Below are 72,089 nucleotides of genomic sequence, written 5' to 3'. Positions count from 1 at the left end.
TGGGCCCGAACAGTTGATGCTTTGGAGCATGAAGCATGGGGGCTGCAAATGGAGCCATGAGCACGGAAATGCGCAATCTCTTGCAACACAATCCAAGGATCCTTTTGTAGATTAACATTCATTGAATACAAGGTCTACAAACATAATCAAAGATATTTTAATTTGTAAACAAAAATTTTATAGTTTGGCCAATAAGAAAGTTCAATTTTGATAAGAAAGGAACATTGGAATGAACTAGAAAATATTAGTTTAGATGGTAAATTTTGGAAATAAGAATAGTTGCATGTAATTAAAGTGCATCGAATAGATTCACACCTAAAATTGAAAAAGTTCAACCAGGATAGGAAATAATGTAAAATTAAGAAAACAACTCAAGGGTAGCCACATGTAAGCAGAGTGCATGAAATAAATCAATATTAAATTCAAAAAGATCATTTAGAAAATCCACGACAAATTGTTAGCAGGAATATCAATTATATTTCTAGGTAGCTACAAGTCATGTAGACATAGCGAAAAGTGATTAAGGTAATTAAAATTCATTCGTTAACTTGGTTATTAAGTTAGGTTAATTGAGTAGAAGATATACTCTTGATAGAATTAATCACACCTATTTTAAGTAGAAAGTATTTAAATTTTATACCTACTCGTTAAGAACCTAGGATAAATAGAATAAAACTCATTAAAAACTATAATACAAACACATATGTAAATTGAGAAGAAGGGGTAGAAGAGGCATATGTGTAGTGCCCAAAAAATTGTGAAATGTGGTCCATGTATCCCTCTTGATACCAATGAAGTGTAAAATTTAAAGTTGAAGGAATCAAACCTCTTTCTCATGTAGCTTGATTTTTAGTATCTAAATCCCTATTTTCAACCTATACAACAACTCAAAATCCACGGAAAAAAGTCACATGCTTTTAAAAAATCAAAGGAAAAATAGAAATTGAATCCTAGGCAGCAAGAGTTTAGTTTTTATTGGTATCCAAAGCAACAAGACATCAACCATCCTAATGCCAGGAGGAATATTCCACACTGGATTCCATGAGATCACGGTGAATTCTATGAGAACACAGTGGATTCTGTGAGGTTTTATGGTGGATTCCGTAAAATTACTATATTTATTTGTCAGGGCTCGTACACAAGGTTGATTCCTTGTGCGAGAAGTTGATGGGGACACCTATCGTTTTCGGGCATCATGTTAATTTAATGTGCACGTGGGTGACTCCACAGTGGCTGATTCCACAAAATACATATTTAAATTAATGGATGTTTATGAGTTTAGAGTACACTCATATTAAAGTAAGGTTAGGACGGAGTTCCAACCTATTTATTTATTTTGTAGCTCAAGACTGCTAGGTACTCACTTTTCTCAGTTCAATTTTATTATTTTCTAACAATTGTGAATGCTTTAGTTGATGTGTAGAGCAAGCGATAGTGGCATTGGGAAGCACTGGGCAATAGTGTGTATTCAAATTACCTAGAAGAAATTATCATTTCTAATGGGCACATGTCTTATTATTAAAGGCATGGTGCAAATATTTATTTAGCCACAATTATTTATTGAAATGCTTGATAAATATTTATTATTTTGTATGCGTATGGACACACAATTTAAATATTTCATTATTGGACATTGTATTTGGGCACAGTCCGACTCTTGGGCCGCCCAACCACTTTATTCTTTATTTGGACAAAAGCAAACACAAAAGCTAAAGCATGCTTATTTGTAAAATTATGCTATTTTGAGCTTTGAGATGAATAAATTTATAAATATATGCCTTGTGGAGCGCTCACACAAGGCATGGGGGGAGATTAAACCTAATTGATATTTCTGCCTCATATTGTGCAAGTCTATTCTCTTGATTTTTCACCTTAAAGTAGAGTTCTTTGTTCTTGGGGACCTTCCGACGCTTGCTACGTACGCATATAATATCGGATTGCGCACTAGTGGTATCAGAGCGAAGTTGAGATCAAGGGCTTCCATTGGCCTACCATCTCATGCAAAGGCGAAGCTCTTGGAAGGAATGGGCTCTGTAGTCAATCTCGCGACAATTGGTCAATACCACCATATTCATGGCAAGGAAGAACCCCCCGTTGTATTGATGGATCGCAAAGGACCTCTCTCAGGAAGCAGAGGACCACTTGGGAAGTTCCTTTATCCAAACATTTTTTCTTAGAAAGCAAAAACTTTTATTAGTGAATTGAAGATAATAAATCTTGATAAGCTTTATAATAAATCTTAATCCCTTAAAATCCAGCGTCTACGGTGGCAGTATGTTTTCGACGATGTTAAATCTGTCAATGACGTCCTGTCATCCTGATTCATTTCATTAAAATTCTTAAGCTTTTTAATAAAGCTTAAGACTCTAAGCTTTTTAAAGCTTCAAAGTCAATCTTAAAATTTCTCTCTAGTGGGTGTCACATGGAGTTCTTCTACAAATCAAACCCGAACCAGTTTTATAACTCCCTACAAACCCTTGTTCACACCCGTGATGTGATAGAGATAATTTCCAGCAAACAAATTGCTATATACAGTCTACACAAGCAAAGTATTCATTGAAGAAGGATTTTATCAATTTTCATACCTGCAAAAAAGAGAAAGATCGCAAAAAAACCATTAAAAAAAAGAAACAAGCCTTGTAAACCTGACTTTGAGCTACGCTCATCCCGCTAACAAGATTTCAAGTGTGTGAGGTTGTTTGCAATTTTGCAGGATGACCGATCAAAATATGAAAGAATTTATGGACAAAGGTGATTTACCAGAACCAATGGTGGAGCAAAAACTGGATCTATTTATGATACAACTTCAAGAGGAACGAACAACACATCAAACTTTGCAAGCTCAATTGGCAACTCTTCAATGGTTTACTCTCGAAAAAGATGGACTGCAACCCAAAGATGTTATATGACGTACGATGGATGCGACACTCGAAACATGATATCTGATAAATATCCTCTATAGTGGACCCCTCTTTAGACTCGTTGTTGGATGATGTCTCACTACCAGATGGATCATCTATTGTTTCTAATTCAGTAGAGAATAAAGAAGCTCTCTCACTCTGAGAAGACTCAGGGCAAGCATCGACTATTACTCAATTAGCACCTAGCAAGACTCGATAGCTAGGACGTCCTGCAAATCTTATCACCCTAAAATCCAAGAAGCATTCTACACTTGCAACTGTAACATGGACTTTAGTAACGCAACCTTATGGTTGCCTTAGACTATCATCAACCATTCTGAGAAGGGTGGAGCTGTCTTTTTGGATGCCTAGACCCAACCTCTCCATCAACTCTGAACTCGTGATATTAGACAAGATACCCAACCAATCTTCCCCTACTCGTGCTATGCCCAAACGTTCTACAATATACCCAATACGCAGGATCTTCTTGAATTCCTTGCGCACTCCTGGAGATAATTTAATCAACTGCAAGAGGTTTACATCTAGTTTGACTTCGCAAAGAGAAATTGCTAAATGAAAATCTTGATAGGTAGCCAAAGCTCTCTTTTCTCACCAAACCATTCTTTCTTTTGGTCTCGATACCGGCCTTGGTGCTTCTTTCTTGGCACTTTCTCATCCTTCTTAGGATCGACTTTTTTGTCAACAGGCCTTAGAGGTCCACCTTCCATGCCAGGATTCAAAACTTGCGTCCCCTTATCCCCTTGCTTAGGGTTTTCCTCAACCGATTTGTCATTATCTTTGTCATCATAATCAATATTTGCTAGTGAATCCATAAACTGATTCCAGTAACGTGGAATCAGTTGAAAAGACACTCTCTCAAACTCCTCAAGTAGGGTCATGGCAATTCGATGATACATACAAAGGATGGGATTCTACACTGTGTATGTTCCATCTAGCTGATTCAAGATCAATTGGGAATCCCCTTTTACTACCAACCGCCGAATACCACCTTGCTTTGCAATATGCAGTCCCATTATCAAGGCTTTATACTCTGCCATGTTGTTATTGAATCCTACCCCAAGATAAGTAGCTAACTTCATCGTAACTCTACGTCGGGGATCTCAGATTACTACTCCAACATTCCCTTTTTTATTAGGGCCCCTGGATGCTCCGTCAAAATATAATGTGTATGTTCACAATGGGTTTACAAAGCCTGCCATCACGAACTCCTCTATTTGTAATTATGATAGTCAAAATTTAATATGTTTAGAGGGTGAACTAGTGGCTCCATCCCCCCTTCTTCATTAAACTCAACAGGGATACTTGTCAACACTCGTAAGCAGTGATGGCAGAAGACTTTGATCTCCCACACAAAGGTTCCGTCTTCTCGCTCAATCACTTTGTATCCTTTACTCCACCAGATAAGTTCTGATGATATCTCTGCTCCAGATATGGGTGCTCCAAATAAGAAATTAACTGCCCCATCAACCAGCTTTAAGCTCTTTTATAGGTCTCAAATCAGCCCCAGCATGGACTTGCAATGCATTTCTCTGTATTAGCATACTTAGAAATAATAAGTTTTAATCTTATTAATATTAAGCTTATTTTTAAATTCTAATCCCTGCAAATTAGCTAGTAGATCCGTAGACCTATTTTTCCCTATCTTAACAATCTTGTAGGGGTCATCCCATCTAGGTTCCAGCTTCCCTAAAAATAGCCCCCTACTACACGCATCATAGTACAGAACTAATTGCCCTTTTTTAACGGTATACTTCTTTGCTTTAAGGTCGTGCAAATGCTTCATCCGATGTTTAGCTACCTCTTGGTGTAATAAGCTCTGCAATTTCAACTCATCCAGGTGGGCTATGTTCGTGAAACGTTCAAAGAGTGCATCCTCATCTCCCAAAGAGTGGTTAATTGCAAACCGTATGGTTGGCAACTCGATTTCAAGAGGTAACACACACTCTTCCCCATAAACTAATTTAAATAGGGTATGGCCGGTAGCTCGCTTGAACGTTGTATTGTACGCCCATACTGCCACATACAACTTCCTGTCCCAGTCTCGTTTCTTCTCAGAGACTATTTTAGACAAGATACCCACAAGCTGCTTATTAGTACTTTCGACTTTCCTGTTGGCTTGCGGATTATAAGGGGTCTTTTTGCTATGCTTGATTTGCCAAGCTTCAGTCAGGCTTTTGATCACTTTATTCAAAAAATGGGTTCCACGGTTCAACGCTAGTTCCTTTCGTGGACTAAAATGGCAGATAATCTGCTCTAAAAGGAAACTTGCAGTCTCTTTTGCATTGTCCTGGCTCATCGCCCAAGCTTCTGACCATTTTGTAAAATAATCAGTTGCTACTATAATGTACCTCTTTTGGGTAGTAGACGACGGGGTGATAGGACCCACAAAGTCAATGCCCCACTTCTCAAATGGAAGGATAGCCATGATAGGCGTAAGTGGGCGTTTCCTATTCTCTCTGCTGTCATGTCTTTGACATGTATCACATCTCTTAAAATACTCAAAGGAATCTTGAAAAATGGACGGCCAACAATATCCATCTCTTAAAGCTTTCTGTGCCATCAACTGTCCAGCGAAGTGCCCTCCACATGTAGAGTCATCGCACTCTTTCAAGATGAAAGGAGCCTCATCAGGCATCACACATCGGCTATAAATATCATCAACACCCTTCCAATATAATTTTCCTACAATCAAGGAAAACTTCAAAGCCTATTGTCTGATTTTCCTCTTTTCAGATTTTGGTAAACCAGCTCCAATCTCTCTCGTTGATAGATAATGCGTGATAGTAGCATACCAAGATGGGATAGAAGCTGTATCAATTTTAAACATTTCTTCAATATCACTTTCTTCAGTCAAAGTCTCTTTTGGCTCCTCGAAATCCACAAGGCATTCCACAATCCCCTGCAACCTCGGTGGCTTACTCTTAATCTCATAATCGAACTCCTGCAAAGTGATTAACCACTTTGCTAGACGATCAGGCGGTTGTAGCTTGTTCATAAGAAATCTAAGCCCTTCTGCCTTTGTATAGAAAACTACCTTCTCATAGAGGATGTAGTGCTTGAATTTCTTAGTCGCAAAGGCCATGGCAAGGCACAACTTCTCCATATAGGTGTAGTTAATATTGAGATAGCATCTCAAAAGCTTAAAGAGGCCAGAATTCGCAACAAAGACCAATTTGATAGTAGGCACAGATTGGGACCTAAAGAGATAGAGGAGGGAGATTGGATATAGGTCTATGACAATAGTCTTGACAATCAGTATAATGCTATCCGCAAGGTTTCAAGACAATGGTTTGGGCCTTTTTTGGTGCGGCACATGTGGTGCATGGCTGTCGTCACCTCGTGCAATGTCCATGACAATGCTACATATTCCTTGGCAGAGCTTGATGGTACGGCTTTGCAGATTTTCATTGCAAGGAAAAGAATCAAATTATTCAAGAGAAGAGATGATGCACCCTATGCAGTTGAAGAGTTGGAAGATGAGATTTATGATAGACTTGAGCTAAGAGATGATGAACATGAAGATATGGATATTGGAGATGTTTTTACTGAGGATGAAGAGATCACATTGACCGTTGAGCTTGGTGGTGATGAGGATGGGTAGCTTTGGCCCATCTGGAGGATGTGCAAGTTTGGAGGGGGCAGATGTCATGATGTTGCGCATGGAGTTTTTCGCCAAGAATTTGAACACATTAGTTAGCATCAATAGGAACTTATTTTCCATAATGTGTTTCTTTTTGTTTGCATTTGCATGATGCACGAGCACATGTAGTTAGGATAGGCACAATTTCTTCAATGCATTCATAATTTTTTTGTGTGGAAGCATCATTTGATTGATTGCATTGCATGGATTTTAATTTGCAAAGTGCATGAATGATTGGGCACAAAATTATCTTCTAAAGCATATTCTTGATAGGGCACATTGCATGGAGAAATAAGTTCATATCAAGGTATCCATTTTGAAGACTCAAGGATCCAAGGAAAACATTAGCTTGGCTTTGGACTTTCCCCATGCAATTTTCATATGTAGTAGCCTACAAAAGCTATAAGGGCACATGAGAATTTTTTGGAGCCAACATTGAAAGAGTTCGGGCATAAATTAAAAACTGTTTTTGAAGAGAAAGTTGACTTATTCACAGATCAAGTTGGGCCTTTGCCCCCAAAAGATTTGTTTACCTTTGTGCTTATATTAAGAGGTAATAAAACTTCAAATAGAGGAAGACAAAGATGGAACAAGCACAGGTTAGGAGCTACATGCTGTCCTCCTCTTCATTATTCTTCAACCATTCCTCCAACAGTCCACACACACTAAAATGGTATCCTCAAAAGATAGATACCCCAAACTTAAGGACACTTTACATACAACCACATGATAAGGCCTAAATTAGACTATGCCTTATTTCTCAACGCTCCCCCTCAAGCTCAGAATGAGCTTGCAAAGGTAATACTCCAAGTGCACTCCTGAAGTATTCAAACTTATCTTTACCTAATGCTTTGGTAAAGATATCAACAACTTGGTCATTTGTTTTCACATGGACCAAGTCAATCTCTCCATCAATGAATTTTTCTCTAATGAAATGATAGTGTACTTCTATGTGTTTTGTTCTTGCATGGTAGACTGGGTTCTTTGCCAACATAATGCTACTAACATTGTCACAATACATAATGACTCCACCATCAATCTCTATGCCCATGTCATATAAGATCAATCTCAGCCATGTCTGCTCACATGCTACCAATGCAATGCCTCTATACTCTGCTTCAGTGCTTGATAAAGCAATTGTAGGTTGCTTCTTACTGCTCCAGCTTACCATGGCTGATCCAAATGAGAATGCATAGCCACTAGTAGATCTTCTATCCATAGAGCTACCTACCCAATCTGCATATGAGTATCCAAACAATGTAGGCTTGATTCCTTTTTCATAAAACAGCCCAAATCCAGCTGTCTTCTTCACATATCTAAGAACTCTTCTCACTACATCCAAATGTGATTTGCATGGTTTCTGCATAATTGGACTTATCAATCCAACAGCGTAACTCAAGTCTGGTCTTGTAATGGTCAAGTAGATAAGACTACCAACGATCTTTCTGAACATAGTAACATCCTCAACATAAGATCCATCATCCATCAACTTAGCATTTTGATCTAATGGTGTATCAACCGGTTTGCATCCTATCATGCCATATTTTTCCAACATCTCCAATGCATATTGCCTTTGTATCAGCCATATACCATGAGGTGTGTCAATAATCTCAATACCCAAGAAGTATCTCAACAAACCAAGGTCCTTTATATCAAACTCTTTATGTAATACATGCTTGATTTCAGTAATCTCCTTCTCAAGTGTACCTGTAATAATGAGATCATCAACATAGATGACCACAACAACCATTCCATCTTCTGTATGCCTCACATAAAGTGAATAATTAGCTTTGCTCTGCTAAAATCCCATACTGCATAAGAATTTGTTGATTCTATCACACCATGCTCTTGGTGCTTGCTTCAACCCATACAAAGCCTTCTTCAACCTGCATACATAATGTGGGTATTTTGGATCCACATAGCCCTCTGGTTGATCCATGTACACTTCCTCTTCTAAGTTGCCATTCAAAAATGCATTTTTCACATCCATTTGATAAAGCCTCCAACCATAGATAGAAGCCAAAGCAATTACCGATCTCACTGTCGTCATTTTAACTACTGGACTGAATGTTTTTTCATAGTCCAAACCATAAGTTTGTGCATATCCTTTTGTAATTAGCCTCAAACAGTACAGAAAATGTACTCATAAGAAATTATCAATGAAAGTGATATAGAATCTACACTTTCCTCTCATGGAAACATTCTGACATGGGTCCCAAATATCTGAGTGTATTATTTCCAAAGGATAGTTGCTTATTCTCCCCCTCTTTGGAAATGGAAATTTGAACTGCATGCCAAATTGACAAGCCTCACATACATGATCAAAATTCACATATCCTGAATGCGGTAGAGCACGGACTATCTATTTTGATTGCATTTGCTTCAATCTTTGCAAATTAAAATGACCAATCCGTCTATGCCATAATACGACATCCTTATCTTGCCCATGTCCTCTCTCAACAAACATAGAGTTTTGAATCACTGGAGTCCCTTCATCCAAAGCAAACTCTCCCTTTCTTTCTACCATGAGCAATCACCCTGCCAGTTCTCCCATTATGGAACTCTTCAATGAAACATCCAAACTTATTGAATCTCACCTACAATCCTTGATCTATCATTTGACCAATCGATGCTAGGTTCTTAGTTATTGTGGGCACATAAAGTACATCACCAAGCTTGTTCTCAATCCCATCTTTAGTAACAAGTGGCACACTACCAATATGACTACTTTTGTGTAAAGTATCATCACCAATGGCAACATATTCATCATTCTGCATTTGCTCCTTGCTATCAAGCCACTCAGCATGATGAGTCATGTGGTTTGTAGCTCCTAAATCCAAAAACGAGTCATTCTCACGAAGAGGATGAGTCATGCTCCCAAGCACATGCTCCATAGCAAATAGGTGGCCTCTAGGCGATCCACCTCTAGGTCCATACCCTGTACCACCATAAGTGCCTATATAGTGGCCATATTGGGTCCTTCCACGACCCCTAGACATGGCATTCTGTTGTTGATAACAATCCCTCTCAAAGTGACCAAACTCCCCTCAATAATGACAAGTGCCATCTCTTTGTGAAGAAGGACTAGACTGCGTCCTCTACCTCTAGGGAAAGATCTCCCCCTGCCTCTATGCATGAAGTCACCACGACCAAAGTTACCTCTTCCACAAGCAAAACCATAATTACTACGACCAAGTGAAGAGCCTATAGCTTTAGATGAGCTGCCACGACCTCTCTGGTGATAGAAAACACTATCTCCACCTGCATTTTTGCCATTGCTAGATGCATTCAATCCCAACTTGATTTCTTCTGTAATAAGTAGCAATCCAATAAGCTTCTCAAAGTTAGGCATAGAGCCTCCCCTAACAGAAATAGAGGTATCCAAAGATTTGAAAGCTGGTCCAAGCCCATTTAGTGTCACTGACACTAAATCATCATCATCAACAGGTGCATTAATGGATGCAAGGTCTTCTGAAATTTGCTTGATTTTTGCCACATAGTCACTGATACTGCGATTGCCTCTCCATGCACCATGTAATCTCTACTTAAGTTGTATCTTACGAGCCTCTGTACATGTTCCATACATTTTTTCTATGATTTCCCATGCCTCCTTACAAGTACTTGCCTTTTTGATACGAGGAATCAATGTTTCTGAAATACATATGGAGATCCAATGTAAAACCTTCATGTTCTTCCTAGTCCAATCCTTGCACACTTTCTTTTGCTCTTTAGTTGGATGTTCGGGAACTTCTAGACATTCATCATCACCTGTTATGAGGTCCCATAGACCTCTACCCATCAAAAAATTCTCCATCCTGTAAGACCAAACACTATAGTTGTCTTTGGTCAATTTGTCTCCCATTATCTGAGTGATCTATGCCATGTCAAACATTATGACTGCTGCAAATTCAGAAGATAACAACAATACAATCTGTCCAGAAATGGTATTCAGCAATATGATTGTCATACATGTGTCCAAAAATTGTCATATACATCCATCCATGATGCCAACATGTCATACATTCAGTTCCCAGCAAGAAAAATCCAAATCCGATTCCACATGATGTCTATATGACCCGAAATGCATCAAAACATGGGTCTAAAGTTGACCACTTTTCCTGTAACTTTTATGCAATTTTTTTGTGCCAAACTAAAAGTGCTTGTCAAGATGAAGTTGCAAAAGATTTCCCAAAATTTTTTGAGCAAAAAATCAACCTCCAAATAGCTAATTCAACACTGCAAGACATTAATGCAACACAACTTTCCCTTGAGCACACAGAACCCTGTATAATGCTGCAAACACCCAAGAACATTGAAGGCCCTTCCATAGCCTAGTTGTTAAGGTCTACCACCTGTTTACTTATGATTGCAGAATGCCTTTCTAATGAGCATCCACGATTTTGCACACATAACCAGATTTTGCCACTTGGAACAACTAACCAGCCAGCTTACAGCTTCAGCCATAGCTCAACATTGAGCATATATGTATGTTGCTGCAGACATGTTTTACCATCTGATGTTTCTTCCAAAATTCCTGAAAGAACATGACAATAATATGAAAGTAGGGTGGTTTCCTTATACACCATTTCCATCTTCAGAAATATATCGGACTTTACCATCACGTTCGGAGCTTCTTAAAGCTATGCTTTCAGCTGATCTCATAGGATTCCACACTTATGATTATGCTAGACACTTTGTGAGCGCCTACACCGGTATTCTTGGCCTGGACGGCTGTCTCTCCACCACAGCAGGCTTCTTCTTCATTGACTGGTAGCAAGAAACACAGCTATGGTTACCAACCCAGCCTCCTTTGTGGCCTTGCCACGACCTGCCCTACATTGCTCCCTATCATCATCGTCGTCGCCTTGTAGCTCCACAAGCATCCATTTCTTGAGCCACACGCAATCCAAGAGCACCGCAGTCCTGCACAGTCGGTCCTCTCTGCGCGTCAGGGGTGGACTAGATGGCGAATCCGCTTCGACAACCCACAAATAGTCTGTAGTCCAAAGGCCTAGGCATATTGATACATTGAGAGAGGCACTAGAGTCTGCAGCTGCGTCGTTGCAGACTATGAGTGATTATGTGCTACATAATGCACATTGTCCTGTCGTTATTGTTAGGTCATCTGAGGCACTTCAAAAAACATCATTCAAATCATCTGAGAGGTCCAGAAAGATTGTGATAGCAGTTGATGACTCTAAGGAGGCTTTCCATGCATTCGTCTCGTCCTTATAGAATTTCTGTACTGAGCTAGACAAAGTAGTTATTTACCATGTGCACCATTCTACAGCCCCCTCCATTATAGCTGTAGGAGTAGGTGCATTTGAGATGGAAGAGATCTACTTGCCTCTTGATACAATTGATGAAATGGAAGTACAGGCTCTGATACCATAATAAAACTTCAAATAGAGGAAGACAAAGATGGAACAAGCATAGGTTAGGAGCTACATGCTGTCCTCCTCTTCATTATTCTTCAACCATTCCTCCAACAGTCCACACACACTAAAATGGTATCCTCAAAAGATAGATATCCCAAACTTAAGGACACTTTACATACAACCACATGATAAGGCTTAGACTATGCCTTATTTCTCAACAAGAGGGACCTACAGCTTTGTTGGCACTTTTTTGATATTGATCATTTCATGGATTGGGTTTCACAAAGTGAACTTGCATGTCCCAATGTAGTGTTTCTATCTCTAGTGCTTGACAAAGTCCTAAACCCACCAGGATCTGATTATCCAAATTATGATTGGATCCAAGTTACAGTGCAAAGTGCACATGTTTTGTTTAGCTTTCTTGTATTGCCATTTTGCCTCAACTTACTCCTACTGTCGAGCTTTGCAAGTAGAGTAGCACCAATAATGTTTTTGTATTTACAAAACCTAGTTGAAACTTTGGTTCAAGCATCACATGCACTATTTATTGCATTTATATCAGTCCAAGGTGATTCAAAACAAGCTAACGACTCTATGGAACATGGTAGAGACTCTATGAAGGAGGAGCTTGTAGCCAGGTATGCTGAGAGAACATTGGAAAATTTCTCCAAAAAATTGAGCTTTGATCTCCTCGTTTCCAGAGTTGGTGTACCATTTGCCTACAGGAACCCTAGTATCAGTGTATTGTATCAATTGTCCTGCAAAGAAAGGTTTTGCCTCACATACTTAAAGAATTAGCAAGACTGATCCTTGGGCTGCCTAGTCCATATAAAATAGATGCTCTCAAGGAGGCATTTGATGTGATGATAGGTAGTGATTATCTGAGTCGTAAACATATTATTGTACCATGGTTGCAATCTCTTTCATATCTTTTGAAGAAAGAAAACAAGCTATCAAAAAATATGCACGTAGTGTCGCTGCAAAAACATCAACAAGATTGTGCAATAAACCTAAATATCAGTTGTCTTGCAAAGAAAGGTTTTGCCTCACATAATTAAACAGATGTTCTCAAGGAGGCATTTGATGTGACGGCCGGTAGTGATGATCAGACTCGTAAACATATTATTGTACCTTGGTTGCAATCTCTTTCGTATCTTTTGAAGAAAGACAACAAGCTCCCAAAAAAGATGCATGTAGTGTCGCTGCAGAAACATCAACAAGATGGTGCAATAAACCTAGATATCACTAGTGGCTTTAGATCAAGAAACTGTAGGGTGTTAACATATGGCCACTATGGCATAATAGCTCTGCAAAGAAAGGGGCTAGGAATGCCTATTGTGGTAATTCCCATGTTGGAGGGTGAGTTCATGAAGAGAGTGAGGTGGCAGCAACATGAAAGTGAAGCACATTAAGTGTGACATACTTGCTTCAGCAATACTATTTGAGAATGGGAAGAACGTATGGCTACTTGACAAGCATTCTTGAGGAGGAAAAAAAGATTTGCCAAAAGTCACTTGAGGTCATGAAGGTGGGCAATCACAAGTTACTGCCATTGATCAGTAAGCTTTGGAGAGGCAGCTTTCACAAAACTTAGAAAGCAAGGACTAGTGCCAATAAAGGAGCCAACAACGAGCTCTATGAAATTGACATAGCCATCCTAGAATCGTAGCATGGAGGAAGGGTGGAATTGAAATTGTTGGACCAAATTAAGCTGACGATTGGCTTTGCAAAAGCTGGTGCAATTTTGACATCTAAGTATTACAAGAAATGTATTCTTTCCGTAGAAGAGGAGAAGAAGGAAAAAGTAGTTCGCCTGATCATCAGAACGTGGCATTGATTTATTCTAGTCAAAGATTTTTGCCTTGAGGAAAAGCTAAGGATTTAAATGCCTTAGTCTTTTATAGAGTTAAAATCACAACATGTGAAGATGGAAGAAGAAAACCTATACAATGGGGACATTATGAGAGCTTTAGGCCAACAAAAACATTTGTGTGTAAGGCTAGAGGTTGAGCTTGAATCCCTCACCTTCTTCGAAGAGTGTCATCAAATTTTGGAGAGAAGGTTTGAGCACGAGCTTTAAGCCCCTCGCCTACATCGAAGTTTCCATCATCGCGAGTTGCTATGAAGAATTGCTTGAGTTGGTTGGCTTGAGTTGGAACTTAAATCTTCTTGCCTACTTTTAAAGACCGTCAACAAATTTCACGAAGCGGCTTTTGAGTCGAGCTTGATGTTCATCGCCTTCCTTGAATATCTTTTCACAAATCATGACATTCCACCTTCTTCTCTTCTCTCTCAATTCAAGATTTCGACTTTGTCTTTCCCAAACCTCTCGTGATTAAATCCGAAATTTTTTTGAGTATCTTTCCTATATCTTAATTCGACTTTGTTTTCGCATTCGACTTGAAACTTAAGCTCATATACCATAACATGTTGGTTTCATTGTTCCGACATGAACCCTTAAATAAAAACTCTAGGGTTTCCCCTATCCTATGCAATGCTAGGGTATAGCTCGGCAGTCACATTCTCTCCTCTCAATCTCAACACAACCATCACTTCCCCATGTGTCATTGTGCTTCTCTCTCACACACCATAGTTGCGCGCAATTGCCTAGGCCTCCTGCCCATTGCTCCCTCTCGCAATTGTCATCTAGACAACATTCCTGCCATCTATCTCCCTAAGGCCGCCTTGCAAGCAACGTTTCTTTACCATCGCCCCCATCTTTCTCCCCTACTCCCGCTTCGTCGTGGCCTTTGTCCCCTACTTCTCTCTCTATCACCTCCTCTCTTCTCACTCTCTTTCCTATTTACCATGCCCTGTCACAATTTTAGCCACCCCAACCGTCCCTATACCACCTCCTGCTCTCCTCCTCCAGATCACCTCATGTTCCCTCTTCTAGGCCACCATGCCTTATCCATCCAGCCTACCACCATCTCCACCCATCTTCACCTCCACTACCACTAATGACACCTTCTCCCATCCACCTCTTTCATACCACATGCTAGAGGCCACCTGCCCTCCAACCTCTCCCCATCACCCCCTCACACTCTCATCTCCTCTCTACCCCTTTTGCTGCTAAACAAAGGCACTTCACTTCTAGGCCACCCGCCTTGCAGCTTTTTCCACTGCCATTTTAGCCACCACATCAAGGGAGGAGCACACACACATCCCCCCCTTTAAAAGCACTATAACACACACATACTCTCCACCACCCATATTAACACACATATACATGCACTATACACATGAAACCTCACACATGTCTATTTGTTTTGGCACTCAACAAAGTTGCTTCACTTTTATGCTACCTTGACTTACGGTGCACTGCCCTATGCCACCTCTACCTCCCTTCCAAGCTAACAGTAACCTTTTTCCATCACCATTTTAGCCACCACATCAAGGGATGAGCATACACATCTCCCCTTTCCATCGCCCCTTTAGTAAAAGCACTATATAACACACACACACACACACACCTCCCACCATTCACATTAATACACACATACACACATGAAACCTCACACCCCACCCCACTTGCACCACACCACCCCACACACACACAAATCCCACACCCACTACACGTACTCCATGTGCACAACATTGGACACACTTTTATTCCTTCAAGAGCATTGGCACACAAGAATCAAACGACTTTGTCTCACATAGTCTCTTGCATAGAAATACAAGCATTCATTTGTAGTGAGTGGCATGGCCTTCCTTCAATCCCATGAAGGATGTGCTTTGCACACTCTAGGATCCAAGTGAGTACTCATTCAATTCTCAATCGTCTACAACTTGCACATGCAAAAGAGAAGCATTGGCATGGCAAGAGAGAGTCTTGGGGGGCTCACCATATATATATTCTCTATATAACGTGCGTTCATGGCCTATTTATAAATATCCTAATCTGTGAATTTTTCTTGAATAAAATACAACCCTTTTCTATTCAATCTATAAGTAACCCCTTTATATGACACCCTTATGTATGTAAAAAATGTATAAAAATGGTGTTTTAAAAACCCCTTATTTTGAACTCACGTTATATATACATATATTCATGAGTGACCCCCTCGAGGAGAGAGTGCTTCAAGAGAAGATGAGTAGAGCTTCAACCTTTTGGCCACTCACCCTCACTCTCTCACTCTCTTACTCTCAATCTTTCACTCTGACCCTTACTCTCTCACAATAGAAGTAGGAAGGCAAGTGCACAAAGTTTGCACACACATGAATAACTTGTTTTATTCATTCTTATCCTTTTTATACATGATCTCTAGGGTAAGGGTTTTCCCATCCCTCTTGGCCATCCAATCCACTTTAAGGCCTCAATTGGACATCTCTCATTGCATGCTTTTCCTATGGTGAGAACAAACTAGATCCTTTATGGTTTTTCCACATGATTCTATGCTATCATTATAAATTGCACATAATCATGCATGGCTTGTGGATTTACATGATTAATCAATATAGTTGTTGTAACTTTGGGCAAATCAAATATGCATGTGCTTCATGCATACTATATTTTAGATTATAATCCAAGGACTATTTTTGAAAATTTAGCTCTTTCTCATGCTTGCTTGCACATTGCAGGCTATGTACTTCTTGCAGTTAACAATTGATGTTCAAAGGGGGTCAGCTTTGAAGGAAAAGGGAAGGATTTGGAAATGCGGCATGTTCTAAGTGTTGGTGGCTAGATGAGAGGACCTCATAACGTAAAAAGAATAGCTACTATGATGCATAATAATGGCAAAGATGATGAATCTGATTGGTGAGATACAAATAAACTCCTCTTTTCTTAGAACTTTGTTGGTGAAGATGTACAATAATAATTATGTGGATGTATGAGGTGTTGGTTGGTGATTTGTTAGAACTTCTTATGATGCTAAACGTACCTTAAACTAGTACTTGTGGCATTACGATAAAACTGTGGTGTCCTTTTTCCATGCATATATGTTTATCTTTTGTGTTTCTTTATAGTGTATGGTCATCGAAATGATAAATTTGAAAACTAATGCATGTTTATGACTTCTCATTGTCAATGTTGAAGAAATAGACACCTTGAAGGAGAACCTAGAAATAGAGATGGCATACCGAATAGAACTTTACCATGCCATTGGGTAAGGACAGAAAAGAGAAGAAAGATTGATAGAGGATATATTGTTCGAGAGAGGTTTGTGTTAATCCTTAAGGTAGTTTTATTCCTTTTCACCACAAGATGGCTCACGGACCTTTGTATTCTTTTTGGAGTCCTTACTAAGAATTATGCTCAAAGATTTTGCAATCAAAACTCATCTATCATCTAAAGTTTATACCTGAGGGTTTTTTTAAAGATAAGCATGTTGACTTCTCCTTGAGTCTTTAATCACATTGCTAGGCTTGTAAAGTGGAACCCAAATCAAACAAACTCTAGCACTAGGTCACTAGACCCACCAACACTCCTTAGTTCTATGACCATAGGTTTTTGTTGAGGGGTTTCTCCTAGCAAACGACCATGTGTCAATGTAAGAGGTTGAGAGGAAAAAGGTATGGCTATGATAGAAGGGGTGGGAGGGGGGAACAAGGAGAACCTGACATGTGCATAACTGATGTACAAAGAGAGAGGGAGAGTAACATCCAAGAAATCCTTAATGCAACCGACTTGGTTAGCATTGACCATTGAATGCACCCTTTATGCATGAAAGGCAACGTGTGTGCATGTCTCGTGGCCTTGCAAAGAGAGAAAATTAAAATCTATGTTTGAGAAAAAGGAAAAGAGGTTTTGGAACAAACTTGTCAATTATAAGATAGTGTAGAGGTTATGATGTTTCAAGATAATTTAATACCGTATTGGGGAATATTGGAATTTCTCATAAGTTTGGGACACGTTGTCATATTGCTGCGCATTCGAGGTGTGTAAACCACCCAAAAGTTGTGCATGGGATTTGGTACTTTGTATATATTTAGTTGTTGTGATTACATTTATTCTCAGCGTATGAGTATTGATGCTCACATGAAGGGCTTCACTTCAGAAGCTTTTGTTAATAGCACACTTATTAGTATCTATGGTAAATGTGGCGCTTGTAGCCCCTTGGTGGGCAACTCTCTTGTGGATATGTATGGGAAATTTGGCTCCCTTGTGGAAGCGCATCATGTTTTCAACAACTTACCCATTCGTGATGCAGTCTCTTGCCTCATTACGGGCTACTCCGAACATGGTTTTGGTGAGGAAGTGCTCACATGTTTCAAGCTTATGCAACAAGGGGGTGTGTCTTCAGATGTTGTAACTTATGTTCTTTGCTTGAAAGCATGTGATAGTGTAGGACCACTGCCACAGATCCAGTAACAGTTCTTGCCATTTTTCAAGAACTCAGGACTGATGTGAATCTTTATGCCCTTGTTTTTGGTGAATCCGTTCTGAATCATGCGGTTGCGATATCTCTTTACAGGACAGTGGTGAATGTTCGACATCATCCAGCTGCCAAGCACAGTCTTATTGCAGGATTCAAAGGGTCTAAAAAAGGAAGAAAAGCAAATGGCTATTTTTAAAAAGGGAGCTTTTTGAATCGGAAATGAGGGAAAAATGGGCAATCGTGGAAGGGAAAGAAAAAACAACGAGGGAAAAAGCCTGAGGAAGCTCTGAGCGCGGAGAGAGGCGGAGTCGTATGGAAGAGAAAAGATTGGAGGATTGAAACAGGGAAAGAAGGAGGATAATACGGATGCTAATCTGGGAGAAAAAAAAAGGCGCTCTGCAATCGAAGAGATGGGAGAATGCTGACCTGAAGGCGAAGAGAGGAAACAAAGAAGAAAGAAGGAACGACGGTGATGCAGTAAAAGACGTGAACAAAGCCATATTGAAGTTGACGAAGTGACGAGTTCTTCAGAAGGACGAGAAGTTGTAGTGACAATGGCAAGCTTGGACAACGTTGACGGTGGGATGACAAAACAAAGATGATGCTGCAGAAGTTGATGTCGAAGCTGTGAAGGTCGAAGAAGGAAGTGATGAAGATCACGTTAAAGCTGCTACAAAGTCGAGAATCGGAGGACGAAGCTGCTGCTGAAGAAGCAAGACGATGAAGACTAGCAATCGAGGAGCTCTAGGACAGAGAAGACAAAGGAGGGGATAGTTCAGCGGCAGGAAGAAAAATTGCGGATTTTTTTCTGACATCTTGGCTTCATGTTGAACTGCTAATGTGGTCCTCTTTCAGCGAATCCGGCGTGCAGGCTTGCAATAGCCGTGAAGAAGAATGAAGACCTTGGACTTTTACCAATTTTGGGTACTCTGCGGCTGATTGGAGAACAGGGGATGATTATGGCTGAAAATTGTAGGTACTGGGGACGGCAGAATTCGTTGTTTTTCTCTGGGTCTGCGGGACTCCTTGCAGGCTTCACTGCAATTGCTTCGGATGCGTTTTTCAGGTCACAATAGTTACTACAAGGCGTTTTTTTGGATGTCCTGGAAGCTTCTTAAAGATTTTCCTCAGTCCGCTGAAAGAAAAGCGTGGAGACATCTTTCTAGATTGGAGCTTTTTGTGGGTGTTACAAAAATCACATTCAGAGGTCATGCTCTGGCAGTGGCTGCAAGTTGGCTAGTGCAACTTGTTTTGGACATTTTCAGATGTTTTCATAATATATATCACAGAAGAAGAAAATTGGTCATAAATGCAAGTGGTAAATGCCAGGATGATGTGGTAAGAGAAGAGATAGTGGTCCTATGGCAGAGACTTGTTGGGAACACACTCAAATGTGGAGCATCTCTGGGAATGGCATCGATCGGAGTAGGCCTGGGAGTTATACTCATTTCACCATCAGCTGGACATGAGTGGATTGGTTGTGCAGCTGGAGAATATGCAGGCTCTGTTCTAATGAGCTTATAGCTAGATCCATGGATTATCTTTGGTACTTTTGATCCTCCAGAAGTAGATTAGGTGCAAGTTCAATAACTTCAACTTAACCATTGTGGGCTGTTTGTTAGCAGCAAGGCAATCTTCAAGCCTCCAGAGGCTATCCGAGGTGGAATTCCCATCTGCTTCCCTCACCATAATTCTCAGTGACTCCAATTATTTGAGCCCAATTTGTGGTACGGTCATTCTGGAACTTTATATTCCACAGTACTTGTGGAGAGAGTGGATCCACTGTTTCAACAGAGAGAATCAACTATCTAAAACAATTTGGCTGTTTAGAGTCTCTTCTCTTGTGTTTGTCCTATTGTTGCTGGACTGGCTACCCTGATCATAATAATCAACCAACTACGACTTTTCGAACTGACTTTGGCATGAAGTGTTTATGAGACTCAGTATATTCCATTGTGCTTGTTGAGAGAGTTGGCACTCTGGTGTTTCAACTGCAAAAGATCAACTATATGAAGCAAGAGCTAAGTCTTTTTGCATGCATATTCGTGTGCTTTAAGAGGGAGATGGAATGCAGTTGTGATGTAACAATGTCTAGAACTGTGCAGACTGCCATGCCAGGACTGTCTCTTCCCTTATATGTGTAAGGCCTAGTTATTTAAATAAACCAGATTGGATTGATGAAAAAGTTCATAGTCAACTTGGACGAGGAGAGCAAACTGTATGAATGTATTGGTAGATATATTGAAGTTTAGAGAATGGTCATATTATCTTGGATAGCCTGTTCTTGCTTGATTGATCTTCTATCCTGAAATTATTCAAAGTCCTCTGTGGTTGCGACTTTGCTTTTCACAAACCCTTCGACAACGTGGCCAAAGCTTTGGATTTGTCATAACTTGAATACTATAACTCCAAATCGAGCACTCTATAGCTCAATCGATTCCATTTTTCAAGTGCTTTTCAATGATAGGTCACATCATATGGTTTTGAGAAACTTATGGACATGTTATCCGGGTGCCACCTTTTTAGTATTCAAAAAATAGGAATTGGGAGATTCCCAAACTCACTAATATTGTGTTATTTAGAGGAGATGCATCTCATTGTAGGAGACAAGTCAGATAACAACCATCGTTTTAAACCTACCTTACAACATCATCTCCCTCTTGAATAATTTCGATAGAGAAATTAGCTAATATCAACAAGAGTAACCTCTCCAAAAGTAGAAAAGAGAATGTGTAAATCATTGTTTGCAATGTTATGATAAATTGATGCAAATTTGGATTGGCTTTGAGAAATCAACATACTCTCTTTTGCATGTGTGAACATATATATATTCAATGACCCAGTCCTTCTAGTTTGCATTGGGAGCATATCAAGGCCTCCTTAGCCCTACCCTCCCCTCACATCACTCCAAATAGTAGGAAGAGAGTTCCTTTTAGGATAGATGAGTGCAAGCATATAAAGTATATTTTATGCTAATGGAAATACCCTTGCAAGGCCAGCTTTATGCACCATACTAGTGGACTTATGAGAGTGGATATGGAAACCAAATACCCTTACCTTGTGGGATGGACTCTCAACTTTATAGCTCTTATAAGATATCGAACTACCTCATAATCGAGATTATAACCAAGTCTCCATACATTCTCTAATTGCCTTGACTAGTCACTATGATCAAGTCAAAGGGTCCTCAAACACCTTGTTAGTGGTACTTGCAACTGAAATACATGTGCTCTATTCATGCAAAAGAGTGTAACCATTTTATTTTGTATGGTAAGTAATGTCAATGTACTAGTGGAATCTTATGCATGTTCAACGGAACAATCTAAGCATTCATCTTTCACAATATCCCAAAAAACAAAGAAAAGAAGTCACGGCATTGCTTTGCATTATGAACTTATTTTTGGGGGGAATAAAAAACTTAATGTCATTTTTTGCAATTGCACTAGAGTGGATGGGTGGTCCATTGGCTAGGTCTTTGCAAAAGCCACTCTTTGCAACATCAGTAAAGTGCATGGGTGGTCCTCCATGAGAGAGAAAGCCAAAAGTGACTTGAAAAGTATGAAGGTATGGAACTTTGCATGACATGTTTTGCATTTCACATGTCTTCATGCAAGAGGGCCTTGCTTATAGGGTCATTTTGTCTCAATTATGCGCTTCTAAACACCATCAATGACAAAAGGGGTTAAAGCGGGTGGGTTGTAACTCGTTCCTTTGGAGTTGGCAAGATCTATCTCTTACTAACACATCTCTTCATGCAAGAGGGCCTTGCTTATAGGGTCGTGTTGGCTCAATTACACGCTTCTAAACGCCATCAATGACAAAAGGGGTTAAAGCAGGTGGGTTGTAACTTGTTCCTTTGGAGTTGGCAAGATCTATCTCTTACTAACACAAACACATTCAACCACATGCTCGGCAAGGCTCACATCGGTACATGCCGTGCTGCTGGTCCATCCATGTATGTGATGCCTATATCTTGACCCCATGATGCCAAACTTTGTAATATTTCCCCCAAGAGCCTTGCAAGCTCTAAATTGAAGGTCTACGTTGTACGACCAGTAGTTTGAGCTCGAAGTTGTACGAGCTGCCAAGGATTAAAGGCCTCACAATAGACAGAGCTCGAAGTTGTACGAGCTGCCAAGGATTAAAGGCCTCACAATAGACAGAGAGAGAGAAAGAAAGAGAGAGAGAGAGGCGCCATGAACGTTGTACTACAGCAATTTCAATCACATGCTCAGCAAGGCTCGCATCAGGACAAGCAGCACGGCCGCAGCACGGCATGTATCGATGTGAGCCGTGTTGAGCATGTGATTGAAAAGGTCACCAATTTCAACCACATGCTCGGCAAGGCTCACATCGGTACATGCCGTGCTGCTAGTCCGTCCATGCATGTGATGCCTATCTCTTGACGACATGATCCCCCCCCCCCTCCCCCCTCTCTCTCTCTCTCTCTCTCTCTCTCTGTGTCTACCTTTAAAACGACAGCGCATCAGCCTCGCAACTCGCTGAATCCACCAATCCATAGCTCCGGCACGTCTTCGTAATTTTACGAGCCATGGCTTCTTCTAGGTATCGTACAGTGCGTGCGTTTTTGTGTGGGAGAGAGGCGTATAAGATATGCTAAACATTGATCCGCTTAGTCTCTTCTTTTTTCAGGCTTTCTTCCCCTGATCCCTTTTTCTTTGGTTGTGATATTCAAGCAGCAACTGCAAGACGAAGGCGATGATCATGCTCATGGTGGCGATGCTGCAGCTTTCCATGCTAGCAACCACCACCGCGGGATCGCCTGAAGCAGCACTCCAACGGTTTCCATGCCCGGAACTCCCCTTGGTCTACCCCTACTGGAGCATGTGCTTCTCGCCCGCTTTGTATTATTACGGCGAGGAGCTGTACGAGTTCATGTCCGTGGGCTCCGAGGGAGCCGGCAGCTATTTGGCTCCCGAGTGGGATGAGAGCAACTCCACCTACTATGTGCGCTTGTCCGACGAAGGTGCAAAGTATAGGTTCACCCACATTACCCGTGAACTCCGGCAGTTCGTATCGCAGGAGGACGATGTGCTGATCGAGAATGCGGACACTGGTAGGGCTCTGGCCTGGAGACAAGAAGGAGAAGGCGAGTACTTCCTCGTGGAAACAGATCCGGGGCTCGGGGCCACATTCCAGTTTTCTCAGCGCCGGGATGTGGCTCTGCCCTGCCCTCGCATTGCGGGTGCAGTCTGCCAAGCCTACGACATCCTCGTCTACCTGAAGTCCACTGGCTTGGCCGCCTACTCGGAGGAAGGGGCCATCTACTTCAAGCTGTCTAGCGAGGATCATCTCCCCTTCGTTCTCCGACGCAGCAACAGCACGTCCCCCATTCAATCGCAGCGCCGCCAGCAGGCGGGTATCAAGTCCGTGGTGGCGTAGCTGGTTGCTGCTGCATGCTGTTACGACTCTTACTAGTTCTGTTAGTAAGAGTAGTACTTCTTGTTAGTACTTCCTTCCTTCCCGCAGCTTCCCCCTCGACGTGCTTGGCAGCTATGTCACCCCATGACGTGCTTGGCAGCTTCTTGAGTGCGGCTTATCCACCATGCATCGCACATGAATCCCATCAATAAATAAATATAAGTAACTAAAAGTTGGATTTGCATAGATACCTTCATGTTGCTGCTTGCGTTTTCGAGCTCGCATCGCGCATGGATGCGTCTCTTAATTAATTATTCACGAAACCAATCACATTCAAACCTTCCTTCGAGAATTATTGCACTATTCTATTCCTTGCACTATAATTGGCATATGTGAGCGCCGAATTCCCCTTACCCACCATTGATCGATACTTTGACTAGATCATGTCATGACTCTTTACACTTGCTCCATGAGGGAGGACACCATAATAGAATGGAAGCAAAGATGCGAAAGGCAAACACACTTAAGCGGGGGTGTTAAAATTCACGGTCATACTACAAGGGATTAGGCTTATAGACGGCCTCACAAACATTGAACTAAAGCAAAAAGCTATTGGCAATCTAACATTGTGCATATTCTCATGTCAAGAAACTTCGTCCCTTTATGTGTATATATAGAAAAGAACAAGTGCCACTTTAATCACGTTTTTAAACAAACAACCTTTTGTAATTTGCACGACCTTTAAACATCAATATATACACGCTTCTGTTGCAATTTTCACTTGCATTGTCAAGTAGGTAAATGTGCTTTGTCATGGGGAAAAACATAGGGAGCTATTGAATGTAGAACTCTTCTTGGAGCCATAATTGTGCAACCAACAACTTTTCTTTTTTCTTTGGCCCTTGTGTGCTTTGTTGGACATTGTTTATACGAATAGAATGGGAATCATGTGAGAAATTACATCCAAAAATATAACTTGATATAGCAAAATGTTAAAGGAAAATAGTTTTTAAAATGAAAATAATTGTTGTTTGCATTACAACTCAAAATGAGTTTGCATAGACCTTTAGAAGCCAAAGTTTAGCTTGCATACAAAAATAAAAGAATTCTAAGCTACCAAATCTTGGATTTGATTGTAAAGTAGAAGTTCTAATTAAATCTTGATAGGAGGCGTCCGCATCCCTATCGTGTATACCTAAATGGTACACGTGCGACTTGCACCTCGAGAAGTGTAAGCTATGAGAAGGATTCGGATCTCCTTGTGATGATGCATGCATGATACATGCTATAAGAACATTCTTTCGCTCCTTATTGTGTTTCTCTATCTTTTCTTTCAAGATATTGCTTAGACTTTAAGTAATATGGCATTGGCCACAATGTACGCAATTAGAATGTTCTCCATCTGCAAAAGACCTAGAAATAATACAACAAGACCTAAGAAATAAAAAATTAACAAGGTCATTTGCAAAAAAAAAATAGATGATAGAAAAAAGACCATTGTTCACACTCACTAACATGCTCTATTTGTAAAAAATCATTTGCAAAGATGCACAAAGACCTTTCAAAGAACCCTACACAAAATAAATTTAGAAAAAACTACATTACTACAGGAAGGCCAAAAATCGTACATGTTTACCTCAAGGGATTCATTGTATCCATATCCTCTATATCATGTGTGTTTAAGACCTATTTATGAATACCTATATCTATGAAATTTTCCTAAATAAAACACAACCATTTTCTATTCAATTTATAAGTAACCCCTTTATATGGGATCTTTCTTTGTGTTAAAAAAAATGTAAAAATGGTATTCACTATTATAAAGCATGTTTATAAATGCTATTGATAGAAGGGTCAATTGTCCATAAGCTTAGAGAGGACCCAGATCTCAAGCACACAAATATAGAGATGCTACATGAATTCTTAGGCGATATTCCCTCAATACTCAATCATATGCATGTTGGATTAATGTCATGCATGGTAATTGCATATTTGCTAGATAACTTACATAATTGTGCTCTACCCAAGAAGATATCATGCTAAACTTTCGAGTTTGGGGAGAATAATCTAAGAGTAGGCATCATTGATTAGGGTTTCATATAGAAGAAAACTGGAATTTAAATGGTTATCTTGTCAAGTTTTCTAGAATTTGAATGCTTTTGAAAGCTTACAATTGTTTTGATTTAGTTTTAGTTCAAAGTTATGCTTGACATTATTTTAGTTTGTGTTTGAATTGGATAATATGAAGTTAGCTTTTTTGCTTAAACATTGCCTCCATGTTTATGAGTTTTGATTGTAAGCTATGAAAAATAAATAAATGTGAGAAAAGTAAAATTTAGAAATCACATATAGCTACTTGTAATTTGGTGTTCTTCGCATTTAGGCACTATAACAGAAACGAGGCATAGACGCGCATGTTAGACACGCAAAGCCCGGTGCGTCTATCATTGCGTCTATATGTACGTGTAAAAGTGCATGTAAATAGACATGAATTTTGCATCTATATATCCGCGCAAATAGATGCCACTATAGACGCACCAACAGACGTGCAATTATTTAACCACCTAAAATTGGAATTAATATAATTAAAAAACTAAAGTTAATAATTATTTAACCACCTGAAATTGATTCTTGAGCATGCACGTGTGCGAATGATAAAAACCATAGAATTAAGAATACACATTGAATCATTGAATTATAAAAATAGAGTTAATAATTACTTTTTCATTACTCTCTAATGAATGGCAGTTCCTCTAGTTGTGACAAGCCTGATATAAGTAATTAGTGGCAAGCGACAGAAACCTTATTATTAGTAGCAAGCATTGCAATATGTATCTCGTAATTTCTCTACTTGAAGATGATAAAAAATACTTTTTTTTAATTATGGAAAATTCAATTTAGCTTTAAACTTGACTTTTGATTCTTGAGTATGCACGTGTGCGCATGATAAAAACCATAGAATTAAGAATACACATTGAATCATTAAGCAAATTAAGTATGTTACAGTGAATGATCCATCTCATCTTCAATGAGATCAGCCCTTGCTAAACTATCTACTTCTAGGTCTATGTTACCAAGAGGTAATGAAACAAATAAGTCTATCCCACTATCAGATGTGTTGCTATATTGCTCAATAACTTCATCAATATCATCGACAATCACATTATTGTCTTCTTCTGCGTTTCCGTGAACATCCTCGCGAGGTTCATCTTGTACTATATCATGCATATAATCCATTATGGTGTGATCATGCACATCATCATTAATTGTTGGATTGTCATCTGCTATCTCCATGTCGGTAATATTACCATATATTGGTTTTGAACGATTAGATATAGGGATGACATACCACCATTGGTTATTGTTTACCATTGGATTATACACAACTTGTATTTGAAAAACAAAAGCAAGAAACTTAAATACTTATTATATTGTGTATATGTATCACATGTATATATATTAAAAAATTAGCCTTTGCATATATACATGCTCGCAAAGTTGAGATAGTACTAATGTGTCATTCTTGTTTTGGTGAAATTTTGTAGAGTCAATGATTACAAAACCACTTGGATGATGTCTGATTGTGCAATGCTCACCATTTGTTATCACTTCTTTAAACCACTTCACATCTAGTACATATATAAAGAATCGTCTGAAGTCAAGCTTCAGAATATCTTGGATCAAGCCACAATAACCTTCCATGGTACCATTGGCATCCTCAAAGTGAGTAAGGACACCACAATCTTGGGTATTTCTCTTTTCATCTATACGTTGAGTTCGAAGAGAGAGAGAGAGAGAGAGAGAGAGAGAGAGAGAGAGAGAGAGAGAAGAATAAGGAAAGGAGAATATGAGGAGGAGAAAATAGATAAATGAGAAAAAAAGGGGAGGAGAAGAAAATACAGGAGATAAGAACAAGAAAGAGGATAAGAGAAACATGATACAAGAAGCAAGAGGGGAGTAAAAGAGGCAGCAAGAAGAGAAGGGATAGAGGCCACATAAGGAGTAAAGCTAGCTAGAAGAGTCCATCATCACATTGACAACCACCGCGAAGGGAGTACTACTTCCAACTTGAAAACTTTGTATGCCCTCTCATCTATAACATCCACTAATGGCTCCTTTCATCTCTACAAGATCTTTGTCTGGATTTTAGGTTTCTAATTAAACTCTTCAAGACCAAATAAACTTGGAAGGCTAGTGAGCAAGAGACCCATATTCACGATGGGCCCGAACAGTTGATGCTTTGGAGCATGAAGCATGGGGGCTGCAAATGGAGCCATGAGCACGGAAATGTGCAATCTCTTGCAACACAATCCAAGGATCCTTTTGTAGATTAACATTCATTGAATACAAGGTCTACAAACATAATCAAAGAAATTTTAATTTGTAAACAAAAATATTATAGTTTGGCAAATAAGAAAGTTCAATTTTCATAAGAAAGGAACATTGGAATGAACTAGAAAATATTAGTTTAGATGGTAAATTTTGGAAATAAGAATAGTTGCATGTAATTAAAGTGCATCGAATAGATTCACACCTAAAATTGAAAAAGTTCAACCAGGATAGGAAATAATGTAAAATTAAGAAAACAACTCAAGTGTAGCCACATGTAAGCAAAGTGCATGAAATAAATCAATATTAAATTCAAAAAGATCATTTAGAAAATCCACGACAAATTGTTAGCAGGAATATCAATTATATTTCTAGGTAGCTACAAGTCATGTAGACATAGCAAAAAGTGATTAAGGTAATTAAAATTAATTCGTTAACTTGGTTATTAAGTTAGGTTAATTGAGTAGAAGATATACTCTTGATAGAATTAATCACACCTATTTTAAGTAGAAAGTATTTAAATTTTATACCTACTCGTTAAGAACCTAGGATAAATAGAATAAAACTCATTAAAAACTATAATACAAACACATATGTAAATTGAGAAGAAGGGGTAGAAGAGGCATATGTGTAGTGCCCAAAAAATTGTGAAATGTGGTCCATGTATCTCTCTTGATACCAATGAAGTGTAAAATTTAAAGTTGAAGGAATCAAACCTCTTTCTCATGTAGCTTGGTTTTTAGTATCTAAATCCCTATTTTCAACCTATACAACAACTCAAAATCCACGGAAAAAAGTCACATGCTTTTAAAAAATCAAAGGAAAAATAGAAATTGAATCCTAGGCAGCAAGAGTTTAGTTTTTATTGGTATCCAAAGCAACAAGACATCAACCATCCTAATGCCAGGAGGAATATTCCACACTAGATTACATGAGATCACGGTGAATTCTATGAGAACACGGTGGATTCTGTGAGGTTTTGTGGTGGATTCCGTAAAATTACTATATTTATTTGTCGGGGCTCGTACACAAGGTTGATTCCTTGTGCGAGAAGTTGATGGGGACACCTATCGTTTTCGAGCATCATGTTAATTTAATGTGCATGTGGGTGACTCCACAGTGGGTGATTCCACAAAATACATATTTAAATTAATGGATGTTTATGAGTTTAGAGTACACTCATATTAAAGTAAGGTTAGGACGGATTTCCAACCTATTTATTTATTTTGTAGCTCAAGACTGCTAAGTACTCACTTTTCTCAGTTCAATTTTATTATTTTCTAACAATTGTGAATGCTTTAGTTGATGTGTAGAGCAAGCGGCAGTGGCATTGGGAAGCACTGGGCAATAGTGTGTATTCAAATTACCTAGAAGAAATTATCATTTCTAATGGGCACATGTCTTATTATTAAAGGCATGGTGCAAATATTTATTTAGCCACGATTATTTATTGAAATGGTTGATAAATATTTATTATTTTGTATGCGTATGGGCACACGATTTAAATATTTCATTATTGGACGTTGTATTTGGGCACAGTCCGACTCTTGGGCCGCCCAACCACTTTATTCTTTATTTGGACAAAAGCAAACACAAAAGCTAAAGCATGCTTATTTGTAAAATTGTGCTATTTTGAGCTTTGAGATGAATAAATTTATAAATACATGCCTTGTGGAGCGCTCACACAAGGCATGGGGGGAGATTGAACCTAATTGGTCTTTCTGCCTCATGTTGTGCAAGTCTATTCTCTTGATTTTTCACCTTAAAGTAGAGTTCTTTGTTCTTGGGGACCTTCCGACGCTTGCTATGTACGCATACAATATCGGATTGCGCACTAGTGGTATCAGAGCAAAGTTAAGATCAAGGGCTTCCATTGGCCTACCATCTCACGCAAAGGCGAAGCTCTTGGAATGAATGAGCTCTGCAGTCAATCTCGCGACAATTGGTCAATACCACCATATTCATGGCAAGGAAGAACCCCCCGTTGTATTGATGGATCGCAAAGGACCTCTCTCAGGAAGCAGAGGACCACTTGGGAAGTTCCTTTATCCAAACATTTTTTCTTAGAAAGCAAAAACTTTTATTAGTGAATTGAAGATAATAAAGCTTGATAAGCTTTATAATAAATCTTAATCCCTTAAAATCCAGCGTCTACGGTGGCAGTATGTTTTCGACGGTGTTAAATCTGTCAATGACGTCCTGTCATCCTGATTCATTTCATTAAAATTCTTAAGCTTTTTAATAAAGCTTAAGACTCTAAGCTTTTTAAAGCTTCAAAGTCAATCTTAAAATTTCTCTCTAGTGGGTGTCACATGGAGTTCTTCTACAAATCAAACCCGAACCAGTTTTATAACTCCCTACAAACCCTTGTTCACACCCGTGATGTGATAGAGATAATTTCCAGCAAACAAATTGCTATACACAGTCTACACAAGCAAAGTATTCATTGAAGAAGGATTTTATCAATTTTCATACCTGCAAAAAAGAGAAAGATCGCAAAAAAACCATTAAAAAAAAGAAACAAGCCTTGTAAACCTGACTTTGAGCTACGCTCATCCCGCTAACAAGATTTCAAGTGTGTGAGGTTGTTTGCAATTTTGCAGGATGACCGATCAAAATATGAAAGAATTTATGGACAAATGTGATTTACCAGAACCAATGGTGGAGCAAAAACTGGATCTATTTATGATACAACTTCAAGAGGAACGAACAGCACATCAAACTTTGCAAGCTCAATTGGCAACTCTTCAATGGTTTACTCTCGAAAAAGATGGACTGCAACCCAAAGATGTTATATGACGTACGATGGATGCGACACTCGAAACATGATATCTGATAAATATCCTCTATAGTGGACCCCTCTTTAGACTCGTTGTTGGATGATGTCTCACTACCAGATGGATCATCTATTGTTTCTAATTCAGTAGAGGATAAAGAAGCTCTCTCACTCTGAGAAGACTCAGGGTAAGCATCGACTATTACTCAATTAGCACCTAGCAAGACTCGATAGCTAGGACATCCTGCAAATCTTATCACCCTAAAATCCAAGAAGCATTCTACACTTGCAACTGTAACATGGACTTTAGTAACGCAACCTTATGGTTGCCTTAGACTATCATCAACCATTCTGAGAAGGGTGGAGCTATCTTTTTGGATGCCTAGACCCAACCTCTCCATCAACTCTGAACTCATGATATTAACGGAGGACCCAGTGTCTACAATAGCATGCTCCACTAATATCCCATCCACGTATGTTGGAAGCCTAGGTCAATTCTTTTCAGCATGATCAAACCAATCTTCCCCTACTCATGCTATGCCCAAAGGTTCTACAATATACCCAATACGCAGGATCTTCTTGAATTCCTTGCGTACTCCTGGAGATCCTTTAATCAACTGCAAGAGGTTTACATCTGGTTTGACTTCGCAAAGAGAAATTGCTAAATCAAAATCATGATAGGTAGCCAAAGCTCTCTTTTCTCACCAAACCATTCTTTCTTTTGGTCTCGATACCGGCCTTGGTGCTTCTTTCTTGGCACTTCCTCATCCTTCTTAGGATCGATTTTTTTGTCAACAGGCCTTAGAGGTCCACCTTCCATACCAGGATTCAAGACTTGCGTCCCCTTATTCCCTTGCTTAGGGTTTTCCTCACCTGGTTTTGCATTATCTTTGTCATCATAATCAATATTTTCTAGTGAATCCATAAACTGATTCTAGTAACGTGGAATCAGTTGAAAAGACACTCTCTCAAACTCCTCAAGTAGGGTCATGGCAATTCGATGATACATACAAAGGATGGGATTCTGCACTGTGTATGTCCCATCTAGCTGATTCAAGATCAATTGGGAATCCCCTTTTACTACCAACCGCCGAATACCACCTTGCTTTGCAATATGCAGTCCCATTATCAAGGCTTTATACTCTGCCATGTTGTTATTGAATCCTACCCCAAGATAAGTAGCTAACTTCATCGTAACTCTACGTCGGGGATCTCAGATTACTACTCCAACATTCCCTTTTTTATTAGGGCCCCTGGATGCTCCGTCAAAATATAATGTGTATGTTCACAATGGGTTTACAAAGCCTGCCATCACGAACTCCTCTATTTGTAATTATGATAGTCAAAATTTAATATGTTTAGAGGGTGAACTAACGGCTCCATCCCCCCTTCTTCATTAAACTCAACAGGGATACTTGTCAACACTCGTAAGCAGTGATGGCAGAAGACTTTGATCTCCCACACAAAGGTTCCATCTTCTCGCTCAATCACTTTGTATCCTTTACTCCACCAGATAAGTTCTGATGGTATCTCTGCTCCAGATATGGGTGCTCCAAATAAGAAATTAACTGCCCCATCAACCAGCTTTAAGCTCTTTTATAGGTCTCAAATCAACCCCAGCATGGACCTGCAATGCATTTCTCTGTATTAGCATACTTAGAAATAATAAGTTTTAATCTTATTAAGATTAAGCTTATTTTTAAATTCTAACCCCTGCAAATTAGCTAGTAGAGCCGTAGACCTATTTTTTCCTATCTTAACAATCTTGTAGAGGCCATCCCATCTAGGTTCCAGCTTCCCTAAAAACAACTCCCTACTACACGCATCATAGTACAGAACTAATTGCCCTTTTTTAAAGGTATACTTCTTTGCTTTAAGGTCGTGCAAATGCTTCATCCGACATTTAGCTACCTCCTGGTGTAATAAGCTCTGCAATTTCAGCTCATCCAGGTGGGCTACGTTCGTGAAACGTTCAAAGAGTGCATCCTCATCTCCCAAAGAGTGGTTAATTGCAAACCGTATGGTTGGCAACTCGATTTCAAGAGGTAACACACACTCTTCCCCATAAACTAATTTAAATGGAGTATGGCCGGTAGCTCGCTTGAACGTTGTATTGTACGCCCATACTGCCACATACAACTTCCTGTCCCAGTCTCGTTTCTTCTCAAAGACTATTTTAGACAAGATACCCACAAGCTGCTTATTAGTACTTTCGACTTTCCTGTTGGCTTGCGGATTATAAGGGGTCGTTTTGCTATGCTTGATTTGCTAAGCTTCAGTCAGGCTTTTGATCACTTTATTCAAAAAGTGGGTTCCACGGTTCGACGCTAGTTCCTTTGGTGGACTAAAACGGCAGATAATCTGCTCTAAAAGGAAACTTGCAGTCTCTTTTGCATTGTCCTGGCTCGTCCCCCAAGCTTCTGACCATTTTGTAAAATAATCAGTTGCTACTATAGTGTACCTCTTTTGGGTAGTAGACGACGGGGTGATGGGACCCACAAAGTCAATGCCCCACTTCTCAAATGGAAGGATAGCCATGATAGGCGTAAGTGGGCGTTTCCTATTCTCTCTGCTGTCATGTCTTTGACATGTATCACATCTCTTAATATACTCAAAGGAATCTTGAAAAATGGACGGCCACCAATATCCATCTCTTAAAGCTTTCTGTGCCATCAACTGTCCAGCGAAGTGCCCTCCACACGTAGAGTCATCGCACTCTTCCAAGATGAAAGGAACCTCGTCAGGCATCACACATCGGCTATAGATATCATCAACACCCTTCCAATATAATGTTCCTACAATCAAGGAAAACTTCAAAGCCTATTGTCTGATTTTCCTCTTTTCAGATTTTGGTAAACCAGCTCCAATCTCTCTCGTTGATAGATAATGCGTGATAGTAGCATACCAAGATGGGATAGAAGATGTATCAATTTTAAACATTTCTTCAATATCACTTTCTTCAGCCAAAGTCTCTTTTGGCTCCTCGAAATCCACAAGGCATTCCACAATCCCCTGCAACCTCGGTGGCTTACTCTTAATCTCATAATCGAACTCTTGCAAAGTGATTAACCACTTTGCTAGACGATCAGGCGGTTGTAGCTTGTTCATAAGAAATCTAAGCCGTTCTGCCTTTGTATAGAAAACTACCTTCTCATAGAGGATGTAGTGCTTGAATTTCTTAGTCGCAAAGGCCATCGCAAGGCACAACTTCTCCATATAGGTGTAGCTAATATTGAGATAGCATCTCAAAAGCTTAAAGAGGCCAGAATTCGCAACAAAGACCAATTTGATAGTAGGCACAGATTGGGACCTAAAGAGATAGAGGAGGGAGATTGGATATAGGTCTATGACAATAGTCTTGACAATCAGTATAATGCTATCCACAAGGTTTCAAGACAATGGTTTGGGCCTTTTTTGGTGCGGCACATGTGGTGCATGGCTGTCGTCACCTCGTGCAGTGTCCATGACAATGCTACATATTCCTTGGCAGAGCTTGATGGTACGGCTTTGCAGATTTTCATTGCAAGGAAAAGAATCAAATTATTCAAGAGAAGAGATGATGCACCCTATGCAGTTGAAGAGTTGGAAGATGAGATTTATGATAGACTTGAGCTAAGAGATGATGAACATGAAGATATGGATATTGGAGATGTTTATACTGAGGATGAAGAGATCACATTGACCGTTGAGTTTGGAGGGGGCAGATGTCATGATGTTGCGCATGGAGTTTTTCGCCAAGAATTTGAACACATTAGTTAGCATCAATAGGAACTTATTTTCCATAATGTGTTTCTTTTTGTTTGCATTTGCATGATGCACGAGCACATGTAGTTAGGATAGGCACAATTTCTTCAATGCATTCATAATTTTTTTTTGTGGAAGCATCATTTGATTGATTGCATTGCATGGATTTTAATTTGCAAAATGCATGAATGATTGGGCACAAAATTATCTTCTAAAGCATATTCTTGATAGGGCACATTGCATGGAGAAATAAGTTCATATCAAGGTATCCATTTTGAAGACTCAAGGATCCAAGGAAAACATTAGCTTGGCTTTGGACTTTCCCCATGCAATTTTCATATGTAGTAGCCTACAAAAGCTATACGGGCACATGAGAATTTTTTGGAGCCAACATGAGAAAGTTGACTTATTCACAGATCAAGTTGGGCCTTTGCCCCCAGAAGATTTGTTTACCTTTGTGCTTATATTAAGAGGTAATAAAACTTCAAATAGAGGAAGACAAAGATGGAACAAGAACAGGTTAGGAGCCACATGCTGTCCTCCTCTTCATTATTCTTCAACCATTCCTCCAACAGTCCACACACACTAAAATGGTATCCTCAAAAGATAGATACCCCAAACTTAAGGACACTTTACATACAACCACATGATAAGGCTTAGACTATGCCTTATTTCTCAACGCTCCCCCTCAAGCTCAGAATGAGCTTGCAAAGGTAATACTCCAAGTGCACTCCTGAAGTATTCAAACTTATCTTTACCTAATGCTTTGGTAAAGATATCAGCAACTTGGTCATTTGTTTTCACATGGACCAAGTCAATCTCTCCATCAATGAATTTTTCTCTAATGAAATGATAGTGCATTTCTATGTGTTTTGTTCTTGCATGGTAGACTGGGTTCTTTGCCAACATAATGCTACTAACATTGTCACAATACATAATGACTCCACCATCAATCTCTATGCCCATGTCATATAAGATCAATCTCAACCATGTCTGCTCACATGCTACCAATGGAATGCCTCTATACTCTGCTTCAGTGCTTGATAAAGCAATTGTAGGTTGCTTCTTACTGCTCCAGCTTACCATGGCTGATCCAAATGAGAATGCATAGCCACTAGTAGATCTTCTATCCATAGAGCTACCTACCCAGTCTGCATCTGAGTATCCAAACAATGTAGGCTTGATTCCTTTTTCATAAAACAGCCCAAATCCAGCTGTCTTCTTCACATATCTAAGAACTCTTCTCACTACATCCAAATGTGATTTGCATGGTTTCTGCATAATTTGACTTATCAATCCAACAGCGTAACTCAAGTCTGGTCTTGTAATGGTCAAGTAGATAAGACTACCAACGATCTTTCTGAACATAGTAACATCCTCAACATAAGATCCATCATCCATCAACTTAGCATTTTGATCTAATGGTGTATCAACCGGTTTGCATCCTATCATGCCATATTTTTCCAACATCTCCAATGCATATTGCCTTTGTATCAGCCATATACCATGAGGTGTGTCAATAACCTCAATACCCAAGAAGTATCTCAACAAACCAAGGTCCTTTATATCAAACTCTTTATGTAATCCATGCTTGATTTCAGTAATCTCCTTCTCAAGTGTACCTGTAATAATGAGATCATCAACATAGATGACCACAACAAACATTCCATCTTCTATATGCCTCACATAAAGTGAATAATCAGCTTTGCTCTGCTAAAATCCCATACTGCATAAGAATTTGTTGATTCTATCACACCATGCTCTTGGTGCTTGCTTCAACCCATACAAAGCCTTCTTCAACCTGCATACATAATGTGGGTATTTTGGATCCACATAGCCCTCTGGTTGATCCATGTACACTTCCTCTTCTAAGTTGCCATTCAAAAATGCATTTTTCACATCCATTTGATAAAGTCTCCAACCATAGATAGAAGCCAAAGCAATTACCGATCTCACTGTCGTCATTTTAACTACTGGACTGAATGTTTTTTCATAGTCCAAACCATAAGTTTGTGCATATCCTTTTGTAATTAGCCTCAAACAGCACAGAAAATGTACTCATAAGAAATTATCAATGAAAGTGATATAGAATCTACACTTTCCGCTCATGGAAACATTCTGACATGGGTCCCAAATATCTGAGTGTATTATTTCCAAAGGATAGCTGCTTATTCTCCCCCTCTTTGGAAATGGAAATCTGGACTGCATGCCAAATTGACAAGCCTCACATACATGATCAAAATTCACATATCCTGAATGCGGTAGAGCACGGACTATTTATTTTGATTGCATTTGCTTCAATCTTTGCAAATTAAAATGACCAATCCGTCTATGCCATAATTCCACATCCTTATCTTGCCCATGTCCTCTCTCAACATACATAGAGTTTTGAATCACTGGAGTCCCTTCATCCAAAGCAAACTCTCCCTTTCTTTCTACCATGAGCAATCACCCTGCCAGTTCTCCCATTATGGAACTCTTCAATGAAACATCCAAACTTATTGAATCTCACCTACAATCCTTGATCTGTCATTTGACCAATCGATGCTAGGTTCTTAGTTATTGTGGGCACATAAAGTACATCACCAAGCTTGTTCTCAATCCCATCTTTAGTAACAAGTGGCACACTACCAATATGACTAATTTTGTGTAAAGTATCATCACCAATGGCAACATATTCATCATTCTGCATTTGCTCCTTGCTATCAAGCCACTCAGCATGATGAGTCATGTGGTTTGTAGCTCCTAAATCCAAAACCCAGTCATTCTCACGAAGAGGATGAGTCATGCTCCCAAGCACATGCTCCATAGCAAATAGGTGACCTCTAGGCGATCCACCTCTAGGTCCATACCCTGTACCACCATAAGTGCCTGTATAGTGGCCATATTGGGTCCTTCCACGGCCCCTAGACATGGCATTCTGTTTTTGATAACAATCCCTCTGAAAGTGACCAAACTGCCCACAATAATGACAAGTGCCATCTCTTTGTGAAGAAGGACTAGACTGCGTCCTCTACCTCTAGGGAAAGATCTCCCCCTGCCTCTATGCATGAAGTCACCACGACCAAAGTTACCTCTTCCACGAGCAAAACCATAATTACTACGACCAAGTGAAGAGTCTATAGCTCTAGATGAGCTGCCACGACCTCTCTGGTGATAGAAAACACTATCTCCACCTGCATTTTTGCCATTGCTAGATGCATTCAATCCCAACTTGATTTCTTCTGTAATAAGTAGCAATCCAATAAGCTTCTCAAAGTCAGGCATAGAGCCTCCCCTAACGGAAATAGAGATATCCAAAGATTTGGAAGCTGGTCCAAGCCCATTTAGTGTCACTGACACTAAATCATCATCATCAACAGGTGCATTAATGGATGCAAGGTCTTCTGAAATTTGCTTGATTTTTGCCACATAGTCACTGATACTGCGATTGCCTCTCCATGCACCATGTAATCTCTACTTAAGTTGTATCTTACGAGCCTCTGTACATGTTCCATACATTTTTTCTATGATTTCCCATGCCTCCTTACAAGTACTTGCCTTTTTGATACGAGGAATCAATGTTTCTGAAATACATATGGAGATCCAATGTAAAACCGTCATGTTCTTCCTAGTCCAATCCTTGCACACTTTCTTTTGCTCTTCAGTTGGATGTTCGGGAACTTCTAGACATTCAACATCACCTGTTATGAGGTCCCATAGACCTCTACCCATCAAAAAATTCTCCATCCTGTAAGACCAAACACTATAGTTGTCTTTGGTCAATTTGTCTCCCATGATCTGAGTGATCTATGCCATGTCAAACATTATGACTGCTGCAAATTCAGAAGAAAACAACAATACAATCTGTCCAGAAATGGTATTCAGCAATATGATTGTCATACATGTGTCCAAAAACTGTCATATACATTCATCCATGATGCCAACATGTCATACATTCAGTTCCCAGCAAGAAAAATCCAAATCCGATTCCACATGATGTCTATATGACCCGAAATGCATCAAAACATGGGTCTAAAGTTGACCACTTTTCCTGTAACTTTTATGCAATTTTTTTGTGCCAAACTAAAAGTGCTTGTCAAGCTGAAGTTGCAAAAGATTTCCCAAAATTTTCTGAGCAAAAAATCAACCTCCAAATAGCTAATTCAACACTGCAAGACATTAATGCAACACAACTTTCCCTTGAGCACACAGAACCCTGTATAATGCTGCAAACACCCAAGAACATTGAAGGCCCTTCCATAGCTTGGTTGTTAAGGTCTACCACCAGTTTACTTCTGATTGCAGAATGCCTTTCTAATGAGCATCCACGATTTTGCACACATAACCAGCTTTTGCCACTTGGAACAACTAACCAGCCAGCTTACAGCTTCAGCCATAGCTCAACATTGAGCATATATGTATGTTGCTGCAGACATGTTTTACCATCTGATGTTTCTTCCAAAATGCCTGAAAGAACATGACAATAATATGAAAGTAGGGTGGTTTCCTTATACACCATTTCCATCTTCAGAAATATATCGAACTTTACCATCACGTTCGGAGCTTCTTAAAGCTATGCTTTCAGCTGATCTCATAGGATTCCACACTTATGATTATGCTAGACACTTTGTGAGCGCCTACACCGGTATTCTTGGCCTGGACGGCTGTCTCTCCACCACAGCAGGCTTCTTCTTCATCGACTGGTAGCAAGAAACACGGCTATGGTTACCAACCCAGCCTCCTTTGTGGCCTTGCCAGGACCTGCCCTGCATTGCTCCCTGTCATCATCCTCGTCGTCTTGTAGTTCCACAAGCCTCACTTTCTTGAGCCACAGGCAATCCAAGAGGACCGCAGTCGTGCACAGTCGGTCCTCTCTGCGCGTCAGGGGTGGACTAGATGGCGAATCCCCTTCGACAACCCACAAATAGTCTGTAGTCCAACGGCCTAGGCATATTGATACGTTCAGAGAGGCACTAGAGTCTGCAGCTGCGTTGTTGCAGACTATGAGTGATTATGTGCTACATAATGCACATTGTCCTGTCGTTATTGTTAGGCCATCTGAGGCACTTCAAAAAACATCATTCAAATCATCTGAGAGGTCCAGAAAGATTGTGATAGCAGTTGATGACTCTAAGGAAGCTTTCCATGCATTCGTCTGGTCCTTACAGAATTTCTGTACTGAGCTAGACAAAGTAGTTATTTACCATGTGCACCATTCTACAGCCCCCTCCATTATAGCTGTAGGAGTAGGTGCATTTGAGATGGAAGAGATCTACTTGCCTCTTGATACAATTGATGAAATGGAAGTACAGGCTCTGATACCATAATAAAACTTCAAATAGAGGAAGACAAAGATGGAACAAGCACAGGTTAGGAGCTACATGCTGTCCTCCTCTTCATTATTCTTCAACCATTCCTCCAACAGTCCACACACACTAAAATGGTATCCTCAAAAGATAGATATCCCAAACTTAAGGACACTTTACATACAACCACATGATAAGGCTTAGACTATGCCTTATTTCTCAACAAGAGGGACCTACAGCTTTGTTGGCACTTTTTTGATATTGATCATTTCATGGATTGGGTTTCACAAAGTGAACTTGCATGTCCCAATGTAGTGTTTCTATCTCTAGTGCTTGACAAAGTCCTAAACCCACCAGGATCTGATTATCCAAATTATGATTGGATCCAAGTTACAGTGCAAAGTGCACATGTTTTGTTTAGCTTTCTTGTATTGCCATTTTGCCTGAACTTACTCCTACTGTCGAGCTTTGCAAGTAGAGTAGCACCAATAATGTTCTTGTATTTACAAAACCTAGTTGAAACTTTGGTTCAAGCATCAAATGCACTATTTACTGCATTTATATCAGTCCAAGGTGATTCAAAAGAAGCTAATGACTCTATGGAACATGGTAGAGACTCTATGAAGGAGGAGCTTGTAGCCAGGTATGCTGAGAGAACATTGGAAAATTTCTCCAAAAAATTGAGCTTTGATCTCCTCGTTTCTAGAGTTGGTGTGCCATTTGCCTACACGAACCCTAGTATCAGTGTATTGTATCAATTGTCCTGCAAAGAAAGGTTTTGCCTCACATACTTAAAGAATTAGCAAGACTGATCCTTGGGCTGCCTAGTCCATATAAAATAGATGCTCTCAAGGAGGCATTTGATGTGATGATAGGTAGTGATTTCTGACTCGTAAACATATTATTGTACCATGGTTGCAATCTCTTTCATATCTTTTGAAGAAAGAAAACAAGCTATCAAAAAATATGCACGTAGTGTCGCTGCAAAAACATCAACAAGATGGTGCAATAAACCTAAATATCAGTTGTCTTGCAAAGAAAGGTTTTGCCTCACATAATTAAACAGATGTTCTCAAGGAGGCATTTGATGTGACGGCCGGTAGTGATGATCAGACTCGTAAACATATTATTGTACCTTGGTTGCAATCTCTTTCGTATTTTTGAAGAAAGACAACAAGCTCCCAAAAAATATGCATGTAGTGTCGCTGCAAAAACATCAACAAGATGGTGCAATAAACCTAGATATCACTAGTGGCTTTAGATCAAGAAACTGTAGGGTGTTAACATATGGCCACTATGGCATAATAGCTCTGCAAAGAAAGGGGCTAGGAATGCCTATTGTGGTAATTTCCATGTTGGAGGGTGAGTTCATGAAGAGAGTGAGGTGGCAGCAACATGAAAGTGAAGCACATTAATTGTGACATACTTGCTTCAGCAATACTATTTGAGAATGGGAAGAACGTATGGCTACTTGACAAGCATTCTTGAGGAGGAAAAAAAGAGTTGCCGAAAGTCACTTGAGGTCATGAAGGTGGGCAATCACAAGTTACTACCATTGATCAGTAAGCTTTGGAGAGGCAGCTTTCACAAAACTTAGAAAGCAAGGACTAGTGCCAATAAAGGAGCCAACAACGAGCTCTATGAAATTGACATAGCCATCCTAGAATTGTAGCATGGAGGAAGGGTGGAATTGAAATTGTTGGACCAAATTAAGCTGACGATTGGCTTTGCAAAAGCTGGTGCAATTTTGACATCTAAGTATTACAAGAAATGTATTCTTTCCATAGAAGAGGAGAAGAAGGACAAAGTAGTTCGCCTGATCATCAGAACGTGGCATTGATTTATTCTAGTCAAAGATTTTTGCCTTGAGGAAAAGCTAAGGATTTAAACGCCTTAGGCTTTTATAGAGTTAAAATCACAACATGTGAAGATGGAAGAAGAAAACCTATACAATGGGGACATTATGAGAGCTTTAGGCCAACAAAAACATTTGTGTGTAAGGCTAGAGGTTGAGCTTGAATCCCTCATCTTCTTCGAAGAGTGTCATCAAATTTTGGAGAGAAGGTTTGAGCACGAGCTTTAAGCCCCTCGCCTACATCGAAGTTTCCATCATCGCGAGTTGCTATGAAGAATTGCTTGAGTTGGTTGGCTTGAGTTGGAACTTAAAGCTTCTTGCCTACTTTTAAAGACCGTCAACAAATTTCACGAAGCGGCTTTTGAGTCGAGCTTGATGTTCATCGCCTTCCTTGAATATCTTTTCACAAATCATGACATTCCACCTTCTTCTCTTCTCTCTCAATTCAAGATTTCGACTTTGTCTTTCCCAAACCTCTCGTGATTAAATCTGAATTTTTTTTGAGTATCTTTCCTATATCTTAATTCGACTTTGTTTTCGCATTCGACTTGAAACTTAAGCTCATATACCATAACATGTTGGTTTCATTGTTCCGACATGAACCCTTAAATAAAAACTCTAGGGTCTCCCCTATCCTATGCAATGCTAGGGTATAGCTCGGCAGTCACATTCTCTCCTCTCAATCTCAACACAACCATCACTTCCCCATGTGTCATTGTGCTTCTCTCTCACACACCATAGTTGCGCGCAATTGCCTAGGCCTCCTGCCCATTGCTCCCTCTCGCAATTGTCATCTAGACAACATTCCTGCCATCTATCTCCCTAAGGCCGCCTTGCAAGCAACGTTTCTTTACCATCGCCCCCATCTTTCTCCCCTACTCCCGCTTCGTCGTGGCCTTTGTCCCCTACTTCTCTCTCTATCACCTCCTCTCTTCTCACTCTCTTTCCTATTTACCATGCCCTGTCACAATTTTTGCCACCCCAGCCGTCCCTATACCACCTCCTGCTCTCCTCCTCCAAATCACCTCATGTTCCCTCTTCTAGGCCACCATGCCTTGTCCATCGAGCCTACCACCATCTCCACCCATCTTCACCTCCACTACCACTAGTGACACCTTCTCACATCCACCTCTTTCATACCACATGCTAGAGGCCACCTGCCCTCCAACCTCTCCCCATCACCCCCTCACATTGTCATCTCCTCTCTACCCCTTTTGCTGCTAAACAAAGGCACTTCACTTCTAGGCCACGCGCCTTGCAGCTTTTTCCACTGCCATTTTAGCCACCACATCAAGGGAGGAGCACACACACATCCCCCCCTTTAAAAGCACTATAACACACACATACTCTCCACCACCCATATTAACACACATATACATGCACTATACACATGAAACCTCACACATGTCTATCTGTTTTGGCACTCAACAAAGTTGCTTCACTTTTATGCTACCTTGACTTACGGTGCACTGCCCTAGGCCACCTCTACCTCCCTTCCAAGCTAACAGTAACCTTTTTCCATCACCATTTTAGCCACCACATCAAGGGATGAGCATACACATCTCCCCTTTCCATCCCCCCTTTAGTAAAAGCACTATATAACACACACACACACACACACCTCCCACCATTCACATTAATACACACATACACACATGAAACCTCACACCCCACCCCACTTGCACCACACCACCCCACACACACACAAATCCCACACCCACTACACGTACTCCATGTGCACAACATTGGACACACTTTTATTTCTTCAAGAGCATTGGCACACAAGAATCAAACGACTTTGTCTCACCTAGTCTCTTGCATAGAAATACAAGCATTCATTTGTAGTGAGTGGCATGGCCTTCCTTCAATCCCATGAAGGATGTGCTTTGCACACTCTAGGATCCAAGTGAGTACTCATTCAATTCTCAATCGTCTACAACTTGCACATGCAAAAGAGAAGCATTGGCATGGCAAGAGAGAGTCTTGGGGGGCTCACCATATATATATTCTCTATATAACGTGCGTTCATGGCCTATTTATAAATATCCTAATCTGTGAATTTTTCTTGAATAAAATACAACCCTTTTCTATTCAATCTATAAGTAACCCCTTTATATGACACCCTTATGTATGTAAAAAATGTATAAAAATGGTGTTTTAAAAACCCCTTATTTTGAACTCACGTTATATATACATATATTCATGAGTGACCCCCTCGAGGAGAGAGTGCTTCAAGAGAAGATGAGTAGAGCTTCAACCTTTTGGCCACTCACCCTCACTCTCTCACTCTCTTACTCTCAATCTTTCACTCTGACCCTTACTCTCTCACAATAGAAGTAGGAAGGCAAGTGCACAAAGTTTGCACACACATGAATAACTTGTTTTATTCATTCTTATCCTTTTTATACATGATTTCTAGGGTAAGGGTTTTCCCATCCCTCTTGGCCATCCAATCCACTTTAAGGCCTCAATTGGACATCTCTCATTGCATGCTTTTCCTATGGTGAGAACAAACTAGATCCTTTATGGTTTTTCCACATGATTCTATGCTATCATTATAAATTGCACATAATCATGCATGGCTTGTGGATTTACATGATTAATCAATATAGTTGTTGTAACTTTTGGCAAATCAAATATGCATGTGCTTCATGCATACTATATTTTAGATTATAATCCAAGGACTATTTTCAAAAATTTAGTTCTTTCTCATGCTTGCTTGCACATTGCATGCTATGTACTTCTTGCAGTTAACAATTGATGTTCAAAGGGGGTCAGCTTTGAAGGAAAAGGGAAGGATTTGGAAATGCGGCATGTTCTAAGTGTTGGTGGCTAGATGAGAGGACCTCATAACATAAAAAGAATAGCTACTATGATGCATAATAATGGCAAAGATGATGAATCTCATTGGTGAGATACAAATAAACTCCTCTTTTCTTAGAACTTTGTTGGTGAAGATGTACAATAATATTTATGTGGATGTATGACGTGTTAGTTGGTGATTTGTTAGAACTTCTTATGATGCTAAACGTACCTTAAACTAGTACTTGTGGCATTACGATAAAACTGTGGTGTCCTTTTTCCATGCATATATGTTTTTCTTTTGTGTTTCTTTATAGTGTATGGTCATCGAAATGATAAATTTGAAAACTAATGCATGTTTATGACTTCTCATTGTCAATGTTGAAGAAATAGACACCTTGAAGGAGAACCTAGAAATAGAGATGGCATACCTAATAGAACTTTACCATGCCATTGGGTAAGGACAGAAAAGAGAAGAAAGATTGATAGAGGATATATTGTTCGAGAGAGGTTTGTGTTAATCCTTAAGGCAGCTTTATTCCTTTTCACCACAAGATGGCTCACGGACCTTTGTATTCTTTTTGGAGTCCTTACTAAGAATTATGCTCAAAGATTTTGCAATCAAAACTCGTCTATCATCTAAAGTTTATACCTGAGGGTTTTTTTAAAGATAAGCATGTTGACTTCTCCTTGAGTCTTTAATCACATTGCTAGGCTTGTAAAGTGGAACCCAAATCAAACAAACTCTAGCACTAGGTCACTAGACCCACCAACACTCCTTAGTTCTATGACCATAGGTTTTTGTTGAGGGGTTTCTCCTAGCAAACGACCATGTGTCAATGTAAGAGGTTGAGAGGAAAAAGGTATGGCTATGATAGAAGGGGTGGGAGGGGGGAACAAGGAGAACCTGACATGTGCATAACTGATGTACAAAGAGAGAGGGAGAGTAACATCCAAGAAATCCTTAATGCAGCCGACTTGGTTAGCATTGACCATTGAATGCACCCTTCATGCATGAAAGGCAACGTGTGTGCATGTCACGTGGCCTTGCAAAGAGAGAAAATTAAAATCTATGTTTGAGAAAAAGGAAAAGAGGTTTTGGAACAAACTTGTCAATTATAAGATAGTGTAGAGGTTATGATGTTTCAAGATAATTTAATACCGTATTGGGGAATATTGGAATTTCTCATAAGTTTGGGACACGTGGCCAAAGCTTTGGATTTGTCATAACTTGAATACTATAACTCCAAATCGAGCACTCTATAGCTCAATCGATTCCATTTTTCAAGTGCTTTTCAATGATAGGTCACATCATATGGTTTTGAGAAACTTATGGACATGTTATCCGGGTGCCACCTTTTTAGTATTCAAAAAATAGGAATTTGGAGATTCCCAAACTCACTAATATTGTGTTATTTAGAGGAGAGGCATCTCATAGTAGAAGACAAGTCAGATAACAACCATCGTTTTAAGCCTACCTTACAACATCATCTCCCTCTTGAATAATTTTGATAGAGAAATTAGCTAATATCAACAAGAGTAACATCTCCAAAAGTAGAAAAGAGAATGTGTAAATCATTGTTTGCAGTGTTATGATAAATTGATGCAAATTTGGATTGGCTTTGAGAAATCAACATATTCTCTTTTGCATGTGTGAACATATATATATTCAATGACCCAGTCCTTCTAGTTTGCATTGGGAGCATATCAAGGCCTCCTTAGCCCTACCCTCCCCTCACATCACTCCAAATAGTAGGAAGAGAGTTCCTTTTAGGATAGATGAGTGCAAGCATATAAAGTATATTCTATGCTAATGGAAATACCCTTGCAAGGCCAGCTTTATGCACCATACTAGTGGACTTATGAGAGTGGATATGGAAACCAAATACCCTTACCTTGTGGGATGGACTCTCAACTTTATAGCTCTTATAAGATATCGAACTACCTCATAATCGAGATTATAACCAAGTCTCCATACATTCTCTAATTGCCTTGACTAGCCACTATGATCAAGTCAAAGGGTCCTCAAACACCTTGTTAGTGGTACTTGCAACTGTAATACATGTGCTCTATTCATGCAAAAGAGTGTAACCTTTTTTTTTTGTATGGTAAGTAATGTCAATGTACTAGTGGAATCTTATGCATGTTCAACGGAACAATCTAAGCATTCATCTTTCACAATATCCCAAAAAACAAAGAAAAGAAGTCACAGCATTGCTTTGCATTATGAACTTATTTTTGGGGGGAATAAAAAACTTTATGTCATTTTTTGCAATTGCACTAGAGTGGATGGGTGGTCCATTGGCTAGGTCTTTGCAAAAGCCACTCTTTGCAACATCAGTAAAGTGCATGGGTGGTCCTCCATGAGAGAGAAAGCCAAAAGTGACTTGAAAAGTATGAAGGTATGGAACTTTGCATGACATGTTTTGCATTTCACATGTCTTCATGCAAGAGGGCCTTGCTTATAGGGTCATTTTGTCTCAATTATGCGCTTCTAAACACCATCAATGACAAAAGGGGTTAAAGCGGGTGGGTTGTAACTCGTTCCTTTGGAGTTGGCAAGATCTATCTCTTACTAACACATCTCTTCATGCAAGAGGGCCTTGTTTATAGCGTCATGTTGGCTCAATTACACGCTTCTAAACGCCATCAATGACAAAAGGGGTTAAAGCAGGTGGGTTGTAACTTTTTCCTTTGGAGTTGGCAAGATCTATCTCTTACTAACACAAACACATTCAACCACATGCTCGGCAAGGCTCACATCGGTACATGCCGTGCTGCTGGTCCATCCATGTATGTGATGCCTATATCTTGACCCCATGATGCCAAACTTTGTAATATTTCCCCCAAGAGCCTTGCAAGCTCTAAATTGAAGGTCTAAGTTGTACGATCAGTAGTTTGAGCTCGAAGTTGTACGAGCTGCCAAGGATTAAAGGCCTCACAATAGACAGAGCTCGAAGTTGTACGAGCTGCCAAGGATTAAAGGCCTCACAATAGACAGAGAGAGAGAAAGAAAGAGAGAGAGAGAGGCGCCATGAACGTTGTACTACAGCAATTTCAATCACATGCTCAGCAAGGCTCGCATCAGGACAAGCAGCACGGCCGCAGCACGGCATGTATCGGTGTCAGCCGAGTTGAGCATGTGATTGAAAAGGTCACCAATTTCAACCACATGCTCGGCAAGGCTCACATCGGTACATGCCGTGCTGCTAGTCCGTCCATGCATGTGATGCCTATCTCTTGACGACATGATCCCCCCCCCCCCCTCTCTCTCTCTATCTCTCTCTCTCTCTCTCTGTGTCTACCTTTAAAACGACAGCGCATCAGCCTCGCAACTCGCTGAATCCACCAATCCATAGCTCCGGCACGTCTTCGTAATTTTACGAGCCATGGCTTCCTCTAGGTATCGTACAGTGCGTGCGTTTTTGTGTGGGAGAGAGGCGTATAAGATATGCTAAACATTGATCCGCTTAGTCTCTTCTTTTTTCTGGCTTTCTTCCCCTGATCCCTTTTTCTTTGGTTGTGATATTCAAGCAGCAACTGCAAGACGAAGGCGATGATCATGCTCATGGTGGCGATGCTGCAGCTTTGCATGCTAGCAACCACCACCGCGGGATCGCCTGAAGCAGCACTCCAACGGTTTCCATGCCCGGAACTCCCCTTGGTCTACCCCTACTGGAGCATGTGCTTCTCGCCCGCTTTGTATTATTACGGCGAGGAGCTGTACGAGTTCATGTCCGTGGGCTCCGAGGGAGCCGGCAGCTATTTGGCTCCCGAGTGGGATGAGAGCAACTCCACCTACTATGTGCGCTTGTCCGACGAAGGTGCAAAGTATAGGTTCACCCACATTACCCGTGAACTCCGGCAGTTCGTATCGCAGGAGGACGATGTGCTGATCGAGAATGCGGACACTGGTAGGGCTCTGGCCTGGAGACAAGAAGGAGAAGGCGAGTACTTCCTCGTGGAAACAGATCCGGGGCTCGGGGCCACATTCCAGTTTTCTCAGCGCCGGGATGTGGCTCTGCCCTGCCCTCGCATTGCGGGTGCAGTCTGCCAAGCCTACGACATCCTCGTCTACCTGAAGTCCACTGGCTTGGCCGCCTACTCGGAGGAAGGGGCCATCTACTTCAAGCTGTCTAGCGAGGATCATCTCCCCTTCGTTCTCCGACGCAGCAACAGCACGTCCCCCATTCAATCGCAGCGCCGCCAGCAGGCGGGTATCAAGTCCGTGGTGGCGTAGCTGGTTGCTGCTGCATGCTGTTACGACTCTTACTAGTTCTGTTAGTAAGAGTAGTACTTCTTGTTAGTACTTCCTTCCTTCCCGCAGCTTCCCCCTCGACGTGCTTGGCAGCTATGTCACCCCATGACGTGCTTGGCAGCTTCTTGAGTGCGGCTTATCCACCATGCATCGCACATGAATCCCATCAATAAATAAATATAAGTAACTAAAAGTTGGATTTGCATAGATACCTTAATGTTGCTGCTGGCGTTTTCGAGCTCGCATCGCGCATGGATGCGTCTCTTAATTAATTATTCACGAAGCCAATCACATTCAAACCTTCCTTCGAGAATTATTGCACTATTCTATTCCTTGCACTATAATTGGCATATGTGAGCGCCGAATTCCCCTTACCCACCATTGATCGATACTTTGACTAGATCGTGGAATTGTCCTTGAGTTCAAACATGTCATGACTCTTTACACTTGCTCCATGAGGGAGGACACCATAATAGAATGGAAGCAAAGATGCGAAAGGCAAACACACTTAAGCGGGGGTGTTAAAATTCACGGTCATACTACAAGGGATTAGGCTTATAGATGGCCTCACAAACATTGAACTAAAGCAAAAAGCTATTGGCAATCTAACATTGTGCATATTCTCATGTCAAGAAACTTCGTCCCTTTATGTGTATATATAGAAAAGAACAGGTGCCACTTTAATCACGTTTTTGAACGAACAACCTTTTGTAATTTGCACGACCTTTAAACATCAATATATACACGCTTCTGTTGCAATTTTCACTTGCATTGTCAAGTAGGTAAATGTGCTTTGTCATGGGGAAAAACATAGGGAGCTATTGAATGTAGAACTCTTCTTGGAGCCATAATTGTGCAACCAACAACTTTTCTTTTTTCTTTGGCCCTTGTGTGCTTTGTTGGACATTGTTTATACGAATAGAATGGGAATCATGTGAGAAATTACATCCAAAAATATAACTTGATATAGCAAAATGTTAAAGGAAAATAGTTTTTAAAATGAAAATAATTGTTGTTTGCATTACAACTCAAAATGAGTTTGCATAGACCTTTAGAAGCCAAAGTTTAGCTTGCATACAAAAATAAAAGAATTCTAAGCTACCAAATCTTGGATTTGATTGTAAAGTAGAAGTTCTAATTAAATCTTGATAGGAGGCGTCCGCATCCCTATCATGTATACCTAAATGGTACACGTGCGACTTGCACCTCGAGAAGTGTAAGCTGTGAGAAGGATTCGGATCTCCTTGTGATGATGCATGCATGATACATGCTATAAGAACATTCTTTCGCTCCTTATTGTGTTTCTCTATCTTTTCTTTCAAGATATTGCTTAGACTTTAAGTAATATGGCATTGGCCACAATGTACGCAATTAGAATGTTCTCCATCTACAAAAGACCTAGAAATAATACAACAAGACCTAAGAAATAAAAAATTAACAAGGTCATTTGCAAAAAAAAAAATAGATGATAGAAAAAAGACCATTGTTCACACTAACATGCTCTATTTGTAAAAAATCATTTGCAAAGATGCACAAATACCTTTCAAAGAACCCTACACAAAATAAATTTAGAAAAAACTACATTACTACATGAAGGCCAAAAATCGTACATGTTTACCTCGAGGGATTTATTGTATCCATATCCTCTATATCATGTGTGTTCAAGACCTATTTATGAATACCTATATCTATGAAATTTTCCTAAATAAAACACAACCATTTTCTATTCAATTTATAAGTAACCCCTTTATATGGTATCTTTCTTTGTGTTAAAAAAAATGTAAAAATGGTATTCACTATTATAAAGCATGTTTATAAATGCTATTGATAGAAGGGTCAATTGTCCATAAGCTTAGAGAGGACCCAGATCTCAAGCACACAAATATAGAGATGCTACATGAATTCTTAGGCGATATTCCCTCAATACTCAATCATATGCATGTTGGATTAATGTCATGCATGGTAATTGCATATTTGCTAGATAACTTACATAATTGTGCTCTACCCAAGAAGATATAATGCTAAACTTTCGAGTTTGGGGAGAATAATCTAAGAGTAGGCATCATTGATTAGGGTTTCATATAGAAGAAAACTGGAATTTAAATGGTTATCTTGTCAAGTTTTCTAGAATTTGAATGCTTTTGAAAGCTTACAATTGTTTTGATTTAGTTTTAGTTCAAAGTTATGATTGACATTATTTTAGTTTATATTTGAATTGGATAATATGAAGTTAGCTTTTTTGCTTGAACATTGCCTCCATGTTTATGAGTTTTGATTGTAAGCTATGAAAAATAAATAAATGTGAGAAAAGTAAAATTTAGAAATCACATATAGCTACTTGTAATTTGGTGGTCTTCGCATTTAGGCACTATAACAGAAACGAGGCATAGACGTGCATGTTAGACACGCAAAGCCCGGGGCGTCTATCATTGCGTCTATATGTACGTGTAAAAGTACATGTAAATAGACATGAATTTTGCGTCTATATATCCGCGCAAATAGACGCCAATATAGATGCACCAACAGACGTGCAATTATTTAACCACCTAAAATTGGAATTAATATAATTAAAAAACTAAAGTTAATAATTATTTAACCACCTGAAATTGATTCTTGAGCATGCACGTGTGCGCATGATAAAAACCATAGAATTAAGAATACACATCGAGTCATTGAATTAAAAAAATAGAGTTAATAATTACTTTTTCATTGCTCTCTAATGAATGGCAGTTCCTCCAGTTGTGACAAGCCTGATATAAGTAATTAGTGGCAAGCGACAGAAACCTTATAATTAGTAGCAAGCATTGCAATATGTATCTCGTAATTTCTCTACTTGAAGATGATAAAAAATACTTTTTTATATTATGGAAAATTCAATTTAGCTTTAAACTTGACTATTGATTCTTGAGTATGCACGTGTGCGCATGATAAAAACCATAGAATTAAGAATACACATTGAATCATTAAGCAAATTAAGTATGTTACAGTGAATGATCCATCTCATCTTCAATGAGATCAGCCCTTGCTAAACTATCTACTTCTAGGTCTATGTTACCAAGAGGTAATGAAACAAATAAGTCTATCCCACTATCAGATGTGTTGCTATATTGCTCAATAACTTCATCAATATCATCGACAATCACATTATTGTCTTCTTCTGCGTTTCCTTGAACATCCTCGCGAGGTTCATCTTGTACTATATCATGCATATAATCCATTATGATGTGATCATGCACATCATCATTAATTGCTGGATTGTCATCTGCTATCTCCATCTCGGTAATATTACCATATATTGGTTTTGAACGATTAGATATAGGGATGACATACCACCATCGGTTATTGTTTACCATTGGATTATACACAACTTGTATTTGAAAAACAAAAGCAAGAAACTTAAATACTTATTATATTGTGTATATGTATCACATGTATATATATTAAAAAATTAGCCTTTGCATATATACCTGCTCGCAAAGTTGAGATAGTACTAATGTGTCATTCTTGTTTTGGTGAAATTTTGTAGAGTCAATGATTACAAAACTACTTGGATGATGTCTGATTGTGCAATGCTCACCATTTGTTATCACTTCTTTAAACCACTTCACATCTAGTACATATATAAAGAATCGTCTGAAGTCAAGCTTCAGAATATCTTGGATCAAGCCACAATAACCTTCCATGGTACCATTGGCATCCTCGAGGTGAGCAAGGACACCACAATCTTGGGTATTTCTCTTTTCATCTATACGTTGAGTTCGAAGATGTTTACCCTCACACCAAAGTGCATTGAATAATGTGCACTAGTAGTAAAAGATAAAAGATCAAACATGTCAATTATTTATATAAAATAAAACTTATAGAAACAAATTAATTGATAGTATGTCTCACCTTTGATAAGCAACCTCGTGTGTATTCCCACTCTTCTTGAGATATATTAATTTCCTCCTCTTTTTCTATTCTCTCCATTTCCTCATGTAACCAATCTATATCAATATGATGTGGGAGCGCATTTAGATAATCTAGAAATGAAACATTACATCCATATGTAATGCAAAATTCTTGTCTTTCGCTTTTTCTTCTTGCCCTTGCTTCATTATATAGTCTCACCCATTTGCTCATTACATCACTATTGAGCACACAAAAACTATTTAACTTACGAAGTTCTTTTTTTGTTAGCACTTTACTCATTCCTTTTCCTTGAGGTACTATAGAGGTCATCCTCAAGTCTTCATAATCTTTCCATAGTTGTGGTTGAGAGGGATCCACTTCAACAAGATATTCAAAGATATAAACAAGGGATGATTGCACTGACCAACCCTCAGCCATGCTTCCCTCAGGCCGTGCTTTTTGCCTCACAAAATCTTTCAAGGTTTTCATGAAGCGCTCAAGAAAAAACATCCACCTTACATGAACTGCCCCATAAAGTGCGATCTCATCAATCAAATGTACGAGTAAATGTAATTGAGTAGTCAAAATGGATCAAGGAAAAATTTCCTCCACCAAACAAACCACCTCAACAGATAATACTCGAGTATCTTGCAATGTGTTTGGATCAATTTCCTTCGAGCTCACGTATCTGTCAGGATGTATTTGAGAATTGTTTATATTTGTGTAGAAATTCAAAGATATCTAATGAAAAAATACAATGTATACACACCTCACAAGCTCTCCCATCTTGTAAATGATATCACGTACATCTTTGGATACACAATGGGATATGCTAGTAGGAAGTATGAACTGAATGTAAACAATATTCATAGATCAAATGATTAGTTGAGGAAAAAGTCATCATATCCTAAAGTTTACATATAGTTACTCCACTAATTACTATATTCATGGTTAGAGATACCCTTATTTGAATCATTTTGTGCCAATCGTGGGACTTCAAACCAGATAGTTGCTCCACACCTCTTTTCTTTTTCTTTATGAAGGCTCCCTTGAGACATCTCATACATCCTGTGGGTGTTCGAAAGCTATATATTTGTTCCTTCACTATTTTTTCCTCGTTCTTTGACAACATCCAAGGTGCATGGGATAGCTCAATCTTTCCTCTGGATCCAATGCGTGGCCAAGCTCGTCTCATGCGACTGCAAATCCTCACTTACATTAACTGAATCACGAGCCCCTATCAAGTGTTCCCATAATGTAGATACAACATTTTTGAATATGTGCATGGGGTCCAACATGTGATTGATCTTGAGTTCAGTCCAGTACAGAAGACGAAAAAATATAGAGAATTTAACGTACAAACAATTGATTATGTAAACAATTCATCATGCTAAATACTTTAAAGTCAATCAAGAGAAATGCACTTCTTACTGACTCATGCCGACGAGTGGAGGGTGGCTGTCGGCATTAATCCATCTCTCCTTCCAATCTCAAATGGTTAGAGATTGTGGAGTCATTCCATTAGTAGGGAGAACATATTTGGGATGGTCAATAGGAAGAAATCGATTATGATTTTCGTAAATAGCCTTCTTTAAACGTGCCGGCCTAGAGGAAACTAGAGAGGGACCGCAAAAAGGACATGCATGATATCCTGATGTGGTTAAACCTTAAAAAATAAGTGAATTAATAAAATGCAATTGATTCAAGTCTTGAATTTCAAATATAGAGTTATATACATGTACCTAAACACTCTCCGTATCCTGGAAAGTCATGCATGGTCCACAACAACATGGCCTTCAATGTGAAATCTCTAGAGGATGCAGATGCACTTGTATCTTGCATCTCAATACCTTCCCATAACATTTCTAACTCTTCAATCAAAGGCTCTAAGTAAATGTCCATGTTTTTTACCTTGTGCTTTCCAAGAATCAGAAGGGACAACATTACATGTCCCTTTTTAATTGCCATGGATGGAGGAATATTATAGTTCACTAATACCACTGGCCATACACTACATGATGTACTTTTGATGCCAAATGGATTGATTCCATCCATACCTAAACCAAATCTCAAATTTCTTGGATCTTCTTTGAAAACGGGTCACAAATTATCTATATGTTGCCATGCCGGTGTGTCTGCAGGGATCCTCCATTTTCCATCACTTGAACGATGACTAGCATGCCATGACATGAGCTTTCTAATAGACTTACACTTGAATATAAGTTTTATACGTGGAACAATATAAAAATTTTGCAAAACCTTATGAGGCACATCCATTGACTTCATCTCCACTTCGTATCTTGATTCACCACAAACAGGACACTCTCGTGCGAACTCATGAATCCCACAAAATAAGACACAATCATTGACACATGCATGGATCTTGACATAATCGAGGCCTCCCAAAGATATCAAGTAATGTCTTGCTTGCTCTCTCTTAGTTGTCAATTTGTTTCCTTTTGGAAGCATTTGTGATAATAACCTACATATATTTTTAAAAGTGAGTTAAAAAATCACCAACATATATTTCTGTCTGATTTCAAAATAGAACAATTAATATTATGATTCATAAGCCAAACTGAATTGATACCTACTTCAATAACACATCCAAAGTGACATTACTCCATCCATAAATTGTTTGCAAGTTAAGTATCTCGAGGGACGCACGAAGAACGGAGTACGTACAAACTTCATACAACGGAGTAGATGATGCTACATATAGTGGATCATCTAGCTTTGTAGAGTGACCTTCTCCCTGAACCGGTTGCGAAAATAGATGGTGTACCATGTTGTCCAAAATCTCATCATCTACGACTTGATGGGGCATTTCATGAGGGCTACTATCATGGTCATGAGTCTCTACTCTTCTTGAAGACTTTGCCTCCTCGCGTCGACGTTTTGCAACCTCTCGACACTCGGGAGGGAGCATCTGAGGATGTGGCACCGCATCTTGCTCAACCACAAAAGGGAGTTTCATGTACGTTGATATATAATTCCCGTAACATAGACTAACAATCTTAGTGGTAAAAAAAAAACAATGAATACCAATGATTTTTCTCGGTCCCATTCTCCATACAAGCTGAGGTGTGACATTGCAATTCGATGTGCTCAAAAAATACATCCTCGACAACGATCACACATGCATTTAATTTTTCGTCGTAGCCATGCATCTTGATTATGAAGACGCAATGTTTCATCCTCACTTGAGGATGTGCTCATTGACTCATCAGCATGCACCGCACTAGGTGATGACGACGACATGATTAAACCTAATTCATGACAACATCAAAATATTTGTCATTCATATGTTTACATAAAAACTTAAAGCTAGCATATTAATTATTCTAAGATCTCAATTTTAAATACACAAAAATCATCATAAATACATTAAAACTTATGATAAGAATTCACTATCAAAACTTATCTTAAAAACAAAAAACTATGATAAAGCCTAAATGCGTGTCTATAATCACGTTTACGTACGCGTCTATATTAGCGTCTATTTGCGCGTCTATGTTCGCATCTATAGTCGTGTCTACATGAACAATAGATGCGCATATACATGCCAAAATAGACGCACACGTCAAAATTCAAACCATACTTAAATCATTTCTTTTTAAACTGCACATTTCCTTTCTTGCGTTTTTTTCGATTCTGAAGCTTGAGTTTAGCTGACATGCAGTCTCTTCATGCCTCACCTAGTCTCTTCATGCCTCATCTCCTCATGACTCACCTCTTCTTTCATTTCAAACACACAAGAAGGGAAAAAGGAAAGCCAAGGAGAGGAAGAAAGAGAGAACAAGAGAGAGGAGAACAAGAAGAAGCAGCAAGCAAGAAAGCAAGCATCAAGGGAGGGTAACTTACCAAGGAGAGGAAGAAGGAGAAGGAAGAAGCGCCACCACCCGCCACACCAAACACCCAAGGTGAGTCTCTCTCTCTCTCTCTCTCTCTCTCTCTCTCTCTCTCTCTCTTTGTTTCTCTCTTTCTCTCTTTGCTCTGTCTGGATTTCTGATTCCATTATGTATTGCATTTTGTAAATCATCAATGGCGGTTGTCGGACTAAAATGAGCCGACTAAGTGCGTCTGCTAGCGCGTCTACATTTCAGTGTAGACGTAGGTATAGACGCAAAAAAATGTTTCCTCTCATTGCATCTGAGGGCATGTCTTAGAGCGCATGTGCTGGCGCGTGTGCTGGTCAATCTACACGCGATGATACATGTGCGCGCAGATTGACCTGGAATATGCGTCTGATAGCGCCTCTTAGAGCGCGTCTGAGATCGCATCTAACCTGCAATTTGGATGCGGTTATACACGCACCAGCTCTCCCAGCTCTGATAAAAAATAATATATTTTTGCAATGATGAATGTGCCCAATCCTATGTTTGTGTTTATCAATTTTCTTGTTTATGAGAAGCATTAGCACTTAAGTTTTATGCTCAATGTCTAAACAAAGTTCTTTGAAAATGTAGGTAATATATGATTTTTTGTATGCAAACAAATTTGTCTTTTTCCTGTGTTTTTTTCGCAGATGTCGTATCCTGGTTCATCTAGCAATGACCCCGATTTGGATCGCATGAATGATATATTGGCCTCGTTTGGCAGGGGGTCAATGCATTTTTTGGAGGTTTTCCTAGTAGGGAAGACTTCATGGGAGAGATGACCAGACACCTTGGCCACTCTCCCACAGCGGACGAGGTATTCAGTGTCATGTTTGGAACGCCTCTGACGTCTTTGCCTCGCACTACTTCCCAAACTCCACATGCAGGTACTCCATATGTAGGTACTCCACGTGCAGCACATGTACGTGCATCGGCTAAAGCACGTGCATCCAGCGAGGCAGAGGGTAGTCGACAGAGAGGGAGGAGGGAGAGTCGAGGGGGAGGACGAGGCTTGTATGGGGGTTGCCTAGGAGGTGGTGAGCGATCATCCTCACCAGTAGGTCAGGTAGAGGAGCTTGTATGCCAGTACTATAGAGTTACAGATGCTGGTGGCATCTTCCATGATGATGAAGGAAGGGATGTAATGGCATACATGAGGAGCGTCGTGCATGTGACATATAAAGATTGTTTCATTGCCTTCAAAAATAAAAAAAGCGGCTTGTGGCAGGAGGTGTTGAGGGCAGTCCATAGGAGGTACCCAAATCCTGAGGGTCAGTGATTCTCGGATGATTGGAGACGCACAAAAGTGAGGGATATGCTTCACAACAAAAGATCCCACCTCATGACACGTGCCAGGGACTCACTGCAGAGGCAAGAGGAGGGGCGTGGAGCCTATAGCCAACCACCTATGTGCCACCACATAGAGTGGAAGAAAGCCAAGAAGAAAGCACTAGAGAAAGTGAAGAGTTGCCAGCACGCAGAGGCGCGACGGATCCAAATGGAAACCATGGGATCGTCGCATTACGGATCGGGCGGCAGAGAGTCGTGGGAGGCAGAGTTTGTAAGTATATTTTGATTTCTAGTTTTTTAAAATTTATATTTCAATTATTTATATATTTTGTTCTAATATATTGTGTCTCATAATTGTTTGTATATATCATAATTGTTTTGCAGACTACTATCATTGGTAGGATACCTACTCCTAGAGAGGTAGGTTACCATCGAGGCCATAACCGTGCAGCCACATGGCTTCACTTCTATGAGGAGGGTCTCATCACTGAGGACCAATACAACCGGGCTATGAGGATTCGACAGTCACAGGAGGTATGTTTTCCTTACTTTCCTATTAAAAGTATAGCTAATTCAATAACTTTTTCTCCACCATGTCTATATAAGCAACCTTGATCTTTTGTGTGTGTAGGCGAACCCGGATGTGGAGCATAGCGAGGAGGGGGATAGCGATGCTAGCAGCCATGGTGGTACTAGCGAAGATGTTTCTTCTTCAGCTTCGTAGAGGAGCACCATACCTCCTCTATGGCCTTGTTTTCTTGTATATGTATGATCCATCTTTGAGCCTACTGCTTGCGGCCATGCTTTAGGTAGCAAGCACTTAAACTTCCCATGTAAATGCTTTTGATCTATAATGAATACATGGACTTTTATTTTCAATTCTCGTGCTTTTAGATCCATTGTCTTTTTCCCAAATGCACAATCTCATGTATGGGAGGGGGAAAAAAAAACCCAGAGAGCATGTGGTTGCAAAACCAGAGAGCATGTGGTGCTCTCTGGTTTTTTTTTTCCAGTTCTGTTTTGTGCGTCTATCCGCATGTCTAAATTGCAGAAAATGTGCGTTTATATGCGCATCTACAGTGCAGAGTACACGCGCTACATAATTCAAATTTAAAAAAGAAATTAAATATCTTGTTTAAAAAAGGAAGATTTTTTGTTTTCCATTCACGTCTACGGGTACTTGTAAAAGCGCGTCTATAAGCGTGTCTATAAGCCCGTCTAACTGCCAAATAGACGCGCTAATAGACACACAAAATGAATTAAATAAATAGCAATTTTGGTTTGTACCCCTGGACACCCCAAGCCCGCATACAAGGCTAGACTAGTAGCAAAGGGTTTTAAGCAGGAGCATGGTGTGGACTTTGATGAGGTCTCTTCTCCTATGGTTAAGATGACCACCCTACACTTAGTCTTGGCTTTGGTTGCTCAGCTTGACTTGGATTTATGCCAGATGGATGTCAAGACGGCTTTCTTACATGAGGACTTGCATGATGAGATTTATATGGAGCAGCATAAGGGCTTTGCAGAACCTGGCAGGGAGCACCTGGTGTGCAAATTGAAAAAAAGTATTTATGGCTTGAAGCAAGCACCTAGGGAGTGGTATGATGCGTTTATGTAGTCACAGGGCTACAGCAGGAGTGCTATGGATCCATGTCTTTACACGAAGGAAGCCCACGATGGTTCTTTATTGATTTTGGTACTCTATGTGGATGATATGTTGATATCAAGGAAAGCTCATGATGAGCTAGATGCTCTTAAGGCTCGGCTCAAGAAGAGCTTTGAGATGAAAGATCTGGGACATGCCTCTCACATACTTGGTATGCATATTAGATGCGACAGGCATCAAGGACTCCTCTACTTGTCAAAGAGGAAAATATGGCTACACCTGGCAAGAAGCATTGGGATGCCGTGAAGGGTATCATGAGGTACGTGAAGGGCACTGCAGATATGTGCATATGCTATGGCAACCAGGATACATGAGTCATGGGGTACACTGACTCTGATTATGCAGGACATGCAAATAGTAGGAAGTCCACTTCCGGCTATGTCTTCATCTATGCTGGAGGTGCTGTTTCTTAGATGTCTAGGGTGCAGAAATGCATGGTCCTTTCTACTACAAAGGCCGAGTATGTTGCAACCAGTGAGGCTTGCAAGGAGGCCATTTGGTTGGGTCATTTGGTTGCTGACCTTGATATTGATGCTATCCCTACACAGTATTCAGATTATATGAGTGCTATTCAGTTAGCCAAGAATCCGGTCTTCCATGCGAAGACGAAACACATTGAGGTGAGGTATCACTTCATACGTGGGGTCATTGAGGACAAGTCTGTTGACCTTGTCAAGAATAAAACTCCCATAGCTACAATTCATGGGATAACCCCATAAGAATGCTTTATAGACAAGAAGCCTATTGTGTCACACTTGAAAATTTTTAGTTACATTGCATATGTTCATACACCAGATGAGCTATAAAAGAAGCTTGATTCAAAGGCTAAAAAATAGATTTTTATTGGATAATCTTTACAGAAGAAAGGGTATTGTTGTTATAACCTTATCACATGTGAGTTTAGAGTGAGCACGAGTGTTGCTTTTTACGAGATTCTAGTGATTTAGATCGTTTGAATGATGAGCTTGGTATTTTCTCAATTAGTACATTAGGAGTACATAGAGTATATGATAATGTAAAGGCCCCACTAAGTGATCTAGTGGTATGCACGTCTAGCAGGGTCAAATACACTATTATAAGATTTGGTTTTGAAAGTTATGTAGCTCACTATTATACTTATATGATAGAGGTGGTTGAGGATATTGAGCCCACTTACTTTAAGGATGATGTTGGTCATACCTATTGGGATGTGAAAATAGATGAGAAGATGGTATATTAGAAGTCAATAAAACTTGGGATCTAGTTTCATTTTCTAAGGGCAAGAAAGCTATCGACTTTAAGTGGGTCTACAAAATTAAGCATAATGCAGATGTTTCTATTAGAATATATAAGGCTAGGCTAGTTACAAAATGTTATGCTCAAACATATCACATAGATTATGAAGAGACATTAAGTGCAATTGCTAGGATAGCAACTATTAGACGTGATTGTGTTGGTAGTAGCCTTGCAACAAATGGATGTCAAGAATGATTTTTTACATGGTGATTTGCAAGAAGAGATGTATATAGAGTGCAACGAGTAGATTATGAAGATTTAGAGCATTCTAAATATGTGTTTAGATTAAAGAAGGGACTCTATGGGCTAAAGCAAGCACCTAGAGCATGGTATGACAAGATCAGAGAGTATCTTGTCAATGTTAGTTTTTATATTTTTGATGTTGATCACTCACTTTATGTGAGAAAGGGAGATACAAGTTTTTATTATCATAGTCATCTATGTGGATGACTTCATCATTATAGGTGGTAGTGATAGTGGGATCACAAAAGTCAAGAACCATTTGAAGAAGAAGTTTGATATGGAGGTTTTGGCTGAGGTGATCAAATGTGATGATGATATATGGCGATTCCAAAGCCATTATGACTTGGATATGTTATCAAAGTATGGTATAATAGCATGTACACCTCTTTTAGATCCATTAGAGCAAAATGTGAAGTTGAGTGCTGATATTGGGGATGAGATAGAAGACCCTACTATGTTCAGGAGGATAGTAGGGAGTCTCATTTATATGATTATCACAAGGCTAGACTTGAGTTATGTTGTTGGCTTAAAATTACCCAAAACTCCCACTACAAGATACAGACCTCAAACCAGCATTCAAAATGACGAAAATGTTTATTAAAACTTTTTTTTCCATCATCGGTATTAGCGTCTCCATAGAACCGTCGCTATTTGTGTCATTATTTGGGATGCACATTACGACAACAATAGCGACGCATGCAGTAAATTTGCGACGCTAATAGCGACGGTTAGAGAGAGAAAAAATTTATGGCAGGACAGCATGTAGCACTATGTGTTGTATTTACATTCTACAAATGGATTACATGTAAAGTGTACAATGGTCCTCAAAATGAAGGCAAAATGTACTTGAAATCAGAAGACTGATACATAAAATAAATACAATATCGTTGAATGAAAGCTTATGGAATCATGGCAAGATACAAAGGATGGTAATAACATAATGCATTGAAAATGCCTATATAAATCATAGGACAAAAAAGAAAGAGGATGTGCATTCCACGAATCCAAGCGCGAGCTATAGATCCTCACCATATGAAAGCTCATCTCAACACAAAGGAGCATCAAATGGACTTTGCAAAAAAAAAAACTACACATCAATCCACCATACATAATGCATTTTAATAAAAATAGTAATTATGGATAAGAAAGATGAGTGACTTATTGGGCCGTCGCATGCATACAGTTTATTGATTGATGCAGTGAGACGGTGTCTCTCTACATATCGAGTCTCTAGACCGGTGGGATTGTGGTTTGTAATGAAGTGCTGCAAAGAAAATAAAATACAACTATTAGAAACACGATTTTAAGTAGAAGCGATATTGTAAAAAATAAGCAAGAAAAACAAAAGAAAAACTTACAAAGTCCTCCAAATAAGTCCAGTGGTCACCACTCCCAAGATGGTGGACCACCCCTATCTCCAGTTATGCCCTCATTGCCTCACGCTGTTCTCTCCAATGTCTTGGAGAATTGATAGTATCCTCCTTGATTCTGTGCTAGTTATCTGCATCTAGCCACTCGGGCTTTGAGGTGACACTCTTAAGTGCCTTGTGTGTGTCCAGTTGTTTATGTGATATATGTACGCACACATGCACTCCATCATCCAACCTATGGAAAACCTATCTGTCGTAGTGGGTAGTACTGGAAACTCCTCATGCAAGGATGCTACTATGTAGTCATTGATCCCCTTGGGTATGTTCTTCCAATGGTCCAAGACGTTGTGCCAAAAAACTTGTTGATAGAACTGTCTCATACGCATCATCACCCTCCTCCCCTCATCATTCATGATCACAGCTCCTGTTCTATCAGCTACAAGGTATCCATACCCCTTTGGGGTATGTCTAAGATGTATCCTCTCCAATCTACGACAGCGCTCTTGGGCATAACCAAGAGACGCCTATACATCTGGTGTATCCACAGGGGTGGTATCTCTCGGGGAGTAGCACCCATAGGGGTGCCACCTACGGACGGTTGAAGTGTAATATATCAAATTCACCTCCTATTAAGGTTAAAGGGGAATTTTTTTTTCTCTTATCCTCCTGTCCGTGACGGTCGAGCTGGAAGGGGGGAAGGGAATAGAAGAGCCAGCAAGCTCCTTGCTGGAGCTTGCTCAGCTTCACGGCCATGCGTTTTGACACGATGGAGGTGGAGGATTCCCCTGCCCTTCCCTATTTAAAACCTGCACTGCTGCCGCTTGTGAAAAAAAAAAGGAGGGAAGGCCGCCATTCTGAATTGTGAGTTGAGCCGTGTGGAGAGATCGTGAAGAGAAGGCTAAGAGGATATACACTGCCGTCGAGAGGGAGGAGCCAAGACGCTGCATTGCCGTGAGCTGGGAGAGTGCGGTCATCGCTGCCATATAAAGGAGGGGGAAAGTCTGGGAGAAGGGAGCCGACACACTGCTTTGCTGGCCGAGAGTGGGGAGGGAGAGACTGAACGCTGCTGCTGGGAGAGGAGGAGGCATCACATCGCTGTCGAAGAGCCGTATTGAGAAAAACACCATTAAGCCCCTCCGTGGTTTTAATAAGCCTTCCTCTTGAAGGGTTTTATAACCTATTTTCCACCCTCCCCGGGATTTAAAAATCCTCCCCGTGGTCTTTTCCCCATAAAATACCTTAGGGTCCTATAAGCCCTTTCATATTGCAAGCGTCTTAATCCTTTCTTGTGGGCTTCCACAAGCCTTGTCCAAGTGGGTTTATAAAACCCCCCCCCCCCCCCACCCAAGATTTAAGCACCCATTCCCTCGCAAGTTTCACATAAGTCCCCTTCTTTTTGCAACTTCCACCCAAGTTTCCTTTTTTCTTGAAATTCCCACCTAACCCCCCCCCCCCCCCCCCCCCCCCCGTGCTATAAGCCCTTCACCTTTCCCCTTTTACCCTTTCAGGACTTATGAGTAAATATTTTCTTTGCCTTGTCATACTTGCCTTGAGGGTAAAAGTGACTAATCTTTTCCTTCAAAATTTGCATTGGCAAGATTTTAAGGCCCTAAAAGAGGAGTATTTTTTTGAGGACTTTGGGATGGCTACACGGCGGTCATTCCGAGAGTGGATCTACACGCCAAACAAAGGTCTAGCTGCTTCAAAATTGATACGAGAATTTGAAGAGAGGTATAGTTAGCTTGATGCCATTACACAAGATACGGCCACACTGTAGAGTTATATAGCTCCATTTAAAGACTTGAGAGGAAAAATGTCATGGCTTGCCCAACCGAATGGCAAAATATTGCCCTCCCTATATATGCAAGGGTTGAATTAAGGTCTTAGCCATCGAAGACCTCTCCGGTCATGACGTAGATTATTTCTTCTAATGTGCACTTCACGTAGAGATGTATTTAGCCAAAGACAAGACCAAAAAACTTAAAAAGTCAATCAAACCCACTCACAAACCCTGTTGGATGGAACCTAGTGCCTTTATATGAATTTAGACATAGAGGAAGTAAGTAGGAATGATGAGGAGGAATCTCAAGAAGTAGAATATGAGAAAAGAAAAAGCTTGCAAACCCTCAAAGGGTCCTCGAAAATTGCCATCAAAACCCTCTGGTGTACCAAGTGTAGTAATCCAGGTCACTTGGCTACTGAATGTGGTCTAAATAAGCAATATTGGTGCAGCATCTATCAAACATCTACTCACAACACCAATGTTTGCCAATATAATGCTCGCAATCAGATGGGTAATATAGGGCCCTAGCATCATGCCGCCTAAGGAGCACAGCCAACTAATTGGAATCACCCTCAACCCTCTTGTTAAAATGTATGTAGTGCTAGAGGGCACAAGTGCTAGAGGTACATGTAACCAAATCCCATAAGCAAAGAGAGCGCTGTGTACCCAAGTAGAAAGCCTATAACACCATATTGGGGAATACGGGAATTTCCCATAAGTTTGGGACATGTAGTCAAATCTTTGGATTTGTCATAACTTGAACACTTTAACTCCAAATCGAGCGCTCTATAGCTCAATAGATTCCATTTTTCAAGCGCTTTCCAATGATAGGTCATATCATATGGTTTTGAGAAACTTATAGGCATGTTACCGGGTGCCACCTTTTTAGTATTCAAAAAATGGGAATTGGGAGATTCCCAAACTCACTAATATTGTGTTCTATAAAGAGTTGTACTTGCTCAACTATGAATCAATCAAGTTCTTCTCCATTTCATTATGGTCTCATTTCTGTTCTTCTACTTTCCTCCTCCTATCCTTCTTGTGATCTACCATATTTCTTAACATGGTATTAGAGCGATGTTGTGGGAAGCTTCCATAGCTACACCTCAAGGATTGAGAATCAATTTATTGGTGGTGTTTCTATCCAAAAAGCTCTCGGAGTGGAGATTGAAGGCGAGGAGCTACAAACCCCATTAAGGAAGGTCATCATCATCAAGATATAACTCCTCATGTTTATTTGGTTCAATTTGAAGGAATTTATTAACAAGAAGAAGGGGAGTGGTAGCCATTATAGAAGCTTTACATGGTCTACTTTGATGGCCTTCTCTATTGCCCATTAACTAAAAGGGGGCATCTTGTAGAGGGCCTTACTCATAGAAGTTTAAGGGTTATTTCATTCAATCTAGGTCTTAAGAGACTTGCTCAAGCTGGGGCTTGCTCAAGCTAGGGCTTGAAGGTATCTCCTCAAGCTAGGGCTTCAAGGGTGTCTTCTACTTCATCAAAGACAAAAAAGAGAAAAGGAAGGAAAGAGAGAGAGAGATTGAAAGCTCTAATATCTAGGTTACAACTATGAGAGGATGTGTGGATCCATTCGGCATCTATGCCAATATATTCTTATTCTTGGTGGGTCAACGCTATTCATAAAACAACCATTGGGCTACATTCATTTTGAGACGATAAGCTTTAAAAAAAAAAAACAGCTACTAATGTATTAAATCTTAAAACATAAATCTTTTTTCACATTACCTTCTCCACAAATCAATTCTTCATTGATCTCCATTCACACTATCATGTTCTAGACTAGTTTTTATTAAAGCCCATTCACATTGCAAGTTGCATTCACACTCACATTCTTTCCAAAAATCAATTTCTCTTAAAGGCAGCTCATACCTAAGAATCATAAAAGCATAAAGAATTATTTGTGTGCCAAAAGGGTCCACTGTATAGAACATGTAAGATACCACGTGAGTTGAAAAGAAAGGGTATTATATTTAGTAATATTTATAGGATTATATTTACAAAAAGGGTTTTAAAATTAAAAATTGAAAAAAATATGAAAGTTTATTAATGTAAAAGGGGTCATTTTAAGCCCTTATAGCATGTAAAGAAAGGGTATCTCTTAATATTCTTTGAATGCATGTTATATAGATGATTTCTTGTAGGTAAACTCCCCAACTATGTGTGCAAGTTTCCTCATTAATCGAACTCTCTTGTAATCTCGAAAAATATTATATTCCCTATTTGTAAATCAAAGTTAGACACTATCATGTGAGTCATTAGTAAGACCTCTCCATTCTCAAAATGCTCGAAATAGAAGTAGTAGAAAAATTCAACGGCAACAGGTTTCACACTTGGAAAATAAGGATCATGTATGATCTAATGAGGAAAGATGTTTGGGAGAGTTTTGAAGATATTGAAAATACTATGGAGCCAATATGGAAGAGAAAAAATAATAAATCGCTTGGAATAATAGCTTGCGGTCTATTTGATGATGTCCTACATCACATTCCAAGAATTAAAAATGCAAACATGTGTGGAATAAGCTAGATAAGCTATTCAGATCTCAAGCAAAGAGCTATAAAATCAATCTATTAATGTAAATTTTAAGGCTTAATATACTCCTTGACATCTTTAATAAACAATTTAAAAGTCTAAAAGTGCAATTATCTTCAATAGACAAAGATATAGAAGAGTTGAAGCAATCACAATACTACTCATCAATAGTGTAGATAAACCTAACAACAACTATGAGCAGGTGGTAGCAACACTAAGGAATGTACTTGATAAAAAACTCAGTGCAATTGAAGTCGTCTTCTATGAGCCAAAAGGTAAACTTAAGAAGACAACCTAAACTCCCGACAAGTCTCATATCACATTTTGATGGACCGACACAAACAGCTGGCTCTCAGGAGTTGGCCGTTGAATTCAGCTCTATGATAGAATACTGTCCAAAGTGCTACAATGTGTGGTTCTATCCATGGAAAAGGATGCTGTCATGGAAGAAGCTCACAAGGGCATCATTGGAGGTCACCTTGTGGCCGATGTTACCATTTCCAAGATCCAACAAGCAAGACTATGGTGGTCGATTATGCACAGTGATGTTTGCCGATTTTTCTAGAGGTGAGATCCTTGCCAATGGCTTAGTCAACTGCTGTCCCACAAGGACCGTGATATCCCTTGCATCCAATTTTTTCCTTGGATCCTTTTAAAAAATGGAGACTTGGTCCTATCAAGCTAGTTACAACATACACATGAAATAGATATATCCTTTTAGCCACATACTATTGCACCAAGTGGGTGGAAGAATGGGCACTACCCTAAAGTTCTACACCAATTGTAGTGAAGTGCCTCTTCAAGGATATGTTCACCCACTATGGTTGTCCAATTGAATTATTTAGTGATATGGGAAGACACTTTATCAATAAGGTCATCAAGCATATGACTTCTACCTTCTTGGTTACTCATAAGAAATCATCCATGTACTATCCATAAGCTAATGGATTGACTGAATCTACCAACAAAACTCTATGCAGAATACTTACCAAGCTGGTCAAGCATCATAAAAAATATTGGGATACCGAGCTTCTGAAAGCCCTTTGGTCTTACGACACTTCAAACAAAATAGCTACAAGCCTCACTCCATTCAAACTTTCCTTCGGTATAGAGGTTTTCACACCTCTAGAATTTTGTAGTCCCGAGCCTCTCGATTGCAGTCGAAGATTGCCTACTTCCTCATGAATACCTCCCATTCTAAATAAAAAACCTGGATAAGCTCTATGAGGATTGCATCCAAAGTTTCTACCTTGTCTTCAAATTTTAGAAGCACCAAGCATATCACCTCTCCAAGAAGTGGCTCTTGGAGTGAGACAGGCTATCTTGGTCTTCTACACTCACATGGGCAAGCTTCCTGAAAAATTAAAAATGTGGCGAAGCGGACCATTTTGGATACTCCATACCACACCCACTAATTCTTTGTACCTCATTAACTTGTAGGTAAATCTTCTTCCACATCCCATTGTCAATGGCTTTTGCCTACGGCATTATCATGCAGATGGACTAATGTGCCCCATTCCACTTACTCCTAAGTGCCTTGCTGCAAATGTTGTATCTATTCTCACAAATTCCTCTGTGAGTTATCTACCTCGTTCTAAATTCCTAATGATCACTTGAATCCAAATTGAAAGTGATCCGAATGCCTTTGTTTTTGGTGATGTGGCCCCTATTCCATGACCATCATTACAAGTGGTGGTACAATGAATCGAGAATGGCATCCTAATCATTATTCCTTATGCTCCCATCTGCTAACATGGCAAACATAAATTGGCCATATTGAAACCACCCCACCCACCATGCATTCACCCCCTTCATAAGAAAAATTATGTTCGTCTTTCCATTCATTGCGCTTTCTATTCTCATATGACCTAGCACCCTCTTACACTTGTTATTTCCTTGCCTTAGCTTCACTTATTTTATCCATGGCATCTCTCTCCTCCATCCTTCATCTAAATAGAGTCCCTCATCTCACCCTTGAGACCAAGGAGCCTATCTTTCAATGGGTGAATAGCCTATGCATTGACGCTTTCCTTGCCCTTCCCCACGAGATTTGATCCCAGTACATCCTACTGCAAAGGCCATCTTACTTTAGTTAGACAAATGCCCCCATGTGCACCTCAATTACTAGGACTACAAGCTTACCCCTCAGCACATGCAAAAGAAGCTTCACCTCCCTATGGATGGTGCACCTGACGTCCCCACTGTGCCCCCTCTTTAGCTTAGTCTACGAAAATGAGTACAGCCTTAGCTCCATCTCTAAATAACAAAAAAAAAAGCACAAGGTACTTAAGTTTTTTCTTAGAGATCTTTACTACCTACGAGCTTAAACCTTCAATGTATCATGCAAGGTGGCCTCCCTCTCTTTTCTCCCCAACACCCTCACCATTGTATGGGCTAGGGTCTTCTTGAAGCACCTCCACATTGAATGTAGACACATAGCCCAATGCAAGAATGATGCCAAGTCCTTGCGGGTAATATGTGGCCAACATTTCACCCTAATGCTCCCACGTTCCATCATTGTAGCCTTGCTCACTCTCTTTGCACCACTGAGGTAGGATACCCCTTCCCTTCATCCCACAAACTTCTTCAAAGGTTGTCACAAATGGACAACCAAATGTAGCATAGGAGGAGGAGGCCTACACTTATGTGGACAATAAACATAGAAGGCAAGAATGTGACCCAAGGGACTTCTAAGGACTCTATCCACACCATATCAAAAGTAGGTCATGCCAATGCTAACCACAGCAATCTAGAATTAAAGTCTTGCATTGCATTTCTCAAACAGAGTGCCAAAGCTTAGAAGTGCCCTAGAGAGAAGAAAGCATAGACTATCAGCTAAAAAGTCTACTGATACTAGCATCACTGTTGGTATCTTGGCAGTCACTCCAACCACCCTGGTTAGCATCCTAAACTCTACCCAGAAATTCTATTAATACTACCATCATGATTTATATATTGGCAGTCACTCCAACCACCATGGCTAGCATCCTAAAAGTCTATTGATAATGGCATCACGATTGTCATCTTGGCAGTCACTCCAACCACCATGGCTAGCATCCTAAAAGTCTATTGATAATAGCATCACGATTGGCATCTTGGCAGTCACTCCAACCACCATGGCTACCATCCTAAAAGTCTATTGATAATGGCATCACGATTGGCATCTTGGTAGTCACTCCAACCACCATGGCTAACATCCTAAACTCTACCCATGAACTCATCATTTTAGCTAAGTTCTTCCTAGAGACCGCCTTGCATTGCCTCAAATATGTAGCAAAAGGTCTCCAATACCACTAACTATTGCAAGAAGAAATGAGGTCCCTACAAGGTGAAGTACAACAAGTGCGACAAGACAACAAGACCCTTAGGGACGAGATTCAGTAGCAACAAGAGAAGTCTCACAAGCAATGGTAGCATCTTTAGACCTTTCGAGAAGCCTAGTAAGATTTGGCAGACTCCCTGCAAGACCACTACTAGTGAGACATAGTAGAGTCTACATTCCTATGTGGATGACTCACTACAACCTCACATCTAGAGAATGGCCACTTTATCAATTTGGATATGATTCATGGATACATTTCAAACCTTGCATCCCAGCTTCTAAATGGATCAGACTTATGAGATACCTAGAAGTAAGAAATCCCATGATTCTAGGCCACCTTCTTGAATCCTTCCTCCTAGCTACCACCTCTATTGCATTTTAATGATGATCTTGGATGGTGATTTGGATGTCGATGTGCCTAGTCTCAACCTCTAGCCCTATTTGCCCTAATTCCTACCTCAACTATTGTTGACCCTAATGCCATAGTACCATTTACGTTTACACATGCAGCCTCATCTTTTGCCACCACCTTGACAGTCACATTCTAGTAGAAGGTTCCAATCTCCACCCTCACCCTTGGTTCCTAGGGTGTGCCCACAGAGCCTATCAAAATGCTAGTGGTCCCTTTTCCCATCTTGACAGTCACAGTACTCCAATAGAAGGTTGCAATCTCCAGCCTCACCCTTGTTTCCTAGGGCATTCCTATAAAGCCTAACGAAATGATAGTGGTCCCTTTTCCCACCTTGGTTGCCACCAATGTTGTAGCTTGTGGTTTGGGCAGCCTCCAACCCCTTCTCATCGATGGTGTATGATAGTTTAGAGAAAGGGACCATGCCCATAAATGCTCTTCACATGGCCTAGTAACACTAAGAGGTTCGATGTAGTTGGCAAATGGAAGACCATCCTCAAAGAAGAGGTCATTCCCCTTAGTGATGATGAGACCCTCCCCACAAGCCCCATGAGAACATGGTTTCTTTGATTTTTCCAGTGGCACCACCCCTCAGTATCCCAAATGGCTAATTCTTATGGAGCACTATAAGGTTATTGAGCAAAATCAAGCTGAGACCCTGGAATGTGTTGAAGTCCTACAGAGCAGCCCACTGCCAAATCCTAGCTGATGTAGATGCCAAGGTCAAGTACCTCATGAAGGGCATCCCACACTCAAAGTTTGAAATACGGCCAGTGACATTCCAAACCCTACACTTGAGCTCAAGTGGCTTCTACTCCTACCCCACTCAAGAAGAAGTGCACCTTGGTGCAGAAGTCCAAGGAAGAGAGGAGAGACTAGTACACAGAGACAAAAGTAGCCAGTCAGTGCATAGTGGCAATAGAGGTGGTAGTGAACATCAAGCTCCATGTCCTCTCTTTACCTCACCCTTCTTTTCTACATCCCTTCTCTCTTCCCCTCTCTCTCTCCCCCTCTCTTTCTTTCTCTCTTTCAATTTTTTTGTTTCCTCTCTCTTTGTTTGTCTTTCCCCTCTCTCCCTCATTGTTTCTCTTACTCATTCTCCTCTCTCCATTCCTTTAAATATTGTTTCTCTCTTCCTTTTTCTCTTTGTTACATTTTCCCCCTTTCTCTCTCTCTTTCTCTCTTCCTCTCCCTTCCTTCTTCTCTCTCCCTATGCCCCTTCCTTCCTTCCTCTCTCCCTCCCTCCCTCCGCCCCTTCCTTCCTTCCTCTCTTTCAATGCATTTTGTTACAAAGAAAAACAAAAAAAGAAAAGAAGAAAACACACAGTCAAAGCAAGAAGAGGCAATGTACCTACCTCAAAGGCCCAAAGATGAATTCTTTTGTGCCTCCTCTTCGCGGCTTTCCTTCTTTCTCCCTTATGCACTTCTCCCTCTTCTTTCCATACGATGGTGGTGGCAGTGAAAATGGTGAGGAGTTCTCCTTCTCTCTCTATCCCTCTTCCTCTCCCTCACCCTCTCAAAGTGGTGATGTCTCTCGCTCTCTATTTTGTTTGCAACAAATGCCATGCTCAAGTTTAAGACACTTTTTTTTCTCAAACCGAAAACGCTATTTGTATCACAATTAGCATCACTAAAGTGTCACTATCTATGTCAGTAAGCATTGTTATTAGCATCGTATCACTATAAGTAACACTAAATGTCGCCATTAGCATT

General features: G+C 40.0%; 2 protein-coding genes across 2 annotated transcripts; both read left to right on the top strand.

Moving 5' to 3' along the window:
• Positions 1–22,736: 22,736 nt before the first annotated feature.
• On the top strand, positions 22,737–23,892 carry LOC148032879 (uncharacterized). The gene is made up of 2 exons (XM_087684193.1): positions 22,737–22,828; positions 22,963–23,892. Exons 1-2 carry the CDS (start codon positions 22,815–22,817, stop codon positions 23,663–23,665), a joined length of 717 nt encoding a protein of 238 aa, XP_087540319.1. The 5' UTR covers positions 22,737–22,814; the 3' UTR covers positions 23,666–23,892.
• Positions 23,893–47,784: 23,892 nt separating this feature from the next.
• On the top strand, positions 47,785–48,905 carry LOC148032878 (uncharacterized). The gene is made up of 2 exons (XM_087684192.1): positions 47,785–47,841; positions 47,976–48,905. The coding sequence occupies exons 1-2, from the start codon at positions 47,828–47,830 to the stop codon at positions 48,676–48,678; spliced, it is 717 nt and encodes a 238-aa protein (XP_087540318.1). The 5' UTR covers positions 47,785–47,827; the 3' UTR covers positions 48,679–48,905.
• The last annotated feature ends 23,184 nt before the right edge of the window (positions 48,906–72,089 follow it).

This window comes from Lygodium microphyllum, chromosome 8 (assembly GCF_053477565.2).
Source record: "Lygodium microphyllum isolate KBCC chromosome 8, Lygodium_microphyllum_v1.1.10, whole genome shotgun sequence".
NCBI classification, from domain to species: domain Eukaryota; kingdom Viridiplantae; phylum Streptophyta; class Polypodiopsida; order Schizaeales; family Lygodiaceae; genus Lygodium; species Lygodium microphyllum.
This window is presented reverse-complemented; position numbering and strand designations above follow the sequence as displayed.